The sequence below is a fragment of the Mustela nivalis genome, assembly GCF_964662115.1.
Source record: "Mustela nivalis genome assembly, chromosome: 8".
Classification (NCBI taxonomy): Eukaryota; Metazoa; Chordata; class Mammalia; order Carnivora; family Mustelidae; genus Mustela; species Mustela nivalis.
This window is the reverse complement of record NC_139027.1, coordinates 38,519,395-38,591,483: the sequence shown is the minus strand read 5'-3', so window position 1 is coordinate 38,591,483 and position 72,089 is coordinate 38,519,395. Positions and strand designations below refer to the sequence as shown.

Genomic DNA, 72,089 nt, shown 5'->3' with positions numbered 1-72,089 from the left:
ATGTCACTGAAGACCAGTAACAGTATATTTCAGGTATGTCATATGATCTTTCCATAGTTATAGATATAAATAAACCTTATTATCGATGTATTTTATTTCAGGAAGGGAAAGAGGATATTACAGATATTGGTTGTAAAAAAAGAAAATTGGGTCCAACATATTTGATGATCATTGGGCAAAATATTTGCCAAGGGCAGTGTTGGTTGATGGGCTCTCATTTGCCCACAGCACCATCAACTGCCTCACTCAGTTCTCTGAGAAGACAGCTGAAGACTTCTGAGTCTTGCCTAAAGTGAGTGCTGGTCAGCTGCCACTTTGGGATACCGCTTTCAACCAGAGCACAAGCCCCACCTGTGGAGAAAGACTGGAGCACCTGCTAAGGATCTCAGCGGTCTTTTTCAGACTTTTAAAAGACTCATGTCTGTGTGTTTCAAGTTTTGCAACTCTGTCCCTTGACCCATCTGAATGGCTGCCCCCAAGCCACAGAAAGAATTGGTCCTGCTCCATCAGGGGCACAATTCAATGCCTTCTCCCCCTGCAAAACCAGGACAATTACCTCCTCCACCGCTCTAGCCCCTAGATGTGTACCAAATGGTTGATGAGAGTAAAATTTCTTTGCTCCACAGTTCAGTGCGACTCAGTCCAGCAGGGGTTAAAGCTGGCTTCTTGTCTCTGCTGGGGAGCCAAGCGGGATGGGGCTCCTCCTGTGACGGACGCAGATGCCGCCATGCTTTGTTGATTACAGTCTCCCACACCAAGGAAGCTTTGACTAGGTTTGACATAATCAGCTCACAGCCTCTGCCTGCACTCTTTCACAAACAGGCCATTTTCACATCTTTTTCATGGAATCCGACAAGCGGAAAAATAATTAATGTTACCTCAGCCCAACAATGACCCTGGCTCTGATTCAAAAAGAAGGCATGTTGCATAAACTGCCCTTTAATTGAGGGTTGGGGGCAGACCCCACATACTCCTGTATCGGTTCTGCCTCCCTGGCCAAGGCTGATTAAGGCTTTCCTAAGATTGGGGATCCATGGTCACTGAGAACTACTCAGTTTCAGGTTCAAAGAGTTTCTGTGAAAGAATTCTGTTCATGGTATTTAGCAAGCACAGACCTGTTGTGCCTGTCAGAGAATTCCAGATGGTACCGTTGGTTGTTCCCATTTTATTGATAAAGACAAAGTGACTGCCTCTTTGCAGAAGATCCAGCATTAGATTTCAGTATGTTTCTTTCCTTTCTTTTGAAAAAGAAAATACAAATGTATTTTAGTATAGACATCTACACAATCATTTACACTGTTGTGAGTGGTACAGCCATTCAAGTAGCAAAATGGTGGAGGCACTTTGGTACAGAATCCAGCAGACCCTCAAATGGTGGGATAAGGAGTTATCTGCTGACCCAGCAATTCCACTACTAGGAATTCTCCCAAGAGAGCTAAAAATAGATGTCCACAAAAATTCTTGTATGTGAATGTTCATGGCAGCATTATCCATAGTGGCACGAAAGCGGAAACAACCCAAATGTCTCTCAACTGACAAGTGGATAAACAGAAGTGGTATAGTCATATGATAGAATATTATTTGGTATGAAAATGGAATAAAATATATGATGTAATATGGATGAATCTTGAAAAATTATGCTAAGAAGCCAGTCACACATAAGCAACATTTACTACATGACCACATATATGAAATGCCCAGAATGGGCAAATATAGAGAGATAGAAAGTAAATTAGTGATTGCTTAGGGCTGGGGAGAATGCAGGGCTGGGGACTAGATGGCTATGGGGTGCAGGGCTTCTTTCCGACATGACGAAAATATGTTCTAAAATTGCAATGTTCGTTGTGCAACTCTGTAAGTATACTAAAAGGCATTGAATTGTATACTTTTCAAAAAAGTGTGTAATTTGCTAATCTTCCAGAAAAATGATGGTCGAATTGCGGGCCAAGGAACCTGGTAATTTTCAAGATCTTCCGGCATGTCCGTGAATCCATACCTTTCTAACTATACATCCATGTGAGGCTGTATTTTTCTTTTCCTCTTCTTCTTCCTCTTTTTTTTCTTTTTAATGGCATTTTACATTTTAATAGCATAAGGAAATATCATATATATAGCAATGCATGTAAGACATTTATAAAGTATAAAAACAGACATTTATGAGGTATAACAATCTTCAGTGACATATGAATTATAAGTAAATAAAGAAGTATATAACCAAAAGAAATATTTGTGGCTGTCACTCATGAACATTACATTTTAACTTCTAATGTAAGCTGGGTGTTGATAGAATTTTGTTTACTTTGAACAAAGCCTCCTCAGCTATATTTTGGGTTTTACTTTCCATGCAATGATTTCTGACAATAAAGAACTGCCTTTTGTGTACACAAATGTCCTTCACGAAGGGTTAAACAAATGGGCTTCAAGTCCTGAAATAACCAATAATGACTTTTTAGGTAATCTTATTTTCTCTCTGTTTGAATGGCCACTTCATGAAAGAATTTTCTGAATGGATCGTGCATGTTAATACCATAGTTTCCTTTACCCAAGAACCTCATTTCTTTTTCTATTGACATTGAAATTATTCACTGTTTTTCCCTTCTATATTTTACAGCAAGGGTGGGTTTATGTTTTGTTTTGTTCTTCTTAAAGATTATTTATTTATTTGACAGAGAGAGATCACAAGTATGTGGAGAAGCAGAAGCAGGCAGAGAGAGGAGGAAGCAGGCTCCGTGCTGAGCAGAAATGCAGGGCTCAGGGCTCCATCCCAGGAAGGGGTAGGGTTTTTATGGCCATGTTCTTCTTGCATCTTTTTTTTTTTAACTTTTATTATTATTATTTTAATTTTTTAATTTATTTTCAGCATAACAGTATTCATTGTTTTCGCACCACACCCAGTGCTCCATGCAATCCGTGCCCTCTCCAATACCCAGCGCCTGGCTCCCCAACCTCCCACCCCCCCCCCTTCAAAACCCTCAGATTGTTTTTCAGAGTCCATAGTCTCTTCTAGCATCTTTTATTAAAAAACTTGAACCATATACTCCTAGGACAGAAGTAAAGGCTATTTGAGGTATATCATATTCATCTGTTATTCTCCAAAGGTCTTCCTTGCCAACAATGACCATTTGCTCCAGGAAAATGTCCAGAGTGGATTTTTCTTTATATATTCAGCAACACAGTGTAGCACGATTGACTGAATAGAGAACCAGATGTGAGACTCGAGCTATTTTTGATCAATCCATAGAAAAGATTTTCAAACATAGAAAAAAAAACCTCTACATGGCCACTAGAAAATCTGGAAAAATATGGAAAAGTAGAAGACAGTAAATAACTTTAGTGATTTGACCAACCACAGATGACTACCGCTCGCATTTCGGCACATTTCCTCTCGGTCTTTTTTTCTCACTCGTGGAGTTCTGACTCTTGTGAAGGGGCGAAGCTCTAGAAAGAGCTCTGTTGAGCAAGCCCCTTCCTTTCCTTGGTCCTTGGTTCTCTGCAAAGTAAACTGGCTAATACCCACCTCGCTCTGGGGATTTGGTGAAGAGGAATCCTGATTATACTTCCTCAAGGCCATGTTTACTTACTGATTACAAAAGTAGCATGTGGTCATTATAAAAGAAAATACTCTGTGTTTGTGTGCGTGCGCGCAGGTACACACGCATGAACATGTGTGTGTATCATAAATATAAAAAGCAGAAAACGGGATGAGCTGGGGTATTGGATCAAGGTAGCAGATGAGAACACACATACCTTAAAATGACAGGAAAGTGATCTACATAGAAAAAAAGCTTATCGTAGGAAATGAGAACAGATGTCATTGGCAGAGCAGAGATCATGAGGAATTCCCAGAAGACAGAATGAAGAAAGAAAACAGATGAGTAAGAACAAATAAATGAGAGGAGAAATTCCAAACGGGCTCAGACAAAGCTGTAAGTGAGGAAAAACAAATACGCAGACACACCAAACTCCGAGTCAGATAATGAAGATTCACCATCTTATTTTTGCAGTTCCTAAATCCAAAAGCTCTCAAAACAGAAAGTGGGTTTTTTCCCTATAAGTCTGGCACAAACTCGTTTGCAGCAAAACCTGACCAGAAATGATATGAAACTATTTTTAGACTTTATCCATCTCACTCTGTGTGAATATTCATTAATTTCTTTGCAAAAAAAAAAAATAAATAAATAATGTAACTGGTTATAGGGTGCTGCATCAGGTCCTGCTGGGAGGTTTTGAAATATTCAGTAAGTACAATGAGCTATCTTTTTAAAATCCAAAAAATTCAGAATTCCAAAACATGGCTGGGATCGTCGGGATCTGGATAAAGACTGTGAATTTGTCCTTGTATCGGAAGAGGCCCGTGAGAGAAAGTAAGGACGGGTTTCCTATTAAGAGGAGAATAAGTAAGTTGTAGTATATTCCAGTGCAAGTAAAGATTGGAAAGGAAGAAATAAACTGTCCCTATTGCAGAGAAAATGCTTGTCTGGAAAAACTCCAAGAGCTCTACCAAAAAAAAAAACCCCAAAATCATGAAAAACAAAAACCACCACCATGATCTAGAACTAGTGAGTTTAGCAGATTCTTATGATTCAAAGTCAACACACAAAAAGCAATCATGTTAACAACCATGTTATCAATGAGCAATTGAAAACAGAAATTTAAGCACAATAACGTAGCCAATCTATATAAAAACTACAAAATTCTGATGCAATAAGCAAAAAAAAAAAAAAAAAAAAAAAAAAAGCTGAATAAATGGAGATAAACTATGCTCATTAATTAAAAGACCCAACATAGTAAAAATGGCAATGAACCCTAGATTAATCTATCCAAGTGCCAGCCAGATTCTTCGTGGATATAGACAAACTAATCCTGAAATTTATATGGAAAGACAAAGAAACTAGAATAGCTAAAACAATTTTGAAAATGAATAAAGTGGGGTGCCTGGGTGGCTCAGTGGGTTAAAGCCTCTGCCTTCAGCTCAGGTCATGATCCCAGGGTCCTGGGATGGAGCCCCACATCGGGCTCTCTGCTCAGCAGGGAGCCTGCTTCCTCCTCTCTCTGCGCCTGCCTCTCTGCTTACTTGTGATCTGTCTGTCAAATAAATAAAAATTTTAAAAAAAAATCTTAAAAAAAAAAAAAAGAAAATGAATAAAGTGGACAAATCACACTACCTGCTTTTAAGACTGACTTACACACCTACAGTGATTAAGACAGGGCTGCATTGGTAGAGGGATAGACGCTTGGGTCATAGAACAGAGTGGAGTCTAGAAAATAGATGGGCACAAAGTTTTGCCAGCTGATTTTTGACAAAGGTGGAAGAAGGATAATCTTGATAGCAAATGGTGCTGAAACTACTGGATATTTGTAGAACCTTGACCTCGGTCTCATAACTTATAAAAAAAAATTAGCTCAAAATAGATCATAGACTTAAATGCCAAACTTAAAACTATACAACTTTTAGAAGAAAACAGGAGAACGTCTTCATCCCCTGGGGTCAGGTGAAGCATTTTGAGACAAGACTATGATTCTCTTTATACAATAATTCTTGCAGTGACAAAATGGCAGTGATGGAAGAGAGATTAACTGTTGTTAGAGTTGTAGTCCTATCCCAGTTGTGCCGATGGCTACTGTAATTTAAATCTACACAGAATGAAATTTCATATAGCTGCTTACACATACACACAAGATTGCATATAAAACTGGTGAGATCCAGGGGCACCTGGGTGGCTCAGTGGGTTAAAGCCTCTGCCTTCAGCTCAGGTCATGATCCCAGGGTCCTGGGATCAAGCCTTACATTGGACTCTATGCTCAGCGGGGAGCCTGCTTCTTCCTCTCTCTTTCTGTCTCTCTCTGCCTACTTGTGATCTCTGTCAAACGAATAAATAAAATCTTAAAAAAAAAAAAAAAACTGGTGAGATCCAAATAAGGTCAGTACCTGAGTTTATTCTATTACACTAACCTTAGCTTTTGGGCTTTGAGGATGTATGCCGCTTATGTAAAATATTATCAGTGTGGGGAGCTAAGTCAATGGTACACTGGAGCTCTCTCTGTTTTTTTCACAGCTTTTTCAGCATCTGAAACAATTTTAAAATTTAATATAAAGTTATTAAAAGAAAAGCAATGAAATGATCATTGCAAAACTTCAGAAAGTGGTTATCTAAGAACAGATGCAAGAAAATAGAATAACAAAAATGAAAATAGATGTAGGTTACTAGTGATGTTGTAGCTCTGGGTTTGCTGGTATATCTGTGGCTCTTCATTGCCTTGCAATGCTTTCCACAGATGGAAGTGTGGGTGGGTGTAGGTATTGATCGATATTGATCGAGATTTTCATAGATGTCAGTGTAGGTATGGAAACAGGGAGAGAGACAGATATCTTACACGTTACTTCCCTGCTCATCAAGACAATATTCTCTTGGGAGAATTAGGTTTTATCACATCACTGACATACGTTCTTTCTGAAATAGACACTAATTCTGCATATGGATGTGTCTTCCTTCCCACAATGCTTCTGCTGAAACCACCTGTGGAGTTAGACAGTGCCTTGTTCACCTATACTCACACAGCACTGCTCCTGACCCAGGGATGTTTCGTTTTATAGCAAATGAGGCCAGCAATGGCCTTATGAACATAGAATTCCCTTGTCTTGCCGTGCTCCCTGTCATTCAAAAGCAGAGGCTTCATAGAACAATTGACGGCCTTTTGAGGACTCGGTTGTGTCATCAGCATGGGTGACATTTCTGGCAGAACTAGGGACAGGCGTGCTCTAAATCGGTGAGTGAGCCCCACGCTACCCTTTCTTCCACGGTCAGGGTTCACAGGCCAAGGGATCAAAAAGTGGAAATGGCAGGGGCTCCTCTCACTATTATCCCTCCTGACCCATAAGCAGCCTTCGGCTTCCCAACTCCCACCTCCACTTCCCACCCCATGACTTTGGGCCGCGCTGGCAGAGCCAAGGAGGAGTTCCACAGGGGACACGGGAGGGGGTCCACAAAAGTGGAAGCTGGGCCTGCCCCCTGGCCGTGGTGGCTCTTCACTCCAGTGATCAACAAGCAAAGGGGTCGGGTCACTGTACTGTTTGGGGTGATTGATCCTGACTCTCAAGAGAAAATCAGGCTGCATCCACACAATGGAGGTCAGGAGGAATATGTCTGGAATGTGGGGGCTTCCCTGGGGCTGTGATAAAATTCAAAGGAAAACTACAGCAGCCCAGTTCAGGCAGGACTCTGTTATTGGCTCAGGTCCTTTAGGAAGAAAGGATCAGGCCACCCCACCAGGCTAGCGGCCTGGGCCAGCCAAGATCTCTGCGAGGGCAGAAGGACTATGGAATGAGCTGTGGATGAACCACCACCCAACATGGCCAAAGACTAAGAGAAGTTGAACTATCTGCTGGCCCCAAGGTTGCCAAGTTTTTCTGGACAAACAGAAAGAATGCTAAAATCTCCTAGCACAGTGGTTCTCCGATTCTGGTGTACATCTGAATCACTGGGGAAGGCTTTTTTAAAAATGCTGGGTCTAGAGTCCTCTGCTAAGCTTCCCGCTCAGAACCTTCCAGGTGCAGTGAGGGCACCTCATAGTTAGTGCCCAAGATGATTCTGACACCCCACTGCATCCAAGACCATTGTACTGGGAGGTGGGTATGTGGGGGAGCATTCCTGCATGGCCACTTTGTTCCCCAGCTGCCCAATATAATGATTCATGTGATGTTCCAAATAAGTGACATCCCTTGGAGCATAGCCCTGTAGACAGAAAAATTTAAATAGAAATACCTTACCTACTGGTCAAGGTACTCCTTTATCTTGCTTATGATTTTCAAGCTTTCAATAGACATTTAACTGTTTTCTGACGTGGAGATTTTGTGAGACGATAAGAAGAGATCTCGGCTGTGGATGTGCAGATTGAAACAGATTAAGAAGGAAGCATGAGGGGCGCCTGGGTGGCTCAGTGGGTTAAGCTGCTGCCTTCAGCTCAGGTCATGATCTCAGGGTCCTGGGATCGAGCCTCACATCGGGCTCTCTGCTCAGCAGGGAACCTGCTCCCCCTCTTTCTCTGCCTGCCTCTTGGCCTACTTGTGATCTTTCTCTCTGTCAAATAAATAAATAAAATCTAAAAAAAAAAAAAGAAGAAGAAGAAGGAAGCATGAGGAGATCTCTTCTTTGTGCTCAGTTGCTAGCTCCAAGAATCTGGGTGCCATGACATTGAATTCTATCAAGGCCCCTAAGGATGAGACCTCCTCATCCCTGGAGGCAAGAGGCTGGGTTTCTCACCTAAAAGGTGGAATCATTTCTGGCACCCAAAGGCTGGTGAAAAGGTTCTGTCCCTTTGCTCAAAGATACTGTTATTCCCAGAGTCAGTGGCCTGTTTTGTTCACGTCTTTCTTTAAATAATAGTAATAAATTTGTGACATTCATCGTCAACTTCTCTCCTGACCAGTGGTGGCCTTTTTAAGATGCAAATCTGGTTAGGGCTGCTTTCCAGGAGGGTTCAACTTTCACCTGCAAAAAGACCCTCCTCTGTGTCTTCCCATCTCTGGCAACTTTCCTCCATTTAATCAAAAGTGCCATACTCTTGAAATTCCCTGGTGCCTGACTCCACCATCCAAGGTGACTAGCCACTTGGCTGATGATTCAACCCTATCTTTGTGGTTGTAGGTGGTAAATCAATAGCAAAAATGGGGGGGCACCTGGGAGGCTCAGTCATTGAGTGTCTGCCTTTGGCTTGGGTCATGATCCTGGAGCCCTGGGATCAAGCCCTGCATTGGGTTCCCTGCTCAGTGGGAAGCCTTCTCCCTCTCCTACCTCCCCGCCAACTCCTGTTTGCGTTCCATCTCTCGCTGTGTCTCTCTCTGTCAAATAAATAAATAAAAATCTTTTTAAAAATAGCAAAAATTGGGCGCCTGGGTGGCTCAGTGGGTTAAGCCGCTGCCTTCGGCTCAGGTCATGATCTCAGGGTCCTGGGATCGAGTCCCGCATCGGGCTCTCTGCTCAGCAGGGAGCCTGTTTCCTCCTCTCTCTCTCTCTGCCTGCCTCTCTGCCTACTTGTGATCTCTCTGTCAAATAAATAAATAAAATCTTAAAAACAATAGCAAAAATAGTAATATACAAAGCACAGAACTTCCTCTGACATTAGCACCCAGAGGGGTGGAATTATCTCCATTTTAAAGAAGAGAAAACTGAAACCAAAGGCCCCACACAATCCAAAAGCAGAAAAGACAGGGTTAGAACCAAGGACTGCCTGCTCCCCAGCCCACTCATCTCAGTGTCTCCGCTAAGATGTTTATCCCTGGCTCAAACTCCCCCAGCACCCCACCACCACCACCATATGTGTCATATCTGGTATCTCTGGAAAATACAATCTTTTCTGTTTTGTTCAGGTTTTTTAAGTTTTTACCTCATGTTATTTTAAGGAAAATACAGTTTCTTAAGTCATTGTTTCCCAAATTGGGTCGATGATAAGAATTTATCAAATGAAAAATACAACCTCTGAAATCCCAGGCCAGAGCACTGAATTTGAGTCATTAGCACAGAGCCCAGGGAAGCTGCATGTGGAATCGGGCATCCCCGTTTGTGAACGATCATCATAATCAGAGGGATTTCTACCCGCTCGAGAGTTGGACAAGGTAAATTATTGGGGGGTGGGGTCCTTAAGCAGCTCACAAGTCCCACCGGATACAATCCTCCAGGGAACACCCTAGAAGGAATCAGGGGAAATGAGAACATAGAGTGCAGGTTTCCCACCCTGAAGCTTGATTTTGGCTAAAGTTCCACAGATGACTAAATAATGACCTTTTCTTTGAATGAGAATTGTAGAGTCATGCTACTTGAGTTGGCATTCTGGCTCCTCAACTTCTCAACCTTGTGAGCTGGGACAGGTTACCTAATTTCTCTGGGCCCCCACTTTCCCATCAATGAAATGGGGTAATATTTGTAACTTTCACCAAAAATGCTATAAGAAGAAAATAAGTTGAGACTTAAAATAGTGTTCAGTACATAGTAAGTATTCAACAGATGTTATTTGTTATTATGGTCTTAGATAATAATATCAAATGGTAATAATGTTACTACTCAAGCTCCAGTTTGTAAAACAATCAGAGCACAAAAGGACTTTCACCTCTTCATTTTCTTAACCGACCATATACGAACTTCTAAAACACGTCTGATTGTGTCCAGTGCTTTATGTGTAATTTTAAAGTTTTTATTTTGAAGTTATTTAGATCCACAGAAAGTAAGAGAGGCCAAAACAGTAAGAAAGGCCTGTGTAGGGTTCCTATAGCGTCCCCCAATAACATCCTACATACATAAACATAATACCATTTTTTGTCAAGATGAAACTTCCCAGAAAAAAGAAACTGATGCTAGGTCAAGCAACTTGCCTAAAGACAGACAAACTCAAGGTCTTCAACGGAAAAATAATAATTCTCCTAATTTTGGGGAGCTGGAGTGAGTAGGGGTCAGAGAAGAAACAATCAGAAGATAGGGAATTCTCCTTTTGAAGAGGACTGAGCACTCTCACTGATAAAATATTTCACCTTTTTGGACATAGCTATCTATTTTAACCGATTTAATTCCTGCAAACACCTTTAAGAGAGAGCAGAGCAGATAATTCCAACTTAGCATAAGAGGAAAGTGACATTTAAACAATTTGTCTCAAGTCACATGGCAGACTCAGATACAGTTGCCTTGAAAAGTGTCCAGAAAAATGGTTACCTAAACAGGAACTGAGTCCAGGGTCCCATTCCAAACCTTCCAAGCTGCCACCGGGAAATAAACAAGCCAGGAGTTGTCATGTCTCAATGAACAGTTTGCTTAGGAGGAGAGCAGAACCGCTGGTGGGCTAGATATCTAGAGACCCTTCCCTGTTTCCTCCTAAACTCATTTCAAATGATAACAAGCAGCCTTGAAATGAGACACAGAGGGACGCCTGGGTGGCTCAGTTGGTTAAGCAGCTGCCTTCGGCTCAGGTCATGATCCCAGCGTCCTGGGATCGAGTCCCACATCGGGCTCCTTGCTCCGCAGGGAGCCTGCTTCCCCCTCTGACTCTGCCTTCCACTCTGTCTGCCTGTGCTCACTTTCGCTCGCGCTCTCTCTCTGACAAATAAATAAAATCTTAAAAAAAAAAAAAAAAAAGAAATGAGACACAGACACCTGAACTCCTGCTTTCACCCTGGAAGGCAAGGCACAGGGACCGCAGGAAAGAGAAGTTACGCTGGCCTTTCAGCTGCCCAAGCCCCTCCCAAGAAGCCTTTCTGTTGGAAAGCATAAAAGTGAATTTGGCTCCCTCTTAAAAACCCATGCACCAAACTGGATTTACTCTCTGAGTGCAGGAAACTTTACCAAGATTATGGAAACAGAAAAGAATTCGAGATGAACACATACTGTACATTTCAGTACAGGTGACAGGACAATTAGAAATCTAGTTAAGCTATAGAAAATCTCCATAAATCTGGGAGGGATTTAGGTCTTGGTGTGCTTTGGTGTAACCCATCATCAGACGCATGTTGTACTCGGTCCCCGTGCATACAGACTCCCCAGGTGCGGGGAAGATGATGTAAAGGGGAAGAATAAAGAAGTGATTTTTCTCTGATCCACCTTTTGTGTGGGGCAAACAATTAGGTGGCACCGGTGCCTATGAGTGGAGCTGAGTGAGTCCCTGAATGTTGCTCTGTTTTGCAAGTTTTGCATGTTCCTTTTAAAAACAACTAATAAGAACAGTCCCAAAGAACTGAAAAACAGCTAAGAGGGAAGAAACAAAAATGCTCAAAACCAAAGACTAACCTTGTCGTAGCTTCTTTGGCTACCTTATTGGCATATTCTCCAAAATAAAATAATAATAATACATTTTTCATTAAGCAGAGGTCTACCTACCTGTAAAAGTTGTTCTCTTTCAATGATGCCAAATCAAGGACTCTACCTTATATGTGATCTCAACCAACAGTCGGCACACTTTACCTGTAAAGTGCCTAAAAGTAAACATTTCAGGGGCACCTGGTGGCTTAGTCATTAAGCGTCTGCCTTTGGCTCCGGTCATGATCCCAGGGTCCTACATCTCCCTCTCCCACTCCCCCTGCCTGTGCTCCCTCTCTCGCTGTGTCTCTCTCTGTCAAATAAATAAATAAATAAAAGGAAGTCAACATTTCAGGCTCAAAGGAGCTCGTGGTCTGTGTCTACCACTCAGCTCTGCAGCGGAAGCCCCACCGTAGCTTTGGACGATATGCAAATGAAAATCAATAAAACTTAGCTTAAATGCTGGAACTTTGGATTTCATAGAATGGTCATGTGTCACAAACTTGTATTCTGATGTTTTCCAGCATGTAAACATGAAGAAACCATTCTCGTTCTCAGGCTGTATAAAAATTGGCCTCCGGTGGGATCTGGCCAGAGGGCTGTAGTCCACTAACACTTGATCTAGACCTACTCCACCTCTCAAATCTCTATGCAGCGATTCCCTAAAAGGCTCAGGAACGTAGAGGCAACCCAGATCTGTGGACAGGTCTGATCCCCAGTTTGCTGGAGCCACGGTCCTTTCTTCTGACCTCCTGTGCCATCCATTGGGCTTGAACTCTTGTGATAGGATTCCCCTTCCGCTCCATGATTACTGTTTCTAAGCGTGGGTAAAACATAACACACACTTAAGGGTGTCTTGTAAAGCAGCTTTAACCAGTGGACCCCAAAATGGCTTCCCAGCCTCTCTAGAGGTCATACTGGGCACCCCCTAACCCCGCACTTTGGGCAGGGTGATGATGTTTGCCTGAGCTAGAACAGGCTGAAAGAGGTCCTTTCTCTGACAAAGAGAGTTCAGGAGAAGAAAACCCCCTGCCCTTTTTATCAGGGATTTCTGTTGGGTGGAATGAAAGACTGCCTTAGGGTACTTTGGGAATTAGATGTTTATCTGCTAGAGCAGTTTCCCCAATGAGAGGCCCGAAAACAAACCTTGAATGTCAGAGAATGGAGTTTCCTTGCAGGGAGAGTTTTGCAAATCTTTCCAAATTCCAGCCAAGCCCTGGAGATTCAGCTCTGTGCCTTACACCTGGAATAGTCCCAACCCTGGGAAGTCTGGGCTGGTAGCACAGATTTCCCTGTAACCCCAAGGTCAAGCCTAGGACAGGAAGAGAGAGTTTTGCTTTGTCTGGGTGGGGGACCACCAGTGAGAGGGAGGCCCCAGATAGGGAGGCAATGAAAAAAAAAAAAACTTTCAAGCGACTGTCAGTCTAAAGAGGGGCAACTGTAAAGGCAAGGCCCAGAAAGTACTGGTGATAGGGCCTCCAGTGACGAGGGAAGCCACAAATACACCAGAAGTATATGCTTCTGGAGTAACAAGTCCAAATTCCTCTGTGTTGGGGTGGAGCTCATGGCCACATTCCCTCCCACAGAGCTGACTGGGATGCTTGTGCCTCTGGTCTAGATAGAACGAGGGTGAAGTAGGGAGAAGGAAGGTCAAGGTAGGGTGAACTGAAGATGGGGGTAGGGGATGGGGTTGGGGGGTGAAGGGGTAGGGGAGACTTCCAACCAGGCTCTGATATTGGCCTGACCAGCCCCCTAGCCTTTCTCTGTGTGATTTTGCCAGAAGGGAGGGATTTGGTTTGGTTGGTTGATTGGGTGCTGTCTAGTTGTTCCACTAGTAGAAAGCATTTAAAGCCTCAAAAGTAAGCCAAACTGTGCGGTCCCTTCTCCATGCAAAGGTCTGGCAGGCAATCAGGAGTAGGAGTTCATTGTTCTGACAGGAACCAATTACCAACGGTTAGCACAGGGCAGGCAGAAGGCCAGAGGGAAAAGGGTCCTCTCTCCCTTGAAGCCTGAAGAAACCAAATTCAGAAGCAGAAGCTTTTAACCCAGTAAGGCTTCCTAAGGAGCTGTCAGGAAGCCAAGATGAAGCCCCAAGAGACGGGAAATAAATATTATGATTTTCATTTCGCCAAAGATGAAACTGGGACCCTGAGTTGAAGTGGCAGGACTGAAGTAGGATCAATAAACAGGGAGAGAAAGGAAAGAAGACGGATTTGTGAATTTGTCCTCATGGTCCAATGTAAAAATGAAACAGAACGAAACAGCAAAGAAGAAAAATAACTAAATAAGGTGACAGAAATAAAATCAAACCTGTATGAAAATGAATGTGCGTGTGAGAAGCTCACCTACAAAAGAACAAGGTTTTCAGAATGTTTCAGATATGAAATCTGCAGTATGCTGTGAGAAAGTCATAACTTAAAGAAAAACTGTCTTCCAAAGGTTATGGTTGTGGAAGGCAGATCCACAGACACCATGAAGTGCTGCTAGGAAGAGATCAAGGTTTTATGTGAATAGCAGATGCCATCTGCACACATCTTAGAGTGGCTTCTGAAATAATTTTGTAGAAGTGGAATTTCTGGGTCAAAAATAAGTGTAGTTTAAATTTTTTTTTTTTTAACTTATTTGACAGACAGAGATCACAAGTAGGCAGAGAAATAGGCAGAGAGAGAGGAAGGGAAGCCGACTCCCTGCTGAGCAGAAAGCCTGATGCAGGGCTCAATCCCAGGACCCCGGGATCATGACCTGAGTAGAAGGCAGAGGTTTTAACCCACTGAGCCACCCAGGCACCCCAAGTGTAGTTTAAATTTTGATATGTATACGGCCATTGGAATTGCTAAATAGTAGAACTAATTTATGTTGGTACTGGTAATGTAGAGACTATGCATCACCAGTGTTGAAATTATAGATTTTTTAAATTTAATACGAATAAAAAACACACCAGTATTTGTTTTCATTTGCATGTCCCTGACTGCTAACGAGGCTGAATATCTTTATGTAGGTAGTAGCATCTTGTATTTCTTCTGGGAATTGCCTGCTCTGTATTTGTTTTTGATGGATTTGTTGCTCAAAATATATGGAAAGCACTAACTTTTCATATGAAACTGTTTCCAAGGTTATGAAAATATCTTCCTACATCATCTTGTAATATTTCAAACTTTTGTATTTGTTTTTATTAATTTCTTTTTTAACTCATCTGGACTTTATGTTTATATATGTCATTCATAAGAGTTTAAATTTATGTTTCTTTACGGAATTCAGTGGCTCTAACTCTTTGTTTGGAGTGTTTTCCCTTTTCCCACTGGTTTGAAATGCCATTTTGATGATATTTTAAATTCCAGTGTGTGGATGGGTCCCTTTGTAGAATCTCCAAACTGTCTCCTTGATTCGTTCATATTTTCCTGCACCTTGACGCTTACTGCTTTGGAGTCTGTAAATGTTATGTCTTAATAACTGGTCAGGGGTGGGCGGAAATACATATATCTTCTTTTCCAAAATTGTCTCATATATTTCCTACTCCAGATAAGCATTGGAATTCATTGCTTGCATTACAAAATTCTTCTGGGACTTCAACTGGCATTGCATTAAATTTATTGATTGTCTCGGGGGGACAGTGACATCTTTATATAGTGAGTTTTCTTACTTAAGAACATAGTATTTTTTTTTTACGACATTCAGTAATATTTTCTGGATTTTAATAAAAATATTTACATATAATGTGGAGCCTGCCTTTTCTGTGTCAAGTTGTTCCTAGGAATTTTATAGATTTTTATTGTTATTGAGAAGGGACTCTTCATTTTTATTTTCTAACTGATTATTATTCTAGTTAGGAAAGCCATGACTTTTTCGTGTGTAAATCTTATATCTGATTGTGATCATGTTACTGAACTATTTCATTAGTTGTTGTTTTTTTTAAAGATTTTATTTATTTATTTGAGAGAGAGAGAGAGCAAGAGCACAAGCAGGGGGAGTGGCAGGGGGAGAAGCAGACTCCTAGCTGAGCAGGGAGCCCAACTGGGGGCTTGACCCCAGGACCCTGGGATCATTACCTGAGCCAAAGGCAGACACTCAACGAACTGAGCCACCTGGGAGACCATTTTATTAGCTTTAATAGATTTTTAGATAATTCTCTTGTATTGTTTAGAGAGTACTATTACCCATCAATAAAACAGCAAATCTCTTTCTCTCCTTTTTCAATATTTATGCCTCCTGTTTATTGTTCTTACTGACTAGTTAACTCCAGTTTGATGTTGAATAGTATAGGTAGCAGTGTTAACTTTTTCCTCATTCCCATCTTTAATGGGAATGCTTTAAAAGTATTGTTGTGGGGTGCCTGGGTGACTCAGTGGGTTGAGCCTCTGCCTTCAGCTCAGGTCATGATCTCAGGGTCCTGGGATGGAGCCCCACATCGGGCTCTCTGCTCAGCAGGGAGCCTGCTTCCCATTCTCTCTCTGTCTGCCTCTCTGCTTACTCGTGATGTCTCTCTCTGTGTCAAGTAAATAAATAAAATCTTTAAAAAAAAAATAAAAATACTGTTGTTAGTTCCTGGTAAAATCATATTCTTCTTTTTTTTAAGATTTTATTTATTTGGGTTCAAGCCTCTGCCTTCAGCTCAGGTCATGATCCCAGGACCCAGAGGATTTTTGTTTTTTTTTTTTAAGATTTTATTTATTTATTTGATAGAGATCACAAGTAGGCAGAGAGGCAGGCAGAGAGAGAGGGGGAAGCAGGCTCCCCGTTGAGCAGAGAGCCCGATGTGGGGCTCGATCCCAGGACCCTGAGATCATGACCTGAGCGGAAGGCAGAGGCTTAACTCACTGAGCCACCCAGGCGCCCCAGACCCAGAGGGTCTTTTTTTCTTTTCTTTTCTTTTTTTTTTTTTAATTTTATTTATTTGACAGAGAGATCACAAGTAGTCAGAGAGGCAAGCAGAGAGAGAGAGAGAGAGAGAAGCAGGCTCCCTGCTGAGCAGAGAGCCCCATGCGGGGCTCGATCCCAGGACCCTGGGATCATGACCTGAGCCAAAGGCAGTGGCTTTAACCCACTGAGCCACCCAGGCACCCCGACCCAGAGGTTTTAACCCACTGAGCCACCCAGGTGCCCCAAAATCATGTTCTTAAACTAAGGAATGTTTCTTTTATCCTTAGCTCAATGGGAAATAGTTTTGTTGATGTTCACTGATTTATTTAGCTTTAATAAGATCTAAGTGACTTTTTTTTATTTTTTTATTTTTTTATTTTTTTATTTTTTTATTTTTTTTTTTTAAAGATTTATTTATTTGACAGAGAGAAATCACAAGTAGACAGAGAGGCAGCCAGAGAGAGAGAGAGAGAGGGAAGCAAGCTCCCTGCCGAGCAGAGAGCTCGATGCGGGACCCGATCCCAGGACCCTGAGATCATGACCTGAGCCGAAGGCAGCGGCTTAATCCACTGAGCCACCCAGGCGCCCCTAAGTGACTTTTTTTTAGAAGATTTTTAATTTATTTATTTGACAGAGAGACTGAGTGTGCAAGAGAGCACAAGCAGGGGGAGCAGCAGAGGGAAAGAGAGAGGCAGGCTTTCGGCTGAGCAGGGAGCCTGATGTGGGGCTCGATCCCAGGACCTGGGATCATGACCTGAGCTGAAGGCAGATGCTTAACCAACTGAGTCATCCAGGCGCCCAAGCACTAGGTGATTTTAAGAACACATGATTTTTCAGCATATGCTTCGCTTTATTGTCCTTTAATAGTCAGCTCCCTTAATAGATTTTTTGATGATGATAAACTTGACTAACTAGAATAAATCCTATCATGCCATCATATATGCTCTTTTAACACTGAATTCAGCCCACTAATAACCTATTTAAGACCTAACTCTACTCCTCATATGTCTCAATATATGCATGTTGCTCGATGTGTCCAAAGCAGATTAGAACTTACAACAAGTGGTTGCGGGAGGATGCTTGAAGTGACTAAAATTTTAGAACAGAAGTGTGTTCCACTCTGTATGTAATTTTTCTTGTAAGATGCAGCTCCTGTCCAAGGTTGAAGTTTGGGAAACACTCAATACCCAATCATGGAGTATCTGTTGATGATGGGAACGGAGCCACCCACCATGACTGAGTGCTATCAGGTCTAACTAACCCAAGTGTTAGGCTTGTTCACAACAACCCTTCAAGTTGTGATGAAAGACACAGAGCAGGGATTTGGCAGGGAGTGGGCCTTATGAAGTGGGCTTCTTTGGACGCATAAGAAGCTACATGGGTCCAAGTACATACCCTCTAGTGTGAGCAATATGGCCTCAAGGGAAGTTGATTAAGGAGAAAAAAACAACTTACTCCTGATTTTCAAATGGCTACACACAATACTACAGCATCACCCAGAAACATCTGATTTCATCCTTATACCTCCACACAGGAGGAGTCCTGAAAGATGGTAGAGAAAGGGAATTGTCCCAAAAGACAAAACCTTCAAGAAATAGATCTCTTGGTCGGCTTTGCCTGAAGAAGAGACAATAGGAGAAGAGAACCTTATCGATTCTTTTCTTTTTATTTTTTCTTTTTATTTTTTAAAAAGATTTATTTATTTACTTACTTACTTATTTGACAGACCGAGATCACAAGTAGGCAGAGAGGCAGGCAGAGAGAGAGAGAGAGGGAGGCAGGCTCCCCTCTGAGCAGAGAGCCCGATGTGGGGCTCAATCCCAGGACCCTGGGATCATGACCTGAGCCAAAGGCAGAGGCTTTAACCCACTGAATCACCAAAGCACCCCTGATTCTTTTCTCTTTAAAAGTTTTTTGAAGATTTATTTATTTGAGAGAAGGTGAGAGAATGTATGGGGGGATGGGCAGTGAGGGGTGAGGCCAGAGTGGGGGGTGGTTAGGGAAGGGAGAGAATTTCAAGCAGATTCCCACTAATTGCAGAGCGAGTAGCCTGATGTGGGGCTCAATCTCATGACCCTGAGATCATGACCTGAGCCAAAGCCAAGAGTCAGGCACTCAACCAAATGGGCCACCCAGGTGCCCTAACCTTACTGATTCTTGATAACTGACTACACAGACAGTGGGCGTAGTAGGATCAGTTCTAGTGGCTCCTAAGACAGATTTTGGTAGTGAGGCCATAAGTGTTGTGGCATAAACTAGAGGGCATAAACTAGAATCTTTGTCCTTAAACAGCACTTCTGTTATGTTCTAAGAACCACAGCTGTTTAGACTTACCTAACATCACTTTTTGTTCACCACCTTCTTTGAGATTTCTTCACAGATGTTCTCTTTTTTACTGAAGTAAGTCATAGAGATGTTCTTTAGGTTCTCTGGCCATGCTTCCCTCAGCCTTGATTTACATAGAAATGCTTCCTTTTGCCCTTCTACTTGAACGATGGTAGGTTTTCAGGACCCAGGTATCTACATGGACAGTTGTATCTCTCAACCCTCCAAGGATGTTACTTCATGTCTTTTGGCTTCTGTTAACAGCTGTCTGAGTGAGTGTCTCTCCACTGGGGAGGGTCTTGCACTAGCCCCTTCTCCTGCTTTACCCGTCTCCACAGCCAGCACCACAAGTGTAGACAAATCCAGGCTCCTGATTGACACAGAAACCAACCCATGCTCCTACTTGAGCACAACTGCGGTGCTCTAGGCTGTGCCCTGTGAGGATCTAGCCATGGGTGGGGACCTATCCATGGTCCCTACCACTATCTGTACCTATAGGACACACTTACAGATCTGCAAGCCCCGCTCAAAATTTTGGAGGTTAATGTGTTTTGTAATCCCGAATCTTTCAAATTTTAGAAAGGAATAGCATGCCTATACGGTACATCAAACACCACCACAAGTGGTCCCAGGGCAGCCCCTGCAACCCTGTCCTCTCAGCTATGTGGCTATTCTCACCCTTGTGTCTCCAGCCCAGAGCACAGGGTCTAATGCAGAGTAGCTGCTAAGAAATATTTATTAAATGATTAAATTAAATGTCTCACCCACATTCTATGTAAATCTTCCAGATTTACATAGCCAGCCTGGCCCTGCCCCCTAATCTCAACCTAAGGGCTCCAGCTTCTGCTGGAAAGTTCCTCTTGAGTGACCTACAGACAGTCCCTCCTCTCCTGGAATGTCCTGATCCAGTGAACCTCTCACCCCATTACTTCAGGCAGAACCCAACAGTCATCTAGTAGTCTTCCTTCTCCCCCAACTACCACTTTGAGAAAATCACAAAGCCTCCCCTTTCTACTTCCTAAGTGTCTCTAAGACCTCCCACTGTTTTCTGCCCTGTACTCCCTGCCCTACTTCACATTGCCATCACCTCTTGTCACTTGTTTTTCTACAGTAGTTTTCTAGAGAGAGGGGTCTCTCTTAGAGGATCTTGTCCTTCCAGAGGATTCTCCAAAAGAATTCTATTTGAAATACAAACATCATTCTTTCTTTCTTTGTTTTTTTTTTTGTTTTGTTTTGTTTTTTAAGATTTTCTTGGCTCATTTGAGACCTGGAGATTCAGAGAGAGAGAAAGAGAGCCTGAGCAGGTGGGGAGGAGCCAAGGGAGAGGGAGGAGCAGACTCCCTGCTGAGCCAGAAGCCTGCCGATGGGGGGCTCCATACCAGGACCTAGAGATCATGACCTGAGCCCAAGGCAGACACTTAGCCAACTAAGCCACCCAGGTGCCCCACAAACAACATTTTTTTTTTTAAGATTTTATTGTTTTATTCATTCATATGAAAGAGAGAGAAAGCACAAGTCGGGGAAGCAGCGGGGAAAGGGAGAAGCAGGCTCCCCGCTGAGCAGAGAGCCCGATGCGGGGCTTGATCCCAGGACACTGGGATCATGACCTGAACTGAAGGCAGCCACTTAACCGACTGAACCACCCAGCACCCCACAAACATCACTCTTAAGATGAAATTTGATTCATCCCTATCGGTTCTGCTTTGCCCAATTCTCCTCTATGGAGGGGCTTTATCAGACTCTAGGTTCACCTTGTGCCTCCTCCACTGCCCTTCCTCGCCTGAAACTGTTGAGTGCCACCTGCTTCCACGTGCAGCTTCTCTCCGTTCCCTGTAGGAGTCCTGGCCTCTCGTTTTCAGGCCTGCACTCTGCTTCCACGCCCCACCCCCCCACACGCACCTATTTCTTCCTCTCTGTTCTCTTCACATTAGGAACTCCTACTCAGGTCAGGGTTGGCACCTCTCCCAGAGATTCCCAGGGCACCCCACACTTCTCTGATCAAGGCACTTGTCACCCCGCTGTTCTACCTCTGCTTCTTCTCCTCCACTAGAATGTAAGTGGAGATCTGGATTTTAACGTGTTTCCCAACAGGTACAGGAAGTGGTTAATGAAAACTGCTGAGCAGAGGAAGGGACACTAAATTTGGAAGCATTGGAATGAACTGTGATGCTGACTTTGGAGAAATCTTAGCACCTAAGATGCTGGGAAGAAGGGTTATTGGCCATGCAAGTGCCAGCCCCGCTATGACTTGATCAATGGTAGTAACCCTATAATGGTAGGACAAGTATGCCGTTCTCAGTGGTTCCTGATCCAGGAACCGTAGATACAGCAGGACATCGGCCCATAATCTGAGCAGACGGGGCAAGTTGCTGGCGTTCTGTGGCGGACATTGCCATTGTGCGTGGCAATCACTGTCGCTAATCCCATTGAAGGAAGGTTTTATAAAGTCTGCGGAAGTAGCAATTCTTTGGCCCTTACCACCAGTATGCAAGGAAGGGTGCAGGGTAACCGTGGCTATGGGTGTTTTCCCCTTTCCCAAGCCCAGTAAAGGGGAGACCTTGAAAGTCTTCTGGCTGAAAGGAGAGCTGCAGATCAGCCGATGCTGATCAAAGACTACAGGTGTTTGGCTGAGACTCATAGCGCAGGGGAGGTAGGAACGCAGGGAGGGGGAAGTGATGGGGAAGGCTGCGTTCTCAATCCCGCCTGAACATAGCAAAAATTCTTGGGGTTTTGCCCATTTAAAACTGAAGGAGAAAGACAACTTTTCCTATTTTATGTACTGACTGATGCCATGATGGGGAATTGAGGTGTCTCATAAATCAGTCCTGGGAAAGTGGTTGCTCTGTGCCTTGGTTTCCCAGAACAGCAAGGAGGAACAATGTGCTTTTCTCATAATATCAGTAAGACAATCATTTCACTCAGACATAAGATTACTTTTTTTAAAACAGGAGGAGACAGACATGAATGGGGTCAACTGAGAATGTTCATGCCAGTCCCTGTTCCTCTGCTCACCCCTCATCCCCAGAAATAATCTTATTCACATGCTTTTGTTTTATTTTTAAATCAAAGATTGAGTTAAGGTGAGAAGAAGAATGTACAAAAGGCAGCCTGAGAGGATGGGGAGGGTTAGATGCTCAAGGACAGCTGCTCTGAAGACTGGCCTTTGAGAAGAAACCTGGCCAGATCTGGGGCATTAAGCTTTTGCCCCAGAAGGGACAACTGTAAAGACCCTAAAACAGAAGCGTCTGGAATGTCTGAGGAGTTCCAAGCAGTGAATGGCTAGAGCCAAGTAAAAGGGGAAGGTAGGGAGAGTGGAGGGAGCTTAGCTCTTGCCGGGCCACAGAGTTTGCTAGAGTTTGTTGGAGTTTGCTAGTCATAGAAGTTCCGGAAAGGTTCTAAGCAGGAAAGCAGGATAATCATTATCTATTGTTTAAAAGATGACTCCCGCTGCCAAGTAAAGAATGAGCTCAGAACAGCAGGGGTGAAGGCAATGGGAACAGCAGGGAGCCAGGGGCTGAGGCCAGGAGGCCAGTTAGGAGGCTGCTGTGCCTTCTGGGCACAGACCGGGTACCACAGGTGAACCGGTGTGAGGTCATGGGCTGGAAACCAGTTTTGAATACGAGAGCCGGTTCTTGTTCCGGGCTTGGATGTGGGCTGTGAGGCAAACAGAGGAAGCAAAAGAAGACTTGGTGGGTGTTCAGTACAGTTATGCACTGACTGACCCGTGAAACGGAGCCCCTGAAGATGTGCCTTCCCCTGTCCAGTAAGACTTCGTCCACTCCTGGCGGCCAGCTGCTTGCCGTGCTTCGTAAGCTGTGCGGCCCTTCTGGAATATGCGGCTAATAATACACCCCCCTCCGAGGCCACTGGGCAAACAAGTGGATAATACGGCCCTCAGACTTTCTGAGGAGAGACAAGAGGAAGCTCTGGGAGTGGATGCTGAGGCCCTTCTGGAGGCTCTCGTGGGCGAGCACACAGATGCAATACGAAATAGATGCATTAGTCCTCTCGAGGCGGGGCCCGTGAAGCGGGGATTTTGCAGAGGAGAAGGCTGAGGCCCCGGGAGTGTGTGTTTCTGGCCCCGATCACACAGTGCCTGTGGGTCGGCCCAGGAAAGGAGAATTGGAGGAGGCCAGCTGCAGAATGGAGTCAGTGGGTTTCATCCTTGGAGATGAGAAGGAAGAAGATCCTCTTGCTTGTGAATGCCCCCCTTCCTGACCCCAGCGTGGAGCAGAAGGATCCCGGAGGCTGTGCTTTGCTTAATGCATATCAGGAGGGTAAACCGGGGAGGAGAAAACCCCACCACTTGACCACAGGTGCTGCAGCTGCTTCTGTCAGTCCAGAGGCTCCCCTGCTTTGAGGAACAGCTTGGTCCTTGTCTTCTAGCACACGCCACAGGACGGCGAAGGAGGGCAGGGCTGACAGACTCTCAGGCAGGACCGGGGGAACTGTAGGCGGCTCTTCCCGAAGGTTAAGCTGCGCTATTTCCCTCTGGGGGGGAATTGAGCGGGGTGACCGGCAGTCTGGTGGGAGAAAGCAGGTTGACCCTGTGCATTACCACCCCTGCACTCACCCCCCACCTCTGCTCTAGCCTGCTTGCGGCTACACACTTGCTAAAGGTGCGGATGGTTCTGAATCCTCTGGATATTTTCAGTGCCCAGCATGGGGCCTGGTGCCCAAAGGGATTTGCTGAGTCTCTGTCCGAGGTTCCAAACCAGCGTCTCCAACATATGGCTTCTCTGGGCAGCTTCAGAGCCCAAGATCTGGCTGGGCCTCTGACCTAGCTGCAGGCTTCCTTCCCACTTCGAACCTTTTTCCCCAGATGGGAAAAAACCAATCTCAGGGAGCATCCAGAGGAAATACCTCGAGGGAACATCACTGAGGGGGGCAGGAGCCTGGCTTCTAAGCCCCCAAATCTGCAATCAACAAGTGTGGCCTTGGGCGAGTTGCTTAACCACTCTGTGCCTCTCCTTTCTCATCTTCAAAATGGGGAGACAATAGAGCAGTGTAAGGGCAGGTGGGTCCTGACATCGGGCGACTTGATTTTGAATCTCCGTTCCACCACTTGTCTGCAGTGGCTACTTAGATTTTTGGCCATGGCCCAGTTCTACAAACTGTGTGAAGGGTGAAATGGATAATAACAGTGTCTACTTGGGGGCGCCCGGCTGGCTCAGTCGGGAGAGCGTGCGACTTTTGATCTCAGGGTCATGAGTTTGGGCCCCATACGGGGGATAAACTTAGAATAAAAAACAAAAACAAAACAGTGTCTACCTCATAGAGGTGTTGTGTTAAGATACCTGTTTTATACTTTATATCTTTATATACTTTAGGACAATAACCTGCACCTAGTAAGTGAGTTATTATTATTATAATGTTTGCCTTTTTTAAAATAATAAAAGGCTGCTCTCCAGGCCTCCCGGGGTTTTGGTGAGGATCCCCTGACATCTTGAATAAAAAAGCAGGGAGGAATTCGTTAGGTAGCTGGTCTTTTTGACCTTTTTTGTTTTCAAATCTGACAGGAAATTCCTTCCTTCTCCAGCGATGCCCGCCACCCAGCCACGTGCCCCAGCTGACTGCTTTCCATGACAAAAGGCAAGGCCTTGTTGGCGACCGGTTCTCTGCCCCAGAAACCAGCAAATCCCTGCCTCAGGTAAACCACTGGGAGTTTCTTCTTCATTAACAATCGCAGGGTTTTGCTACTACAGCAGCGGAAAAAAAAAAAACAAAAAACCAGTTAGATGCTGCACACTTAGCCTCTTTGCAAGTTTTGGGTGGTTGCAGGGAGGAAGAGGAGCAATTTCAGTGACATTCCTCATGGCCCGACCTTGACCCAGTTTGCCCTGGGACTTGACAGTGCCCTGGGAGCTAGAGAAGTTGGGGTGCATAGGCTCATAGTTCTCGAAGCCTCTGGGTGCCCCCTTTCCTAGTAAATTTAAGAATGGGATAAAAAGGGGGGCACCTAGGTGCCTCAATGGGTGAAGTGTCCAGCTCTTGCTTGAGCTTAGCTCAGGTCTTGATCAAGCCCCGCCTTGGGCTTTGTGCTGGGTGTGGAGCCTACTTTAAAAAAAAGGGGGAGGGGGGGAATAAAGGTTCTCAAAGTACTTAGAAGGAAACCTAAATCCGGTTTCTTGGTTTTTAATTCTTCTCTGCCCCGTCTTATTCTGGAAGGTACGTGAGATTCCAGGCAGCTTGGAAAGCACATGCTTTCAGTTATACGTGTGCCCAAAGGGCCTCGGCCTGGGCTGCAGCTCGCCAGCAGCCCCGGGTCCCCTGACCAACCCAGAGAATGAAGGACAGTCCTGTAGATCTCACATCTTTCCCTCTGTACTGTCCCGAACAACAGGAAGTGAAATCTGAGATCCAGAATTTCTGACCTGGTTCCCAGGCAGAATGTGTCACAGATGCAGGAAATCAGTGCCAGTTGGGGGGGGTGCTGGTGCAGACTTTGACCTGGAAACATCACCCGCACAGGCAGCTTCATCCCTCTGCCCTATGCCTCAGTCCCATGCCCAGCAGGAGGCAACTCCATGATGGGAGACTGGTCTGGGAGTGGAGACGCGGGAGCCACCCTGGCTGCCCTCTCTAGTGGTTCAGAGGGAGATTGGAGGGGATTCTTCTTTTTGTCTTTGTTCTCATAAACACCATTGTTCTGGCATTTAGTGTCAAACACTCAGATATAGATATTTCCAAACACAAGTCACTCAAGTTCTTTTTACGTGTCTTTCTTTCCAAGAAATCATATGCCTGTCTCCCTCCTCCTCCCATCCCGTCGACGCCTGCTGAAAAAATATCCCAGGTAGTTTATTGACCCCTAGTACTCCAGCCTAGGAGAGTTAGTAGAAATAGAAGCCAAGAAGAAAGCTACTGTAAGAATCGATGGTCAGCAACGCAAATATTCAAGTAAATCTACCTTCAATGTGACAGGGCAAACCGGTGGGTCTGTTTTGAGAAATGCCTCAGGTCCCAGGCTGCTCCTGCTCAAGACTGATTTTCTTGAGGGCAAAAGGCATGCCAGAGGACAGAAACTGTCCTATACCAGAGACCCGGTGGCCCAATTCATTCATGGCTCAACAATGCCCTGAATGAGTTAGGGAGCAGGTTTCCTCATTGGCAAATTGTAGGTGTCGGTCTAGATCAGGGGTTCTCCAGCAGGGTTGATTTTGCCCCACCCCTCCTCATCAGAGGACATTTGTCAATGTCTGGAGATACTTCTGGTTGTCTCGTGTGGCCCCAGCCAGGAGGAGAGGGGGTGCTTTGAGGATCAAACAGGTAGAGACCAGAGACCCTGAAATGTCCTGATGCACAGAATAACCTCTTCAACCCATTACCCACCCCACAAATACCACATGCTGAGACCAAGAAGCCCTGGTCTAGAAACCACAGCTTTCAGGTTTCTTCTAGAAGGAGCCCAGTTCAAAAGTTTCCTATTTCCTTGGAAATAATGGGCTACCTGTGGCCCTCAAGGGGGCCACCGCACCCAAGGCTGCAGAGCCCCACCTGTGGACCGCTGCCAGGTGGTGAGACCTCACAGCAGCATTTCATTCTGGAAGAGATTGTCTGTGCACTTAGTTTGATCGAAGACAGAACTGTTACTTTGCTAAAAATCAAACTGCTCATCTGCCTACACACTATCCCCAAGGAGTAACTGTTTGGTTCCAGCCTCTCAGATGTGAGCAGGTGGGACAAATCCGACAAAAAACTGTTTGCTTTCACTCTCAACAAAATCCCTGTCGTGGCTTCAGTGCCAGGCCCCTCACACCTCTCTTCCTTTAGGAGAAGCTGAAGACAGAAAAACAAATCCCTAAAAGTGGCCAGAAATCATCCCACTTAGAGTTTATTTCATGTGATTGTCAGCATGCAGGGTACTTTCTTGGGGAAAAAAAAGTTCTGTCCCAGTTCACATTATAAATTAATTTACAAATATAGAATTGTGTTAGAAGCAATATTTATAAAAGTCCATACGATTTTTCACAAAGAAAAATATCCACAGAAATTGGTTTTTGTACACACAATCTGGGGGTAGGTAGTCTCTTTGGTTGTCTTTCTCTGTAATATTTAAAAAGTAATGGTGATGTTATTTATACCTCGATAAACTGTTTAAAAAATAATTTTCTGTATTGTGTATTTCAAAAGAAAAATTTAAGAATAATGCTGTGAGTCTCAGAAAAGAATACACAGGGAAAAGTTGAGTTTTTTTTTTTTACAATGTATGTGTGGTCCTTTTCCTAAATAAAAAAAAAAAAAAAAAAAAAAATTAAATCCCCAAACCAACAATGTTCCTATCAAAGACCCAACAACATGGTACAAAGGCAATTCAGGACATTCTATTCATCTTAATGGAGGCTGTTCCAATAAATCAACAATCGTCCCCATTTTAATTAGCACCTCTTAGATAAGTTCAAACAATGGCTGAGCTCTGACTGGGCCCTGGGAGGGTGACCATGAACACCATTCAAATGAAGATACCTCTTGAGAAGTAAAAGGGAGTGCCAAAAATAAATTATATTGATAATTTTTTGACAACATATGTTTTATTAAGAAATTCCACTTAAAAAACTATTTTTAATAAAATTCTAGTATTTTGTTTTAAAAAATGAGAAATCCAAGACACATGCTAAAAGGGCTAGGACATCAAGTTAATGAGGACCATGGTCACCCTGGACCTCAGGCACATGGCAGAAGGCAGAGGTGGTGCCTATCCTTGCTGCTCAGCGATACTTACTTCAACCAGAAATCTTTGGTTAAATGAGACCTAGTTCATTCCTACCCCTAGACTCTATGTCTGCCTATGCACAATGGCACCTTCTTTTTTTTAGAACCAGAACAGACCTTCTAGCACTAGCTCTAGAGCCAGACTGCCTGGACCCGATCCGGCTCCACAACTTATTATCTGTGTGACCTTGGGGGAGTCACCTGACATCTGAACGTGAGGGGTAGTAACCATACCTAGCTCCCAAGGTTGTTGTGAGGATTAAATGACCTAATACAACCTCGAGTGTCCGTCTGAAACAGCACTGGGCACTCACGGTTCTCGGGGGCAGCTTCCCGGCTATTAGTTAGTATCTACTGGGGCCCAGGCACAGAGCAGAAGCGGAGGTGACACAGGAGCTGGATGGAGCTCAGATGACCTGCACTGCGGTAGGACCCAGTTCAGGATTTCAACTTTAATTCGTGGCCAAAAACTGCAAATGGAGGTTTCCCATAAACATCCAGATATGACTTTTCTAGACAAATGAGGATGCTGCCAGGCAGGAAAATAACAAACGGCCCACAGCAGCCTTTTGCTGGTCCACCAGAGCGCTCCCTTACCTGCTTCAAGGACCAACTGCTACCTCTTTCCTACTGATCAGCTTCATTCTTTGGCTCTTTGGCCGGCCCTTGGACACATATGAGCTCATAACCCTGCGCTACAGTGACAAACAGAACAGACATGGTCCCTGCCCTCACGCGGGGCTCACAGGCACTGTCCCCAACAGAGTGAGGTGGCTTTCTCTCCAGAGAAACCTGTAAAAGCGCACGGGGCTGCGGGAAGAGTTATCTACTGCTCCCATCGGGCCACAGGAGCACCTGGGCCTCCAGAGGAATGCAGAAGCCCACTTCCTGCCCCATGAAATCTGCATGTCACGAGACCTCGGGTTTGCATATTCAAGTCCGGAGGGTGGCTGTCCCAGGCTGTCCTAGACCTCGGAGCCCTCGCGGGGGTAGATGAGGCTGTTGACCATGCTGAAGTTGTAGAAGGAGCTGCTGAACGGGCTGTTCTGACCCCCGCTGCTGCTGGCGGGGAAGGGGCTGTAGTAGGAGGACCTCTGGCTGCTGCTGCCGTTGCTGGTACCGTTGCTCAGCGGCAAGCTGTCTGGTGGGGCTTCCGGGACGGAGCTGGCGGGGAACGTGCTGCTGGAGGCCAGGGGGCCCCCCTGGATCCCTAGGTGGCGGCCGGTGGGGACTGCCCGCGGGGTGCTCCCACTGCTGCTGACGCTCAGGGTGCTCAGGCTGCTGAAGAAGGTGTTGAGGCAAGGGGCTGAGGAGAGCAGGGACCCTCCCGGGGAGGAGGCAGTACTCTTTGCGCCCTCGGGGGACTCTGGGGACTGGGGCGGCCTTAGCAATGCAGGGGGGCTGTCTCCTTCGGGCTTCCCACCCACGCCGGACCCCAGTCCCGAAGAGAGCCCTTCTTCCGATTTTGCGGTCCCTGCGGCCACCGTGGAGGTGCCGCTGGCTTCGGAACGGCGCTTGCGCTTCCGACGGAAGTTCCCATTGTCAAACATTTTCTCACAGTTTGGATCCAGGGTCCAGTAATTCCCTTTCCCTGTGGAGAGGAGAAAGGTACGTAAGTCAGAGAAGCGCCCAGCTCAGGCCCCTGCAGTCACCTTCAGTTCTGCAAGGAGGAGCACAGACCCTCATAAATGCGGACTGAGATGAAGATTATCCTTTCGGGGAGACCTTGCTCCTCACCTTCTACAAGAAATCCGGAACAAAGGTGTTCTGGCTATTTCCACCTCCCCCTGGCAGTGTCTGCTACCTAAATCTTAAGACCTAATTCTAGGTCCAAGACACTTTTAATTACCCAACACCTTCCCCTCTGGATCCATACGCTGTACCCTAGCAAAATCTTGGTGCTGCTTAAATTCGAGCCCACATTTATTTACAGAAGTAGGCATAAGGATAATGCCCATTTCATAGACTTATGCGAGGGTTAAGTGCGGTCTCCACAGAGAAGCTGGCACACAGCAGTGAAAATCACTATCTGTTATTGTTATTGGCTGAAAGGTACACTATTTGTCCCTGAAACAAACAAAACACACACACTCCACTGGAAAAAGCAACCTCAAATCATTTATCTTGCCAAATAAAAATTACAAAAGTTACCACTGAGCCATCAGTTGTTTTAACAACTTGGTAACATTGTTCATGGTACAGGAAGCTCCTGCAGTCTACATGCCCCCCTCCCCCACCTTGAGCAGCAGAGGCCCTGCATCCCTCACCCCGCAGATCTCAGATCAGAGCCTCAGGTAACGCATGCAGAGCCAGTCTTCTGCTTAAAAAACTTCCCCCACTACCTAGTACAACTGAGGTAAAAAAGACTTGTTACTTGGAGGATTTTCTCTCTCGGTAACTTTTATCGTTCCCAGTAAATAGGATCTTTGACATGTGAAAGCACTGCTCAGCACTTATCCCGTTAAGTGCTTTTACATGGACAACTTCTGCTGCCCCTCACAGCTCTGTGGAGGCAGCACTATCAGTGCCTCCATTTTTCAGATGGTGAAACTGAGGGGCATATGGGTTAGTAACCTGCAGTATTCCCAGTTGGTAATGGGAATTTAAGGGATTTAAGCAGGCTGACTCTAGACTCAGCATTCTTACCTAACCACTGTGTTAGGTTGCCTGCACAAACCAGCACACACCCCTCCAAGCCCATTATCTTCATTAACACATTTTTTGCAAATAGTTGCAAAAAGAAAAAATTCTTATTCATACAACTACCATCTAGATGGTAGTACCTGCACCTGATATTGGGCCCCTAAGTCCCAAAGGCTTTGACAAGACACTAGCTAAAGACACCAACTTTTTAGAAAGTCTAAAAGAATATACATGACAATTAATGTGATAATCTCAGGTGATTCAGAGGCCAGACTGGGAAGCTGCACCTTCCAGAACTGTACGTCCTGTCCAATACAGTAACCACTTGCCACACACACGGCTGTTGGGCACTTGAAAAGTGGGTAGTCCAAAATACCAAGTGGAATCAAACACACACAGGATTCTGAATACATAATGCCAAAAAAAAAGTATCTCAGTAAAAATTTTTATATTTGGTTTATGTTGAAACAGTAGTTTGGGTGAATTAAAAATAGTAAAAATAATTTCATCAGTTTTTTTTTTTTTACCTTTTTAAATGTGGCTACCAGAAAATTTGCCATCACATGTGATTTATACTGTATTTCCATTGGAAAGCTCCCCTCTAGAATACATTGGGGGCAGGGGGTGGGGGGAGGGAACACTCCAGAGCATTTTACACAAACTCCTGGGTCTCTGCAGCATGCAACTGAAACCTTTTCATTTCTCTTTTGCCCATCACACCTGTCCCCTACCTGGTTACCAGAGCCTTCTGAAAACCTCAAGTATAATCGTGTTTCCCTTCTTTTTGGGTCCACCCCACTTCTTCTCAGGTAGAGGAAAACCACTCACAGCACTCCACCGTAACCCAGCCCTTCCCAGCAGAGGGCTTAGCAGCAAATTTGGAGTTTTCATTTTTACATTTGGAAACGGTAAGGCACCGAAACCACAATTTGCAGGACCCCAGCTAAAGCTCTGATTCCTCTTGGCCCTCTGTCCCGACGCCTGTGTCACGACCCCCATAACATTACTCTCAAGGTAGGCTCTTGTTTCATGAAGGACACCGTTGATCACGTCTTAGGAACCTGGGGCAGGAAGAAGAGCATCCAGGGACAGCCTGAAAGGCCTGCTGTTGCTCGGTCTCTCACCACCGCTTCGGTGCAATGGGGTGTGATTCTCAGCTCACCTGAATCCCTTTACAGTTGTCCCTTATCTAAGATCGCACGCGGGTTCTTACTGCTAACGTACCTCCCTGTGACTTGGACCGTCCCTTCAATCGGCATGATGAACACCACCCAGGGGTGGCTTTCCGTCTGAAGATACGGTCTTTTTCCTTCTTCTCTAACTGGCCAGCCTCAGCGCTCGCGCGCGCGTGTGTGAGAACGTGTGTGCGTGGGGGACGGGGGGTGTAGGTGTAAGGGGCGAGCTCCACCCCCACCGGCTCCCCGCTCTGAGGACCCTCTGATGGTTCCCTTTGTCCTCCGGCTTGCCCTCACCCCGGCCAGTCGAGGTCGGAGGTTCGGGTGGTGGGTCCCCACCCCGGCTCCCATCCCCAGTTAGAGAGGACCCTGCGTGGAGCTTCAAGTCAAGCCCCACGCCAACGCGACCCTTGCCCGCGCGCCGCTGCCCCCCACTCCCCGGCGGGCAGCACCTGTCCGGCGGCCTCACCTGGGTCGTCCTCGTCGCGGGGCACCTTCTTGAAGCAGTCGTTGAGCGACAGGTTGTGGCGGATGGAGTTCTGCCAGCCGGCCTTGCTGCGCTGGTAGAAGGGGAAGCTGTCGGCCACGAACTGGTAGATGTGGCTGAGCGTGAGCTTGCGCTCGGGCGCGCTCTGAATGGCCATGGCGATGAGCGCCGAGTACGAGTAGGGCGGCCGCACCATCTTCATCAGGTCCTCGCGGCTGGCCATGGACAGCCAGCCCAGCTCCCCGGGCGCGGCGGGCCCCGCGGGCGAGGCGGGCGCGGCGGGCGCGGGCTGAGCGAAGGCCCGCTGCGCGCAGCCGAAGGTGCCGGCGGCGGGGGGCGGCTGCAGGAAGGGCCCGGCGGCGCCCCCGGGGGGCGGGGGAGGCGGCGGCGGGGCGCCCAGGTACGCCGCGGCGGCGGCGGCAGCGGCGGCAGCGGGCGGGCCGCCCACGCCCGGCCCGTTGAGCCACAGGTAGGGGTTGGCGGCGGCGGCGGGCGGCGCGGCGTAGTCTGCCAGCCCGTAGGGCGCCCTGGCGGCCGGAGGGGCGCCCTGGGCGGCGGCGGCGGCAGGCGGGGGCAGGCCGGGCTGCGAGTAGACGCCGAAGTTGTCGCCGCAGTAGAGAGCCATGTCGGTGGCCGTCGGCGGGTGCGGCGCGGCGGCGGCGGCGAGAGGCGAGCGGGGCTGGTCTCGCCGCGCGGGCGAGAGCATCCCTTTGGGGGCCCACCCCACGGCCCCGCCTCAGCCCTCGCAGGACGACCGGTGCTCGGGGTGGAGGTGGGGGGGGTCGACGGCGGCGCGCGGAACGCCTGCGGTTCGGCCTCTTATAACCGTCTGCGGCGCGGCTCCTCCCGGGCCGGCCCGGGGCTGGGCGGCGGCCCGCGGGCCGGGGCTCTCCACGCCCCCGCCACGCCCCACCTGCCCGCGCAGCCCGGCAGAGCGCGCCCCAGCCCTCGCGCCGCCCGCTCGCCCCCGGAGCCCCCCCCCCGCGCCTCCCCCGGGATCCCCCGCCCCGCCCCCGGAGCCCCTTCTCGGCCGGCGCGGGGAGCCCGGGAGCCCGGGGGAGGTCGGCGCCTCCAGGTTGAAGGCGAAAGGCACCTCATTCCCCGCCGGCGCGTTCTTAGCTCAGGAGAAGAAAGGAAATAACGAATGTTGAAGCCCAGAGAAGAGAACCCAAACGGTACAACTGTTTTCCAAAAAGTTCCCCGGAGGAGTTTGGGTGGCCGCGCAGACCACCTGCCTGGCCCCCTGCGGTTTTCTACTCAAGCTTCTGCACCTTTTGTCATTGAGTTACTGGATTCCCGGCCAGTCCCAACAGATCGGCTTCTCGCCGAAAATAATAGAAGCAATTAACAACTCTCTGGGGTATACGGTAGATTTTTTTTTTTTTTTTTAACCGGGCATCCTTGGAGTGTCCCCTTCTCCCTCGGGGATTCTGTGACGGGAGGGACTGAAATTGGTTTTTAATTTTTCTAACCTTGTCTCTAAACACATAACTATACGTTCGTTCACATTCGGCAAGTATTTGTTCGTTTTAAGTCCGGTTTGTGCAGTCCTTTGGTGTGATTTGTTTTCTTCAAAAACAGAAGGGCGTGTGTTTTCAGAGACATTTAAATAAGTGGGTTCGGAATTAGCATTTTAAAGCCAACTGTAATTTAAACTGTGCCAGAAGCGCTCATTTACAAAAATGGTCTCAACGAATTATGGCATAGGACTTGCTTTCTACTTTTCTAAGTTTTGAAATGCGGATCCTCCCTGGAAAAACCAGCGAAACAGGTAAAATACTGTGGCGACCCCACGTGTCCCGCAATCGTTATTTATTCTCTCCGTACAATAATAAGAAAATTGTTTCTCTTACAGTTTAAAATTATTCCTAAATGTGATCTTAACAGGTGACAAGTCTGAGAATTTCACTTAAGCGGGAAGAGAGGAGGGGAAAGCGCTTTTCTGTTTGCCAACTGCAGGCGGAGAGTTAATATTTACTAATTCGGAAATCCACCCCCCCACTCCGCATTTATTTTCGTGTTATAAATTCAGTAATGTACTTTACAGGAAACTATTATCTTCTATTATCTCGTTCCTTAAAAAATGACATCCAGAGATATTTAACTAGTAAATCGTGATACCTAAAATGCAAACCACGGTTCAAATGTAAATATTTTTCTTATCATTTCTGGAACCAGAAAAAGAATTATTTTCACCTCAAAATTTAGGGCGCTGTTTCTTTCAATCTCTTGGCAAATGCTATAGAATGGAATAGTGTTTGTTTAAGGGTCTAAATTTTCTCTGTGTAGTTAAGCACAGTGTTGTGGATTTTTTTCTTTCCTTCCCAAATAGTCTCAAACAAGGTGGTTTTGTGACTTCTCTTGGGAAGTTAATAATGATGACAACTATAACCCATGAAATTTGAAAGCAATTTTTAAATAAGTTATAATGCCCCAATTTAACATTTGTTCTTAAGTTTAAAGGTCTAACTATAAAAGAGAAAGTCCAAAAGAAAAGCTAGGAACCGAGATGGCAATAAATTAGAAAACATTTGGGACCATCTCCCCTTTCCTAACTGATGTCCTTAACGCCTATCACACCTTCTCTTATTTTTTAACAAATTGCTTGTGTATACATACTTTGCAGTTTTTCAGGATTGTTGTTTTGTTGTTTGTCTAATTCTTAACCCAGTAGCTCCAAATTATTCTGAGTAAGAGGCCATGATTGCAGATTATTGTTTCTTGCTTTGATTAAAGGTTCCAACTACTAGTTATTTTTGTGCCTTAACTACAGTATTATCTTTAGCGGACTTTAGTTTTACTTAAAAATGACAGAGCCACCTAGCGGCTCTTTGCCTCTGTTACAGCAGACATCTAGCAGGGATTTGTAAGGTGGACACCCCCTCTAGGGTTTGAGAGTTTTACTTTTCTGTTTTCAATCACATCTTAATTAGATAAGCTTAAAACTATTATTGGTCAATAGCCTGGGGCTTTTCAATGTCAAAGTTAAAATAATTTTTTTTTTAAAGGAAAATGTTGAAAGTTACAAGCTGTTAGGAATGGGACAGCCAGGAAATTTCTGGTTCTACTCTTCAACTTTATTCTTTTTTTTTTTTTTAAGATTTTATTTATTTGTCAGAGCGAGCGAGAGCGAGCGAGAGCGAGCACAGGCAGACAGAGTAGAAGGCAGAGTCAGACGGAGAAGCAGGCTCCCTGCAGAGCAAGGAGCCCGATATGGGACTCGATCCCAGGACGCTGGGATCATGACCTGAGCCGAAGGCAGCTGCTTAATCAACTGAGCCACCCAGGTGTCCCAAAGATAAAATAATTTTTAATCCCTATTTTTAAAAAAAGGATTTATTTATTTGAGAGAGTGGGGGAGGGGCAGGGGAGAGGGAGAATCTCAAGCAGTTGCCCACTGAGTGAGAATCCCATTCTGGATTCAATCCCATGACCCATGAGATCATGACCTGAGCCGAAACCAGGAGTTGGAGGCTTAACCAACTGAGCCACTCACATGCCCCAATCCCAATTTTTTTAATTAAATTTTAAACATTTGGTGTACTTAAAAAAAAAAATCAACAGGATAAAAAATGTGCTTGAAATGCAAGCTCCCCATAATAAGACTTTGTCACATTGCCTTTTCACAAAAAGATGAGTCAAGGCTATTGATTAATGCTTCTATGCCAATGTGAAATAGAGAGGCTATCACATGTTTCCATCGCTGGCAAATAAAACACTTGGGGAAAATATGATAAGAGGTAAACTCTGTTGCCAGTGGAGATGAAAAAGGAAACAGAGGAGGTGAGCAAAGGACTCAAGAAAACTCAAATTGTAACTAGAGAATATGGTTTTGGGAATCATGGAGCGGGGATAATACTACCACATAAGCCAAAATATAGAAGATTTATTAGTGCATTTATTATTTTGGGGATTTAAGAAAGGATGTTGAGGGACATCTGGGTGGCTCAGTCAGTTAAGTGTCTGCCTTCAGTTCAGGTCATGATTTTAGGATCCTGGGATTGAGCCCCACATCATAGGGCTCCCTGAGGCCTTCTCAAATGAAGGCTGCACTCCCCCTCCCACACTTCCTTCCTGGGGGCCCAGGGGGTGTTCAGTCCCTGCTCTCACACATTAGCAGGTAGCTCATCCCACCCTTTGCCCCCTCATTTCCAATCACCCAACTCCTGCTCCCCAAATCTGTCACCCACTCTCCTGGGTGTTCTGGAGGATAGGGACTGTGTCATTCCCTGCTCCCTTTCTTCCAGTGCTAACAATTAAGGAACACGGACCAAATACCTAACTTTGTGTTAAGCCCCTTACCTGCAACATCTCACTGAATTCTCATAGCCATCCTGTGAAATAAGAAAGAAACCATAGTTTATGGTTGAAGCCACAGAGAGAAAAGTTAAGTAATTTACCTGTGGTCTCCCAGCTTCTAAGAGTGCAGCCAGGATTCCAGCCCAGGCTGGCCAGCTGAGGGGCCCTCTGAAAATCGCTCTCAGCCGTAACTGCCTCCTGCATTATTTCCCCAGAGCCTGGTCCAATGCCTGACTTTGGGACATGCTCAGTTATCGTGTGCTGCTTGAATAAATTAAACAGTTAAAAACCGTTAGATGGTATCAGCTCTGTACATCATAGATGGTATAATCCCTGAAACATTAAATGGCGCCACCTCTTACCCTTTCTCATCAAAGGCAACCACTTGCCAGCAGTGTCTTATGCTCTCCTCCAGAAAACATTTCGAGGTACTTACTGGTCCAATTCTGTATGCATTTAAAAATGTCCAAGAATGGAATCTGTGTTACTCACTTGGCTCTGCACCTTCTCCTTAATATATTTTGAAGAACCTTCAAAAACAGCCCATATGTCCATATGTCTACCTCGTTTTATTCACCTGGTGTTCCCTTTCCTAGGATATTCAGTGGGGACCCACCAGTATGACTGTGTAGATGGTTTCTAGCCTGTGTCTGTTCTAAATTGGGGGTGCCCCTCTGGACCTGTTAGGCAATATTTTGAATGTAACCTACTTTTGATGGACCTCTGGATTATGTATTCTTTTTTTTAAGTAAGCTCTGCACCCAACATGGGCCTTGAATTCAGAACCCCGAAATCAAGAGTTATATACTCTACTGACTGAGCCAGCCAGGTGCCTCAGGATTATTACCTTTAAAAAAAAAAAAAAAAAAAGACTTAATTTACTTGTGATAGTAAATTCCTTGCTGGGATTTGCTGGGTCACAGGATATGTACCTTTAAATGTTTGATTCTCACAAATTGCTCTGCCACAAGGTGGCCCAGTTTATGCCACCCCTAGATTCCCCACGGATGCCTTCTTTCCTTCACCTTGGCTAAGGCTGGATTTGTTCACTTCTTTTGATTTTTGCCAATCTTAAAAGCACAGAGACATATTTTGAAAAAAACGTTTTGTTTTGTTTTTCTTATGAATGAATTTAAGTACCTAGTCATTTTAATTTTTTTTTTTAAGGTTTTATTTATTTGAGAGAGAATGAACAAGCAAGAGCCAGGGAGAGGGACCGAGGCAGAGAGAGAAGCAGGCTCCCTGCTGAGCAGGGAGCCAGGTGTGGGACTCAAGCCCAGGACCCCAGGATCATGACCCGAGTGGAAGATAGACGCTTAACTGACTGAGCCACGCAGGTGCCCCTTTAATTTCTTTTATATGAATTGCCTGTCGTGATCTTTCACCCATGTTTCTACATTTTTAAAAAGTGAATGTTTCTGAGCTCCTTGCAGTTAAGGACATGAACCCTTTTTACTCCAAGGTGTTGCAAATCATTTCTTCATTAAAACTATCTCTTCTTGGGGCGCCTGGGTGGCTCAGTGGGATAAAGCCTCTGCCTTCGGCTCAGGTCATGATCCCGGGGTCCTGGGATCGAGTTCCACATCGGGCTCTCTGCTCAGCGGGGAACCTGCTTTGCCCTCTCTCTCTGCCTGCCTCTCTGCCTACTTGTGATCTCTGTCTGTCAAATAAATAAATAAAATCTTTAAAAAAAAAAAAACTATCTCTTCTCTCGGTGTATGCCATAACACGTTGTCCTGGTTTTCTTTCTTTCTCTTCTGTATCTACCAAAAGGACAAGTTTCTCATCTCATTCTTTGAATATGGTTTTTTGTTCCCTCAGATTCCGAAACTTGGCCCTCTTCTTTTCCTCTATACATCCTTCATGGGTTGTCACATCTAATCCCATGGCTTTAATCACTGGGGTAGACATGTTGTAGCTGTTATTGCCTGTTTGGCAACTCTATAAAAAAAACACCCCTCCATTACTTGAGGGGTCTTGAGGTTTGCATGGGATAGACTCTTGGGCAGGGGTGGGCCGTTGGGCTGGAAACTCAGACGTAGCCCTCACCAATGTTATTTATTTTTTTCCCTACACTAATGATTTGTTTGAGGTGGGTGGGTGAGCGATTTGAGGTAAGTCATTTAAGACTTTCTTGGAATTTCTACTGGGATTATCAGGAAGAAGCTCCTTTCTTCACATGGATTGGTTGCTGTACAGAGGTTATAATCCTGAAATGGCTATCTTTGATATTATAAGGGAGACTTTGCCTGAGAATGTAGGTGACACCAAGTAAACCTGAGTGACAGAAAGGAAGGACTTTTCCTGGATCCAAGATTTGAATCCCTTTACCCGGGATCCTCCATCATACCCTTGGTTTCTTCAGCCAACAGATTTCCTTGTAGATTCAGCAAGTTAGGATGGTGTTACAGGCTGAATTGTGTTCCCCCCAAATTAATATGTTGATATTTTCATCTCTGGTACCTTGGAATGTGACTGGAGATAGGGTCTTTGAAGAGATCATTAAGGTGGACCTTAATCCAACATATTTAGTGTCTTTACAGAAGAGGGGCATTTAGGACACAGACATGTATACACAGAGGACAGACCATGTGAAGACACTGGAAGAAAATGATCATCTACAAGCCCAGAAGAGAGGTCCTCAGAGGAAACCAACCCTGCTGATACCTTCATCTTAGACTTGTAACCTCCAGAACTATGAGGAAAGAAGTTTCTGGTAGTTAAGCCACTCAGTCTGTAGTATTTTGTTTTGGCTGCCCTAGCAACTAATACAGGAAAAAAAAAAAAAAGTAAGTGCTGGTGGGGTGCCTGGGTGGCTCAGTGGGTTAAAGCCTCTGCCTTTGGCTTGGGTCATGTCCTCGGGATCCTGGGATCGAGCCCTGCATCAGGCTCTCTGCTCAGGGGGGATCCTGCTTCCCCCTCTCTCTCTGCCTACTTGTGATCTCTGTCAAATAAATAAGTAAAATCTTTAAAAAAAAAAAAAGTTGTTGCTGGTGATTTGCTAATTTCTCACATGAACTCCTGGTCTAGTGATCAACTCCTACTGAACTCGTCCTCTTCATTTTTTTATAAGTCACCTCAAATCCAACATCTAAGCAGGGTCATCCCAATTCTCCTAAAATCTACTTCCTCTGTATTCCGTATCTCTGTGACGCCCTCTCCCCCATTGACCTATTACCTCAACCAGAAACCAGAGGTTCCTCTGCCTCATTGACTGAAACTTGCCATGGTCACTCGTGACTCTGTCCTAGTGGCAACACCGAGGGTTAAACCACCATTTTCCCTCTCCTGATTATTGCAGTTGGCTCCTCACTGATCTCCCGAGTTCCTTTTGTCGCTTTCCAATTCTCCCTCCACATCCCCCTCTTAATGATTTTTTTAAAAATGGCAAATCCAGTCATGACACTCCCCTGCTTTCAACTCTACTGCTCTTAGGATCCAAGCTCCATAGAATGGCAGATGTGATCTGAGGAGAGGTAACTCCCATTGTTGGCCAGCCTGTCTCGCTCGTCTACCCTCCATGCTCGCGCTGATCTTTCTTCTAAGAAAGCTCAGTGTCCCCCCAAAGCCAGTCATTCTGGTATCTTCTTCATGTTTCTCTGTATCACGTATGCTCGACTCCTTAAAGTTTTCTTTTTTTTTTAAGATTTTATTTATTTATTTATTTGACAGACAGAGATCACAAGTAGGCAGAGAGGCAGGTAGGAAGAGGGAGAAGCAGGCTCCCCGCTGAGCAGAGAGACCGATGCAGGGCTCAATACCATGTGATCACGACCTGAGCCGAAGGCAGAGGCTTTAACCCACTGAGCCACCCAGGCTCCCCAGCAGTTTTCTCTTAATTAATTCAACTTTTGAAATTAAATTCCAATAGGGAAGGTGGGTGGGGGAGGGTAAAATAGGTAATGGGAATTAAGGAATGCTCTTGTCCTGATGAGCACCTGTACGGAAATGAATCACTGTATTTACACCTGAAACGAATCTAACACTGCAGGTTAAGTGTCCTGGAACACAAATTAATTAATTAATTAAATTCCACCATTTGGAAAGGCAACCATATAGCACTGCTGTAGAAATTATACTCTAAATTTTAATATTATACACAGGCAGAGAGAATCTCGGTCATATACAGAAGGTAAACAATTTAAATGGATCATTAATATTACTAATAAAATTGGTCCCTTAAGTAATGGTGATAAATTTTAAGAAATTTTTAAATAAAAATATAAACGATGTAGGGCCACCTGACTGGCTCAGTCAGAAGAGGGTGGGATTCTTGATCTCAGGGGTAATGAGTTCGAACCCTATACTGGGTGTAGAGAGCACTAAAATAAATAAATAAATAAATAAACTTAAAAAAAATAAATAAAGTAATACAAGTAAGGGTAAATGTAATTTCATTAACATAAACCTAAACCTGAAAATAAATTCCTCAATAAGAACATCACTGCTTATAATCAGTTTAGTAACAAAGTGATATTCAGTTTAATTTTTTTAAATCAAGATTAACACAAAGTTCTACATTATTTAAAAAAATGTGTTTTGGGAGGTGCCTGGGTGGCTCAATGGGTTAAAAGCCTCTGCCTTCTGTTCCAGTCATAATCCCAGGGTCCTGGGATCGAGCCCCAGGTCAGGCTGTCTGCTCAGCAGGGAGCCTGCTTCCCTTCCTCTCTCTCTGCCTACTTGGGATCTCTCTCTGTCAAATAAAAAAATAAAAAATAAATAAATAAATATGTTTTGGAATTTTTTTTAACCAACATAAAGAATTAAAGCTTACATGTGTTTCACATGGGAATGGAAAAATTTATTAAATTGCTCCATGTGATAGGTTTGGCCAACTTTTATTTTTAAATGTTTGATTCAGGAAAGCATCTGAAATAATCCTTAGGATCTATTGTAAATTTAGGAAGGTTTTAGCCAAGATAATATCCAAAAAGGAATAGAGAAAGGATTTCTTGTGCCGTGACTACTGTCACTGGACAATGTTATAAAGTATTTTTATCAACCTTGTCCAAGTGCTTTTTTCATGCCCTGCAAAATACTTTCAGCGAATATTTCAGGTTAATTTGTTACGAGGTTCATTTATGAGTTCCAGAAATATATATTGAGCGTGACAGACCCTGGCCCTGGCTCCAGACACGATACATCATGAATCCTTGCACCCACACAGTGTCAGAGAGTGGATAGTGCCCACTCTGTTTGACCCAGAGGACCAAGGAACCCAGAAGACCTGGGCTACAAGCTTACAGTTCTCAAGGTCACTTTATCTTGCCTTGAAATACTGAAATAAGCATGTCTTTTAAGGATAAATTAGGCTTTCAAGTGAGCAAAACTTATCTATCAGATATGCTAATTCGTCAACCCTCGCCCAACCATGCATATGATGTCTAGGAAGATAGAAGGGCTCTTCTAGGAGGACTTAATTCTTCTCTTATCTTGAAAGGTCAGCTATGGGGGCACCCGGGTGGCTCAGTCCCTAAGCATCTATCTTGGGTGCAGGTCATGATCCCAGAGTTCTGGGATCGAGTCCCGAACCGGGCCCCTTGTTCAGTGGGGAGACTGCTTCCATCTCTCCTCCAGCTCATGCTCTCCTTTGCCACCTCTCTCTCTCAAATAACTAAAGTCTTTTTTAAAAATGATAAAATTAAAAAAAAAAAAAAGGAGAAGAAAAGACAACTGTGGAGCAAAAGTATGAAGCAGTTGTCCCTGCCCAACATTTTATAAAATTGAAATGGTTGAGAATTCAGTGACCTATATTTAACTAATTTTTTTTTTAAAGATTTTATTTATTTATTTGACAGAGAGAGAGAGATCACAAGCAGTCAGAGAGGCAGGCAAAGGGGGAGGGGGAAGCAGACTCCCTGCCGAGCAGAGAGCCCGATGCAGGGCTCTATCCCAGGACCCTGAGATCATGACCTTAGCCGCAGGCAGAGGCCTAACCCATTGAGCCACGCAGGCACCCCTAACATAATTAATAATTTTAAGTGCCTCCTGGAATATCCTGCCTATGTTCTGTGATCAAGATCTCTCCAATGCACACAACAATAGATAGTCTTGGCTCTCCAGCCTGCACGAAAGGAGTACATTCTCCTTTCGAAGGAGCATGGCCTTAGCACCCACTCATTGTTTGCCCAATACATTGCTCCTAAGCCTGTCTTGGTTTGCCATGAATGAATCAGTAAGTTTAAAAACCAGTTCTCTTTGTCATATGTGTCACAGGTCAAAATGCAACCATGGTCTTAATTTTCAACCTGTGTTGGCCTTTCATAGAAGAAGCACTCTGTAGATGGTTTTTGATGGTGATGATGATGATGACATTGATGTTATGATAACCTTGACCCTATGGCTGCTCCTGAATCTTCTTGGGTTGACCCCACCCAGTCAGGTCTGAGATTGGAGAAGCAGGATTTACCTAATTTTCTAACCAGTGCTTCCAAGTCCTGCATCCAAGTCGTTAAAATGCAGATTCTTTGGCTCCGCCCACATGGAGTCTGAACCCCTAGGGCAGGGTGCCTGCAGGCCGTGTGCTTTTTGATCTCCATTCTCAGTGATCTTGACGTTTGAGTCTGGGAGCATAATTACCTATCGGAACTTTAAAAATGAGGGAAAATGCTGTTGTGTAGGTATACATAAACGGTAAAGCAATGCTTCACAAGTTGGAGAGATCAGTGAGAGGTAACAGAATCCATCAGTCTTGTTGAAGTAATAGGAATCCTGCCCTTGTCTCATTTGGAGATGACATGGAGAGCCAGGACCAGCAGGAATGCGCCTGTAGCATCCCTCAGGAGTGGAGAGGCAGCGGGGGCAGTTGGGAGCCACGCTAAGGAGCAAAGAATATACCAGTTCTGGAAAAATCAAGGAATACTTCACATGAACACGTTAATACATATTGTGGGGGAAAAAGAAGTAGTTTGAGGGGGAAGGGAAGTCTATCTTAAATGGAGACTTGGGAGATGAAAATGGAATGAACTTGAATTCAGAGAGCACACATCATTGTGGGGTGCTATTTAGTTCTGCCCTTTTAAAGCAGAACTTCCCGCAAACCTCTGACAGAAGGCCTCAGAAGCGTTTTTGGCAACGGAGCAAAATGATGCAGTTCTCTGGTTTCCGTGGTCAGAGAGACCCGGGCTCCCACCCCAGCTTTGCTGTGTGTTAAGCTTAGGAGGTAGTACCACCAGCTAAATACGATTTGAATCTCTGAATCTTGATTTTTCTCGTGTATGAAATATGGACGGCAGTACCTAAATTGTTTGAAGGATTAAATGTGACAATGTGTGTAAAGCACTAAGCATTCCGTAAATGATGGCTTTTATTTTCAGAATGAATAAACCTGGAAATGAAGTGTATTGCCTTTGTTCATGGATAACTCACAGGTCAGAAACACAAGATGAAGATAAACAGACACTTTCTTGCTAAAAAAAAAAATTAAAATATGTGATTTCCCCTGTAGAGCATTGTTTGGACCAATCTTGTTATTGTACGAGAGCATTTGGAAGAATGGTTGCAAATGAAACATTAGACATTTCAGTATATAACATACAAACTTCTTAATTTGTCAAAAAATTAATGAAGTGCCAACGATGGGCCAGACCCTGGAGAAAAGAGAGTTTCTGCCCTCAAGTTGCCCCCAGCTATAGAAGAACAAAAAAGGAAAGTAGTTAGGCTGGAAGTAGCTTCTGTGGGAGTTGTAACAATTTTATCTTTTAAGATATTAGTAATTTTCTCATCAGTTTCTAGGAGTTCCATCCATTATGGGGAGATTGAGGCTTTTGTCTCTAATATGAGTTACAGTATTCCCCCTTTCCACCCGGATACTCTCTCTTTGACTTTGTTTCAGTGTTTTATTTTGTTTTGTTTTATCATGAGGGTATCATTGTCATCTCAGCAACTATTAGTATCTTCTTTAAGAGCTTCTAGATTTTGTGTCATAGCTGTCAGGCCTTCCTGGTTCTGAGATTATAAAATAATTCTCCCATTTTTTTTTTTAAGATTTTATTTATTTGCCAGAGAGAGAGAGAGAGAGAGAGAGAGAGAGCACGAGCAAGGGGAGGGGCAGCGGAAGAGGCAGAAGCAGACGCCCCACTGAGCAAGGAGCCCGATGTGGGACTGGATCTTAGGACCCTGGGATCATGAACTGAGTTGAAGGTCACTGACTGAGTCACGCAGGCATCCCTCATGTTTTCTACTAGTACTTTAACAATTCCATTTTTTTATATTCAAAACTTTGACCCATTGTCATTATCTGGATGAGAGATGAAAATCCAACTTGATTTTCTCCAGCAGGTCCCCTGGATGTCCCAACACCATTTATTGAATACTCTCCTTAATTTATATGGGTTCGTAGATAATATAAAACAATCTGATGTTGCATTCTGAGAAGAAAGAGTCATTGGTATTTAATAATAATGTGCTTCCTCCTCTCCCTCCTCCTCTTTCCTGCTTGTACGTGTTCTCTCAAATAAATAAATAAATAAAATCTTAAAAATAGATATATAGGGACACCTGGGTGGCTCAGTCCTTTAAGCGGCTACCTTCAGCTCAGGTCATGATCCCAGTATTCTGGGATCGAGTCCCCCATCGGGCTCCTTGCTCCAAGGGGAGCCTGCTTCTCCCTCTGCCTCTGCCTGCCACTCTGCCTGCCTGTGCTCTCTTTCTTTCTCACTCTAATAAATAAAATCTTTTAAAAAATAGATATATAAAATAAAATAAATAAAATAATTTTTTAAAAATAACAACCCCCAAGTCTTTAACAAAAGATTAAATCACATTGGGTAGTGTTTGTTAAGAGGCAAGGGGAGTGAATGCTTTATATGGCGCACTCATATTAACATTTTTGGTGGTTATTCCTCAAAGCAGTAATTTCAAAAAAGTTTGCATCGTATCTCCCACTAGCCAAGATAAATAAGTTGGCAAGTAAAGTTAAAACAAATATGAAAACCTCAGAGAAAGCCTGTCTGGAGTGACGAGCCAGTGTCTGGCCAGACAGCACGTCCATCCAGGACCAGCTGGCTGGTCATTCACACGACTGCAGTTATCCTGCTTCAGAAACCCTGAGTATGTAAAATATTTTTTTTTTTTTGGAATTCAATGATTAGTTCTGAACTTCGGGGCCAGAAGAAGCCTCATGCTAGTTAGCAGTCCCATCAGCAGTGTAAGAGACTCTTTCCTCTCACCCTTATTCAATATTCAATATAACCAAAGTGTACTAATGTCATCGATGAAAGATATCTCCTTTATTGTTTTCACATTCACTTCTTTAATTAGGAGTCAGTTTGTCTCTCTTTTTCATATGTGTATTCTTTTGGGGGGGGCGTACAGTGTACCTTGCCCGTTTTGTTGGATTGTGTGATTTTTTGTTATTTTTTAGAAACTTTGCACTAATCCCATCTTAGACAAATCACAGTCTCTCCAAGCGTGTTTTCTCATCTGGAGAAGGAAAGCAGTAATGCTGACGTGAATGATAACTACTGGACTGGGCACCTATGTCAGGTACTTTGCTAAGTAAGCATCAGCTCATGTCAGGGCCCCTAGTCCATAGGGCACCTCTGTGCCAGTAAGCAAAGGCAGCCCTTCCCTGTGCTGGCTCAGCCTGGTCAACTCTTCTGAGCAACGCTGTCTCATCTAATTTTCATAAATAATCCTAGGAAGAAGGTACTATTATCCTTATTTCAGGTCACTTCCCCAAAGCCGCACAGCGAGTCAGCAGGGAATTTGGAACCCCGTGATTAATCCCTGCTCCTACCTCCCAAGGTTATAGTCACTACTGATCAGCACAGTACCTGACAAGTGGTAAACAGCCGCTAGAGTCTGTGTGATGTTAGCCTTTGTCCTGTCAAGTGTTGCAGATACTGTTTTCCATTGAAAACATGAATTTGGCTTGTGGTGTTGGCTAACCAACATTTTTATATGATCAGATTTATTGTTTAAGTATGATTTTGGTGATGCCTTTTGTTTGAGTTGGCATTATAAGGACAAAATAATTGGGTAAGACAACCACTCATGTGAGTGGGACATGTGAGGGGACAGGCTAACTTAGACAGAGCCCCCAATACAAGATGGCATCTGCCTTCTCAGCCATGGACCAGTCCTGATGTGGGACATGGCTCTGCAGCCCAGGTTTCCCAGGTCCCAGCCACCTGGGTGCTTTCCGGGCACTTAGAACAGAACTTAGAACAGAACTTAGGGAGATGAACTGGAAAACACGGCATCTCCCTTAAAGGAAGCTGTCTTCATTTCCAGTTAAATCCCATTGGAACTTAGGTGGACACACCTGGCATGGGAGGAAGCTAGAAAATGTAGTCTCAGCCGGGTGGCCTGAGCTCCCCAGAAACAAGGGGTGCAGTGGGCAGGGTCAGGGCTTTTGTACAAAAAGCCAGGAAACAGTGCCCGAGTACAAGCCACTGTCCGTAGCCCACCTCCCCAAACCTGATGGCTTCATATGGGAAATTCCTGCCTTCCTGAATTTACTTCTGGATAACTTTTGCTCAGTAAAGAATTTCAGTTCTTGTGGATGCAGTTTTGTTTTGTTTTTGTTTTTGTTTTTTTTCCAAGCTCTTTTTGTTGGGGATAATTATAAGAAGTAACTCTGAGTTAAGAAAAGAGAAATAAACTCCTTGCCTCCTGAGGGTCTTAGCAAATTCTCCTTCCTGGGTCTGGACCATTTTCCAGCCTTTCAGCCAGTTAATTGCTACCTGCTCTTCAGTTGCCAGCTCACGGCCCCATCCTCCCAAAAGGGGCCCTGGATCCTTCTCTTCACTCCCTCACCAAATAGATGAGGGTTTCTTTATAATCGGCTCCTATTATTTTGTATTCACAGCACTTTCACGGTTGGTAAGTAGGATGCTTTACCATGGCCCGGGACTGTGGCTTTGCAGGACAGAGCCTAGCACCAGGCACAGAATAGATGCTCAATAAATGTTTGCTGGATGAATGACCCAATGTTGAGAGGAAGGCAGATGGATTCCAGAAGAAAGGGAGGAGGCTGGCTGAGATGGTGGTATCTACCTTAGCCCGTCAGCAGTGGCCAGTCAGAGCGCAGGAGCTGCACCTGGGGAAGGGGCAGGCGGAGGCAGGATCGGCCTGACAGACAGACATCAGAAGCTGTCTATAGCAAGGACTGAGAAGATGAGAGCCTTTGCAGGGCAGGGTGGTGGGAGGTGAGAAATACCTGCTCAACTCTGGTGCAGGGGTTTGGGCCTCTGACCCTTTAAAAGAGACACCCGCCTTTAAGAGCCGATCATTGAATTAATGAAATGTTACGTGTTGGAATTTCCCTGCCTTTTCTGTGAAATAAAATTATATGTTCCATAACTTCATTCATTTTTCTGGAGTGAAGTTCGATCCTCTGTCGGACACCTACTTAAACAATTTGCGTTTCAATCTGAAAGCGATACTGACACTTGAGGAAGATCTGTACCAGGAGTGGGGGTAAAACAAAAGTGATGGGGATTTCATCCTTTCCTCTTGTCGGTGCACTTTTGGACGTTAAGAGTGACATTGACAAGTGTCCTAACCAGGAAGGTATATAGCGTACTGACCATCGAATTAAACTGCAGAGTCCCTGTTTCATCTTGGACAGGTATGGGCTACATTATCTATATTGCCTTCATCAACCTCTCTTTTTTTGTAACCTAGATTGGTCAAAATTTCTACCTCTTTTGTAGGAATGGTAAGTCAACCAAAAGCAAAGATAACAGGAAAAAAAAAAAAACAAAACCCTGTTTGGAAAGCATGCAGAAAAGGCAGTTGACACTGAGTCACTTACAGGATGGAATCTCAGGGAGGGAGCAAAAAAAGAATTTTTGCACTTAATTCCATTTGGAACATGAAAGCACTCCACAGTCTCCCTGCTTGCTGCCTAGGCTTCTCCTGTCAGATGATTTCAGCTTCAAGGAGGCAAAGAAACAAAAAAGCCGGAACGTTTGGGTCATCGGTTCCTCCAACCCTCACTCCGTTCCATCACATGATCAAGGGGCCATTGGTTCTTGCAGAAATTATATGAAGATGAAGATGTGACCCTAACTTCCCCACATGAACAAATCTACTCGGTTTTATTGCCCGGAATCAGTTCATTTTTACCGCTGACATTATTTTCCAGGAGTACTTGGAGGAAAGGTGAAAATGAGACTGGTAACATCAGCCTGATTCATCTGAGGACACTTTTGTACCCTTTGTGGGGTTGTAAGTGTCTCCCAATATTTGAATTGCAGCTGCTTCAAAAGAAGCAGCGTCCCTCCTTCCAAGCATGTGAAGATGCATCTCGGTGTCACTATGTCTTCAAGTTTCACGTGGCCAAAGAGTTAGATCTGAAGAAGAGAGAAATAATTTCAAGTTTAAAGAAAGCGATGGGGCAGAGCAGGAGGACGAGGGCTAGAAGCCCCAGCCTCCGACGACTGACACACGAAACTTGTCTTTTCGTGAGCAGCTTAATGCATTTTCAGAAGAAACTCACATCAGAGACTTGGCTGGATCCGTGCCTCTAGACTTGAAGGAAGGGGAGATGAAGTCTGCTCTATGCTTTTCACAAAGCTCAGAAGAACCTGGCAGGAGCCCAACACCTTTGTCAGGTGCACTTTCTCTATTGTTCCCCAAATGGCGAGGGATTAAGATGAGGGGGTTGGAGTGGCAATTTTTTCACGACTCTTCCTAAGCCAGAAGAGACACTTTTCTTAGAGAGCTGTGGGAAGGAATGCAGACTGCTGAGTGCTTTGGGAAGCTTGTTTCCAAACACCTGGAGTGTGTGTGTAATCCATACTTTAAAACAGCTGACTTCTGCTTCCTCAAAACCCCCTCCTCGCCCCTCCCTTCCCTTCACGCTGCTCTGCCTCCAGCCTCCAAAGCCTTGCTCTTTGGATTTGGGGAATAAAAGGAGCCCCACACTCACCATTGCTGCAAAGAGGGATCCAGTCTCCTTTATGTATGTGAACGGGGAAGCTCTGCCGCCCTCCATCCCAACCACTGAGGTTCCAGGCAAGAGGAAGAGTTGGATTTTCAAAATGATGTGTGCCTAGCCTCTCATAGTGCCCAGGACTGCAGTTCATGCAAATGTTTATGTAAATGTTTATGCAAATGTGGGTCTCAGGCTTCTGGGAAGTTAGGAGACCTCTGGTCTTTTTTTTTTTAATTAGTTTTTTAAGATTTTATTTATTTATTTGACAGACATCACAAGTAGGCAGAGAGGCAGGCACAGAGAGAGAAGAGGAAGCAGGCTCCCTGCTGAGCAGAGAGCGGGGGCTCAATCCCAGGACCCCGACCTGAGCCAAAGGCAGAGACTAACCCACTGAGCCACCCAGGTGCCCCAGGAGACCTCTGGTCTTGATATGATTATTTATCAACCCCTTTGAGCCCTCAGAGAAAAGCCCTCTAGAAATACAGAGAACAGAAGCTGGCTTCTCCAATCGCACCTGGCCACACTTTTTGTTGTTTGATTCACTCCCCTAGAAGCCCCAAGAGCCAGATTACCGTTTCCATAAGCATCATTTTAAATTTTTAAATTTCAGGAATTTCCCCCCTTTCCATTTGGGGTCAGCAGGCTAGGCACTAAAATAAATCTCCTGTACAGCTGCCTTCTCTCTGAGCCTTAAGAAATTGTAGCTGCCAACAGGGATGCTTTGAGATTGAAAGATGCCTAAAAACACTTCAAGCTTCTCAGAAACAAAACTGGTTCTGTAAGTAGCATGTAAAGAATCAGCCCTGCTCCAGAGAGAAGGAAAAGCAGCAAGACGACCCCGGACTGGTCAGCTCTACTCTATCCACCGAGTGCGAAAAAGCCTGGTGCTCCGCGGCTCACGCAGCTTTGGAGTCCCAACATGTGCTGTGCCCAAGGCAGAAGGCATAGGCGCTCCCCTTGGGACAGCCCCTTCCCTCCGCGATTAGCAGGTTACCAGGGCCTGGATCACGACTGCTGTGTCCTGTTCTGACATGGAGCCTCGCATGCTAATCGCTTGCTGAGTAAAATCTGCCCGGTGTGCCTTGTGATTAATCGAGGGAGAGGGCTCCGTCCGTACCCCCGCAACTGTGTTCATTTCGCTTCCTAAAAATCTGCTTCTGGGAAGGGTAAGGTGTGTTTATTTCTAATCTTGAGCTTATCCTTGAAGGAATCTGTAATTGATGATGGCACTGAACGTGGCAGTTTGCCTCTATTCTGCTATTTTCCCCTATGAAATATGCATGATGGCTTATTGGATGATGGCCCGCACAGCAGTAGGTCGTGGGCTTTCTGTAGGAAATAGGCATGTTCAGATGTGTGGGGAAATTGCATATTCTCAGCCATTTCTACCCTCCTGATCCTCCCCTATAAATCCTGTGTCTTTTTTGCTGTAAGATTTTTACATAAAATGGGGAAAATTGAAACCATTTTTCAGCCAGATCATTCCAGGTTTGCATTTTAAAGCAGATTTCGAAATACATATTTTCAGTAAAATCAGCTGTACTCCTTTAACTCACTACTTTGTAATATATTCCACTGCACCAATGAGATTAATCCTAGGTAGTAAATTTTAAAATGCGTAAGAAAGGAGCACGTGGGTGGCTTAGGCTCAGCTGGTTAAGAGTCCGACTCTTTTTTTTTTTTTTTAAGATTTTATTTTTTATTTATTTGACAGAGAGAGATCACAAGTAGGCAGAGAGAGAGAGGGGGGAGGAAGCAGGCTCCCGCTGAGCAGAGAGCCCGATGCGGGACTCGATCCCAGGACCCTGAGATCATGACCTGAGCCAAAGGCAGCGGCTTAACCCACTGAGCCACCCAGGCACCCAAGAGTCCGACTCTTGATTTCGGCTCAGGTCAGGATCTCAGGGTCTTGAGATTGAGCTCTGCGATGGGCTCTGAGCTCAGCTCAGAGTCTGCTTGAGATTCTCTCTCTCTCCCTCTGTCCCTCCCCACTCACTTTGTCTCTCTCAAATAAATAAAATCTTTAAAAAATAAAATACATGGGAAGAAACAATTGAAGACGAAATACTGCAGGGCTTTGCCATGGTTTACGTTTGGGACCCTGAGATCCTAGGAACTGGATGCAGTAGTATTACAGAATTCAAATCCAGTTGTTAATTCAATTGGAAAAACAACTACTTGGAAGGGGAAAAGTCATTGCCAGAAAAAAAAAAAAAAAAAAAAAAAAAAAAAACACACGCAATCCAGTGTTTCTCTTACCAAGCAGAGATAGTGAGAGTATAGCTGACGCTTGAGCAATATGGCTTTGAATTGTGCAGATCCACTTACATGAGGATTTTTCCCAGTAAATATATTTATTCCTTCTTATGATTTCCGTAATAACATCTTCTTCTCTGTCGCTTTCTTTATTGTAAGAATACAGTATATAATGCATGTAACAGTATATGTTGATTGTGTATGTTACTGGTAAGGCTAATCAACTTTAAGCTATTAGTAGTTATAATCGGGGAGAGTCAAAATTATTCATGGATTTTTGACTGTTCAGGAGGGTTGGCACCCCACATTATTCAAGGGTCAACTGTATCCCTCTCTTTCTCTCTCTTTTTAAAGATTTTATTTATTCATTTGACAGAAAGAGAGAGGGAAAGAGCACAAGCACGGGGAGCAGCAGGAAAAAGAGCCTGATGTGGGACTCGATCCCATGACCTGGGATCATGACCTGAGCCAATAGCAGAGCTTAACCAGCTGAGCCACCCAGGCACCCCTTTCCTATATATTTCAACTGACCCAGTATCTCCAGACTACAGACAAATTCAGGGAGGAGTTAGAGGTAAACACCAATTCATTATTTATGCAAAGCCTAAGCAAGAGCTCTAACATGGTCCTTCTGCCTCTCCCTGGGCAGCTCTAACAGCACAGAGGAGGAGGGCAAGAGAGGGAAAGCAAGCCAGCTTGCTCTGTACTGGGAACAGCATTTCCCTAGAGATGTCTGAAGGAACAGCCAACTTAGTGAAGCACCATCTCTAAATCACAAAAGGAAAAAAAAAAAAAGCAAACAGTAAATTAACAGTGTTAGACAGGGTAAGGTACAACGTTCTCCAGGAGGTCACCCCTGCAGAAAAATGCAAAAGAAAACTCAAAAGTAATGCAGAAACAGCTACTTCAACTTCCTTCAGTAGAAATATTCCTCTCTTAAAAATGATGATGGGATGGGCGCCTGGGTGGCTCAGTCGGTTAAGTGTCCGATTCTTAGCTCAGCTCAGGTCTTGATCTCGGGTTTGAGCCCCGTGTTGGGTGTGGAGGCTTCTTTAAAAAAAAAAAAAAAAAAAGCCAATAGAGAAAAAAATGAGGATGAGGAATCTTTTACAGGGGACATAGGAACACTTTATCCCTGAGCATGACATGTGGCCAGTATTTTAGTATTTTTATGGGCTGTGTTAGCAGACTGAGAGCAGACTTGGGCTTGACGAAGGGTAAGTCTTTTACTATGAAAATGCATTAAATATTGCACCTCGTTTTAATAAAAACAATAATGAAAAAAAGGTAACTAAAACTCACAGTCCTAAAGACAAATCCGAAATAAGGAGAAAAGTAACAGGCTATTCTGGACTAACCACACCTCAAGAGCAAGCAACAGAAAATACTAAAACATAGTTTATTTACTTCTTTCTTCTTCCTGTGGAAGTTTGTTTAGAAGCATGTCATGGATTCCCATAAAATGATAGTAATATCTGCATATCAGTGGTCAAAGCCATCTCCATGCAGTACAAGCTAAAATGTGGCCCATTCTGTCGGAGCAGTGCAAACAGCCCCAACTTGACGGTGGAAGTAGTTTAAATAATTTCCGAAAAGCATAGATGCAGAATCACTGTACAGATGGTTAGGGAACTCGGGATGAAACCCATCCTCTGTCATCACAAAGCTTTGTTTGGGGAAGGCTGACTCCCCTGGTTTGCACCACAGGATCAGTAACAGTATCCACTGCTGTCCCTGTTGCTGCAAACATTTATACGGGTTTTTACAGAAGAGGAACATTTTGCTATCCCATTTGCACCTCCAGACAACCGTTCATAATTGATGACCATTTTAATCTGAAAATACACACACACACACACACACACACCAGTTTACCAGAAAGGTTAGAAAGTGAAGTGGAAAGAACTTCCCAGAAACTAGAACAAAAATACAAAATGAAAAATAGGAGAGGATAAGAAAATTAGAGTAGTAAGAAAAAAGTCTAACATCCAATAATATGAATTCCAAAAATTGTCGGAAAAATGGGAGGAAGGAAGGAATAAAGAAATAATACAAGAAAATGTCCCAGTTTTGAAGCCTCAGGGATCTAAATGACAAGGATCACTTGAGCAGCCAGGACATTGGACAATAAATGGCCCACCAGGGCACACCATCACAGAATTTTAGCATTAGGAATAGAAATAATATTAATAATATAAATATAACATTAATATATATTATTATAATATATATTAGAATAGACAATATCGTATTATATATAAATATAATATAAACATAAATATATTAATTATATTAATAATATAAATGAGTAATATTCCGAAAGCTGATAGAATAAAAGAAGTCACACACAAAGGATCGTATCAGACTGCAGTAATAACTGGTCAATAGAGGGAGATTCATAGAAGTGTCTTCAGAATTCACAGGGATAGCCAGAAAAAGGAGAAACAAGCCAAGGACCCATTCACTGATGAATGGATAAATCAAAATGGTATAGGGCTCCAAGGGTACCTTGTTTGGCAGTAAAAAGGAATGAAGCAGTTACATGCTTCAACATGGCTGAGCCTTGCAAGCATGATGCTCAGGGGCACCTGGGTGGCTCAGATGGTTAAGCATCTGCCTTTGGTTCAGGTCATGATCCCAGGGTCCTGGGATCGAGTACTGCATCGGGCTCCCTGCTTGGCAGGGGGCATGCTTCTTCTCCCTTTGCTGCTCCCCCTGCTTGTCCTCTTCCACTCTCTCTCAAGTAAATAAAATCTTAAAAAAAAAAAAAAAAGCATAGGGGTGCCTGGGTGGCTCAGTGGGTTAAGCTTCCGCCTTCAGCTCAGGTTGTGATCCCAGGGTCTTGGGATTAAGCCCCGCATTGGGCTTTCTGCTCACCAGGGAGCCTGCTTCCTCCTCTCTCTCTGCCTGCCTCTCTGCCTACCTGTGATCTCTGCCTGTCAAATCAATCAATCAATCAATCTGTCTATCTATCTTTAAAAAAAAAAAAGGCATGTAGCTCACAAGACAGTTGCAATGATGACATATTGAGGATTCCATTCATTGGGCGGTGGGGAGGGGGATGGGGAACGACTGCTAATGGATATGGGGTTTCTTTGGGGGAAATGAAAATGCTTTCCCTTGGATTTTCAGGGTCATTCACTGTTCCAGTTTGATCATTTGATTATTATACTCATTTGATCTACTCATTTGACGATGATACCTTTGTTGTTGTGCATGCTAAAACCTCTTCAAGAATCATCAGACTAAATGCTAGTCTCTCCTTGAAATGGCTACACTTTATTATCAATGAACACATCAGTTATCAGTTAACCCCTCATTAGAGTGTAGCTGCCTGGTAGCATGTGAGAACCTCCCAGGTCCAAGATGGCCAAGATGGTCAAAGATACTTGTACCTACTCACCCGTCCTCCAAAGGCCAATGATGTGCCGTGGGAAGGAGTCTTCAGAGTGGCTGAGAGATAAAATGGTAGGGAAAGCACTCCGCTCTCCCTCCAGCGGAGACAACAAAGAGGACAATGTTTCTTTTCTCTGCACTTGCAAAGACATTTGAATCATGTACCCACCCATCATTTTGCTTGCCACCACCTGGAAGTAGATACTGGGCCGGAGGCAGGAATCAAGAGAGAATAAGCTATCAGCTGCCTCCCGGGGAGCTCTCGATCTCTTGAGAAAAGTAGGGGCATGCTTGAAACACGGTTCCTTGTACTTTTGTTCCTCCTATTTCTGCCAAACTTGGTCTACCCCAGTAAGAGCTGATTGCCCTTCCTCGACTCTACCCCTTTGGTGTCATTAATTGAAAATGAAGGCAACTTCTCATTGCGTAGTAAAATCCGTGGCATGGAAGGATTACATGGCCGTGCTCTGTGCCCCCCAGTGGTCGGGGATGACACGTCCCCGTAGGCTGGCTGAGTCTGCCTCAGCTAACAAGTTATTTCTCAAGCTGCGTCCGTGGGCCACTTTCACGGAACAAGAAAGACGAGGTCCCTTCACTTTGGCTGGGGGAGGAGGGAGGTGAAGTGGGGGCTCCCTTCGATAGAATGAGCGAGGGCAGGCCTCTCTTGGGGATGGGAGACAGCCAGGCTGTGAGATGGAGAACAAGTATTTCCAACCACACTGCGCAGGGGGCAGGCATTATCGGTCCTGCTCTGCAGGGGAGGAAGCCGATCCTTAGAGGATGACAAAATAAGATTTTCGGCTGGCAAAATAGATTTTTCAATCCTGCTCTCTCCCCCTCCACCCTAGCCATTCTCTGTCTCCCACCCCTGTGTCAGCCGGCGGTGAAAAAGCAGGGGACCATGAAGTCCAATTGGAGAGGGCAAGAGACCCAAGCTGAATGGTAAAGGACAAGAAGGAAGTAGAGGTGGCCCTGAGGAACAGGATGGGGCTGAAAGTGGGGGTCTCCTTGCTTCTCTGCTGCTCTCTGGTCACCTTCCCGAAGCACGGCACCTCTCCAAAGGGTGGAGACTTACTCTTGCCCCAAGAGAAGGCTCGAATAAAAAACATTTTGCTCATCTTCGAGCCTTTGAGAAGTGTCTGGGAATCTCCCCCACCCAAGCTGGCCTGCCAAGAATGCTTGGATCTCCTTGCCTGTCCCTCAAAGGCCAATGGCAGGTGGTGGAAACTAGTCTTTACAGATGGCCGAGGAGGGAGGAGGGAGGGGAAACACACACCTCTCTCTGAGCAGAAGGTAACAGATAGGAAGGGCTCCCAGGTTGTGCCTGCAAACACGAACGCACATTCATAAAAAGCTGGGCTTTCACAAAGCATGGAGGCCTTCAGTCTGTCATCAGCCAGGCTGGGAAACTGGGGTCCCACCTGAGCCATCCTTCTTCTTCTGGACACTTCACCAACCGGACCTCTGAGAACCATAAATAAAGATCACCGCGAATGGCTTTTCTGTCTGACCCTTTAACCTGAAATAAAAATAAAGCTTGGAGAATGTAATCCTGACTCAAGTCTCCTTTGTGGGCTCCTCCTTCCCTTACCTGTTGACAGGTGCCTGCCGGACCTCACAGTTACCTTTGATTTAGCTGTAATGGCATCTCCACACTTAGCCAAGGTCTGCCCTGTAATCCTTTCCAAAGCTTAAGTCAATTTATATGGTAACCTGAGAGCCATTTCTGCTTCCAGATGATGTCACTGTCTGTTAACACATGCTGGAATGATCGCTAAACTCAGGCTTAGGGCAACAGAACAGATCACTCTCGAAGCCAGAGTTGGGTTAAAACAAATGTTTGACAAATTTTCAAAATAAAAAAGAAGCTTCATTCCCATGGACCTTTTTGTAAGCTCCTACGATATTGCAATACTTCTTTTCAGAGAACGGAGAGTGGTTTTTCTGAAACAAAAATCTGTACATGGGAAGTTGCCATGTATTTATGGAGATAAAGGAGGCAAATTTGAAACTGGAGCAGAGAATTACAGACATACTGATCAAAACCTCCAAATGAACTTTAAAACACTTATTTTTCTCCATTTGAACCCTGGAATGAGTTTGCATTAATAAAAGTTATCCCTAGCATCTGTTTATTTGAGCACAGTTCTGGGTACAAAAGGGTTTTCTTTCTTCCATGTTTATTTGGGATCTTAGGGTGAACCGTGTAACAATTTCTTTGTGTTAAATGGTATCTGCTAACCACAGCAAACTTAAGCCCATTTTGTTATAGGATAGATGGACTATATTGATGAAGTGGTGGAGAGAGATTTGCCTTCATGTACACCTGTTCACATTTTGCTTTGGTTTAAATGTATGAAAATGATTAAAGAGTTACTTTGGGGAGTGCCTAGGTGGCTCAGTCGATTGAGCGGCTGCCTTCGGCTTATGTCTGATCTCAGGGTCCTGGGATGGAGCCCCACATCAGGCTCCCTGCTTAGTGGGGGGCCTGCTTCTCCCTCTATCTCTGCCACTCCCCCTGCTTGTGCTTGCTCTCTCTAGATCTCTGTCAAATAAATAAATAGAATCTTAACGACAATTTTTTTTTTTTTAAAAAGAGTCTTAGGCTTTAAATGTTATGAATACCTCTAATTCCAAAATATCAATGTTCTCCTTCTCTGTTGTATTGTTTTCCTATTGCTGCTATAAGTTGCTACAAACTTAGTGATGTAGAGCAATATAAATTTATTTTCTTATAGTGCTGGGAGTCAGAAATCTGAAATCAAGGTGTCATCAGGGCTATGTTCCTTCCAGAGTTTTCAGGGGGAGAATCTGTTTCCTTGCTTTCCCAGCTTCTAGTGGTCACCTGCTTTCCTAGGCTCCCAATCCCTTCCCTCTGAGTTCTAAGCATGTCACTCCAACCCCTGCTTCTCTACTCACTGCTTTTTCTGACTGTGATCCTCCTGCAGTCCCTCTTCCAGGCACCCTGTGATTCCTCTGGGCCCACCCAAATAATCCGAGATAATCTCGCATCTCAAGAGCCTTAACTTAATCACACCTGCAAATCCCCCTTTACCCTGTTAAGTAGCATATTCCCAAATTCGGGGGATTAGAACCCCAGGCATCTTTGAAGGGGCATTATCCAACCTACCACACCCACTTTCACAAGTATTTCCAAACCAGGAGGCTGAAAGTTGGGCTTCCAGAAGGATCATCCAGATGCTAATGAAGAGCTGTGGACACACCCTGGGAGCACCACTCCAGGAGAGGGCTTGTCTTCTGCAACAGGGTCATGGCTGCTCTGGGTCAGGGTAAAAGGACATTGGACTTGGTAGGGCTTTACCCAGGACCATTTAACCTCTCTGAGCACAGTTTCCACATCTATCAAAGGGAAATAACGACACACACTTGTCACGGACTCAAAGGGTGAATGATGCCAGTGCTAAAAATGCTTTGTACACTGTAAAGACTTGTAAGCACCTACTCCAGCAGGACTCATTTTAAGGTACAAATTCTGTCACCAAGCGGTCACTGGAGGAAGAAGAGACTTTTGAGTTCAGGCATTCCAAACCTTCAGGATAGATGTTACAGCTAGGGCTCGTGTGGTTTCATCAGTCACACTCGGTCACACTGTATATAGCTCATTCCCGGATGGGCCATGATTGGTCCAGTGTTCTTTCCATTACAACCCAATGAAATGGAAGTGTGTCCCACTCAGTACCTGCTGAGCCCTCCACCAGGCTTCTGTCCCCAGGTGTGTCCTGAGTGCCCCTCCGTGGCCACTGCTGACCAGACGTCTGCTCCCACCCCTTGCAGCATTGATGAGGCCAAATGAAGAGCCACAGGTGGCAGCCCCTGTCTTTATTCTATCGAATCTGTATCTTTCTTCTCTGTTTCTCACACCTGATGTCCATTCAATCCCCTCTTCTCCAACATCTACTCCACGTGTCTTAAACCCTTACTGGTTTCTTGTATTTCACCATCTTCTAGTTTCGTAAGGCAGAAGCTGGTATCATGGATTCAGATAGGTGGCATGATGGCAAATAAGATGCTTGGTTAAATTTTAATTTCAGATAAATACTTTTTTTAGTGTAAGCATATCTCAAACATTTCATGGGGCGTGTCTCCACTAAATAAAATTCAGAGTCAGCCAGATATCCTGTATTTTTAGTAACGAACGAGAGAAGTGACCCCTGAAGGTCTAGTCTTTATGCTGTATTTTTATTTGCTAAGTCTGGCAACCCTATCTTAAGACCTTTCTTCATTTCTAATATATAAGTATTTAATGTTATAACTTTCTCTCTAAGCTTGATCTGCATCACACAAATTTCGATGTGACCTTTTCATTCTCATTTAGTTTAAAAACCTTTTTAATTTCCCTTTTTATTTCATCTTCAGTTATTTAAAAGTATGTTATTTAGTTTTCAAATATTTGGAGATTTACCAGAGATATTTGACTTGATTTCTATTTTCATTCCACTGTGGTCAGATACAAGCTTTGCCGGATTTTAATCCTTTTAAAATTATTGAAGCTCGCTTATGGCCCAAAACATAGTCCACCATGGTAAATGGTTCACATGGATTTGAAAAGAAAATACTTTCTGTTATCATTGGTTGGAGTGTTCTAAAATGTCAGTTGGTCAAGTTGGTGGATCATACTGACGAAGTCTTCCTACTGATTTTCAGTTTACTTGTTCTGTTGAATATGGTTAGAGGCATATTGAAATCTCCAACTTTAACTGCAGAGTCATCTCTTTCTCCTCGTAGTTCTCTCAATTTTTGTTTCTGTTTTGAAGCTCTGAAATTAGAGGCATAAACACTTAGGATTGTCCTGTCTTCTTGAGGAATTGACCATTTCATCATTATGACATGATCTCTTGGAATCTGGAATCTTCATTGTCTGATATTAATATAACCATACTAACTTTAAAATATATATATATTTTTAATTTTCTTATTTACTTGAGGGGTGCCTGGGGGGTTCAGTGGGTTGGGCCTCTGCCTTCGGCTCAGGTCATGATCCTGGGGTCCTGTGATCGAGTCCCACATCGGGCTCTCTGCTCCATGGGGAGCCTGCTTCCTCCTCTCTCTCTCTCTGTCTGCCTCTCTGCCTATTTGAGATCTCTCTCTGTCAAATAAATAAATAAAATCTTTAAAAAAATTTTTTTACTTATTTATTTGAGAGAGAGAGTGTGTGCACGCTCAGCGGGAGGGGCAGAGGAAGAGGAGAGGCAGAGAATCTTAAGCAGACTCTGCCCTGAGCACAGAGCCCAACATGGAGTTGATCTCACAAATCCTGGGATCATGACTTGAGCTGAAACCAAGAGTCAGATGCTTAACTGACTGGGCAACCCAGGTGCCCCTCAACCTTTTCTTCTTAGTGTTAGCATGGTGTATATTTTTTCATACTTTTAATTTATTGCATATTTATTTAAGTGGGTTAAAAATGGGTTTAAAATTTTAAAATGGGTTTCTTATAGGCAACATCTAGTTGCCTTTTATTTGGTCTGAAAGTCTCTGACTTTTAATTGTGATGTTTAAGAGTTTTCCTGTATTTACATGTCAGACATTTAAAGTAGCTCTTTTGCCAGAAAGAAGGAATACCAATACACCATACATTGAGCAGAAGGGCTGGCCTTAAGGGCTATAAAAACATAAGTAAAATGTTTCCAAGACCCACATATCATTCTTGATGTATTTATTTCCTTGCATTTGTTCTTAAAGTTAAATCAACCCAAAACTATGTCTGTTTGTTTTTTTTAAATATTTTATTTATTTATTTGAGAGGGGGGGGGAGCACATGCACAAGCAGGGGAGAAACAGAGGGAGAGAGAGGGAGAAGCAGGCTCCCCACTGAGCAAGGAGTCCGATGTGGGGCTCGATCCCAGAACCCTGGGATCATGATCTGAGCCGAAGGCAATCACTAAACCAAGTGAGTCACCCAGGTGCCCCGGCCACCAGATTTTCAAATTTAGGCTCTGGGACCCACTCCCAATGAGTCAGATCCAGGTCTGGTCCTGGAGCCTGTGCTTCATGACCCAAACTGCCCACCCCCGCCCCCCGACCTGCCATCACTGTGGTAACACCACCAATGCAGGAAGCTCGCATCACAACTGGAGGAATACTGCATGGAAAGCAGCCAGGCTCACTGAATGGACCATTTTTCTTTTGGGGGGGGAGGTTATCAAAAATAGTGAGTGATTGATTATATTGAAGTTTGCCTTCCCATTCCCAACTGTGGCACAGAGTGAGCCAGTTTCCTTTTAACTCAAGCCAATTTCCATGGACATAAGTTGAGCCCTTTAGGGAAGCAAATTTATTTTGGGCTAGATCTCCATCCTTTGGCAGAACCTGTGTTACTGAGAAATGGAAGAGAAGAAGGCAGCTACTCAAATGAAATCCGAGTTATATGAAGACAAAAGGTATTGATGATTTATTTAATTGCAACAATAAGAGCATATGTATCATGGAAGAGTATCCTGCATTTGCCATTTTGAAACCTGTTGTTGTTGCTGCTGCCGGGGGTGGGAATGTTAGAATTTTTTTGCTCAGGCAGATTTTCCCCTCTGGAGTGTTCCTTTTCACCTCTCCCCTATCATGGCTCATCTGAATCTTGCCCAATCTTCAGGGCCAGCTCAAATAAGTCCTTTCCTACAATTCTGCTTCTCAGACTTACGGTAAAGCTAGACTTGATTATGCAGATTAGTCATTTGGTAAATTGATTTTCAGTCACTTGGTCTGTTGGGCCCATGACTTGACAATAATTCCACATTGGAAGCCAGATGTCAAATGAGGAGAAGAAGTGACGACCTGGGCCCATAAATTAGGGAAAGTGAGTATTGGTTCCCTGGATGCTAGGGATGGATGAGAGCAGGTGCTGAGAAGGAGCGGCAGGTAGGAGGAGAGAGTCCCACCAAATGCAGGGCACTAGAGTAGAAGAAATTTTCTTCCATGTGTGAGTAAATGTGTATGTAAATAAATTCAATTCGCTCGTATTTAACATTCTAGCAGCAAAAAGTCATTCAGTCTCTCCCATACTGGGAGGTCTCTAATGCAGTCTCAACCAGTTTGGCACAAGAGTCAGGCACATGAGCAGACTTTGCAGTGAAAATCTGGGGGCACCCAGAGGAGGCTTCTGGGGAAGATCTCATAGGAGTAGGGTGGCCTCTAGAAGAAGAACAGGCATTTCTGATGGAGATTTTTATGGGGATGGTGGAAGCGGAAGATGAGGTTGCAAAGGCAGGAGGTTGGGCTGGTACCAGACCAAGAAGGGCTACAGATGTCAGAAGTTTGAAAGTCATAAGAAGCCAGGATCTTTCAGGATGACAGTGGGACCTCTTCAACTCATCCAGGGCCTCAGTGGAGCGGTGCAGGGACACAGACACAATCTCTTGCATTGGACAGCAATCCAATTTGCAGTTGATTTTGGTTGCTGTTGTTTTAATGCTCATCGAGGTTTCTAGGCCGTCTCCTCAATGATGGGCAGTGATCCGTGCACAAACCAATCATGGCAAGAAGATAGATCACCCAGAGAAGGGGCTCTGTTTACCCACAAACACCTTGACAAGTCGCCGTGATGGAAAAGGAGACACCAGCAAAATGTCAGGTAGAATAGGCAACAGTCAAACTGGCAAATGCTTTCCTTACCTCCCTCAACTTTGGTCTTTCCGTGGCTGTGTTTCTGCAACCTGTGATGGCTCCATATTCTATGGGAACGACCCCAGTGCAGAGATTTTTTTCCAAGGGTTGCTTTCTACACGTGTTTATGTGCTATCGAAAATGATCTAGGCAGTTTCAATCTAGGCAGGAACGAACACACGAAGATAAATAAGGATATCAGAGTTTCTAAACTCTGTCCCTAAAATCTGTGCCTCTCTGTGGTGTCACCCCAGCTGCCATCTAAAACTATGCCTGAGTCCCTTTTCGCCCTCATGTAACTCCTATGTCTTACAAATAATATAGCTGCTCACTGTTCAATAGTAAAGGACTTTTTGTGGTAGTGGTTTGAATCTATTCCTGATAAAAGGATGTTTCTCATGAAAATATAAGAAAGACTCTGGAAGACAATACTAGACAGAATGGATGTATGTTTTAAACATTGGCTCAGATGATGAGTGAGTTGTTTCTATTATTATTATGCCCAAGATGGGGCTCGAACTCATGATTCCGAGATCAAGAATTGCATGCTCTACCAACTGAGCTAGCTAGGTGCCCCTGAATTGTTTCCTTTAAAATAAAGTTTACACAATGAAGTATTATAAACTAACACAAGTACAGTACAGAAAACTCAGGAAACCCTCAAATGTTGAGAGAAAGAATATGTAGTTGCACCAATCTAATACATCTGTTGTTAGCATTTGCTGATTTCCTTTCAGACTTTTTTAAAAATTATTTTTATTAACATATAATGTATTATTTGCCCTAGGCGTACAGGTCTGTGGATCATCAGGCTTACACACTTCACAGCACTCACCGTAGCACATACCCTCCCCAATGTCCATAACCCAACCACCCTATCCCTAACCCCCTCTCCCCAGCAACCCTCAGTTTGTTTTGTGAGATTAAGAGTCTCTCATGGTTTATCTTCCTCCCGATCTCATCTTGTTTCATTTTTTCCTTCCATACCCCCGAAGGCCCCACTACCCTGCCCCTCAAATTCCTCATATCAGAGAGATCATATGATAATTTTCTTTCTCTGATTGACTTATTTGGCTCAGTATAATACCCTCTAGGTCCATCCACATCATCGCAAATGGCAAGATTTTATTTCTTTTGATGGCTGCATAGTATTCCATGGTATATGTATATCACCTCTTCTTTATCCATTCATCTGTTGATGGACATCTAGGCTCTTTCCATAGTTTGGCTATTGTGGACATTGCTGCTATAAACATTCGGGCTCACATGCCCCTTTGGATCACTACATTTGTATCTTTAGGGTAAGTACCCAGTAGTGCAATTGCTGGATTGTAGGATAGCTCTAGCTGCTATAAACATTCGGGCTCACATGCCCCTTTGGATCACTACATTTGTATCTTTAGGGTAAGTACCCAGTAGTGCAATTGCTGGATTGTAGGATAGCTCTATTTTAAACTTTTTGAGGAACCTCTGTGCTGTTTTCCAGAGTGGCTGCACCAGCTTGCACTCCCACCAACAGTGTAGGAGGGTTCCCCTTTCTCCGCATCTTCGCCAACACCTGTTGTTTCCTGACTTTTTAATTTTAGCCATTCTGACTGGTGTGAGGTGGTATCTCATTGTGGTTTTTATTTGTATTTCGCTGATGCCACACTTTTTCATGTGTCTGTTGGCCATCTGGATGTCTTCTTTGCAGAAATCTCTGTTCATGTCCTCTGCCCATTTCTTGACTGGATTATTTGTTCTTTGGGTGTTGAGTTTGATAAGTTCTTTATAGATTTTGGATACTAGCCCTTTATCTGATATCTTCTCCATTCTTTAGACTTTTTTTTAACACACATTTTTGACATCTTTCTTAAATAAGAAAATAAGCTTCTGTCAAAAGTGTCAAGGGAGCCCCTAGAATTCCTGAGTATTACTTTTTAAATGAGAGAAACACGCATAGCCTGATGTCACCGAACTTCTGGATAGGCCAGTAGAAACATTTTGCCATCCAAAACCTTAAGACAAAAATGAATTTAGGCCATTATTTCCTTAATCAACATTGAACCCCTCTTCTGTGGTCTGCACAGTGTCAGGCTCAAGCTAAGTTAAAAACTACCCAATTCTCCAGATAGCTGGGTATGAAAACCAAGAAGGTGTGCTGAGTCAAAACTCACAAGCACTGGAATTCGGACATGTTCATTAGTCAAAGCCTAGTCTACAAGAGGGTTTGCGTGAGGACAGGGACAATGACCAAGTCTCGAAGACAAATGAATATTTTCAATTTAAAAAAATTATTATGTGGTTAATGCTCCAGGATTACATATAATAGGATTACATGCTGAAGGGCAGGACCGAATTGTTCCTTTGGATAAACTTCCTTCAGCTTCTGGATAAAGTGAGTGACAGAAGGATGTCTTAGCAGGAAGTAAACTGCCTTCAGAGGAACCTTATTGCTTGCCGTGAAGAGGGAACCGTGTGGAAACAACGCAGCCCAGCGAGAAGTCATCAACTTTACTTCTCCCCCCGCAGCTACTCTGGTCATGAATAATACCACTTGTACTTATGAATGACAGCTGAAATCCAGAGAGCTCCAGGAATGCCTGTGAGCCCACAACCCAGAGAAGCCTCAAGCCAGGATTCAAACAGTCCTTGCTACTCTTGAAAAAAAAAAAAAGAAATGCCTCATCTCTTTGAGTCAAGGACTTGCACTGTTGGCAGGCTGTCACCCTATCAGGTTCCCAAAAAAACCCGTATCTACAAATCAAAGAGCACTATCTCCACATCTTAGTCAGCTATGTCCACAGTGAAGAGCTAATCAGTGTCACCTTCAAATCACAATGGCAAATATTTTATTTCCCAATTCCACAGGATAAGGAACAGAAACCTCAAGTTCTAGAGAGCTAGTGTTTTTGTCTACAGGCACCTGCCTCTGAAGGATACTAGTGACACCTCTGCTCATTTCCACGATGTCTGATGTATAAAATCAGGTTAAAAGTATTCCAGGCTTAGCCAAACTGGGGAAAAGTTTCCTGGCATAGCCGCTCTGGTTCCACAGTGTTTTATCTCTGCTCTGGCTAATCACTTTGAAATTAGTGGGGTTTGGGGGCCTTGCAGTTGGGGGATGGCATAAAGATGCACAAAGGGAGAATTTCACACTTTACTGCCTTGCCAATGAATGTTATGAAGTCATAGGAAGGAAACAAAAAGATAAAGCTTTTCTCATCTTCAGAGGAGAAAAATCATGGGAGATCTTCATGAGTCTTTCCCTCAGCCTCCCAAGCCAGAGAAAAAGCCCTCTTTTGCATAACTGTGCTTATCTGTTGGATCTTCAATTTGTGGTCATATTCATGGAAGAATGGACAAAGGAGCAGCGGGGCTGTAACTGAAGGGTTACACAAAAGGCCATTACTTTTAATTAATTTTATGATGATTATTTTCAGTAGTACGGAGACATTGCATGTAGATTCTGGTATGAAAAGATTGAACCACACTTAAAAAAAAAAAAAAAAAAATCAGAGAAGCCTCAAAAAACCCCACAGCATGCTTCAGAGCACACCAATCTCATGGGATTTTCAGAAAGTGCTGACTTTATTTTGAACCTCTTCAAGCCTTGGGAAGAGCCCGCTAATTCCAAGGCAGGCTCATTAAGGAACACAGAGGGTAGATTTTCAGGAGAGAGGAAGTGAGACGGGATGTCTGGGGAAAAGCAAACACTTCACACTTCAAGGTGGACTGAAATTTCTCTCTTGCCCTACCCCTCTTCTCCCATGACCCCTAAGACGCTTGATGTACCTTAGCTGAAGTACAGATCAAAGGCAGACAGTGACTCTTGACACAAACTGAAACCATCCAGTTGTTTAATTATCTCTTGATGCAAAAGGCTGGGTCTTGCTTTTCTTGTCCATCAAAGTAGGCAGGTGGTTGGTTAGGACCGTGGCATTTATTTTCCGGGAGAGGCTTATGTTACCTAACAGCACAAAAGCAGGCCAGTGATAGAAAATCTTGGACTTAATTATACATTTGGGGAGGATTGAATTCATGACTCATTTCGGAACCAATAAAATATTTTTAAGCATATGAAATGTAAGCATTACACTTAAAGAAAAGATTTTACTTGGGACGCCTGGGTGGCTCAGTTGGTTGAGCCGCTGCCTTCGGCTCGGGTCATGATCCCGGGGTCCTTGCTCGGCAGCGGGCTCCTTGCTTGGCAGGGAGCCTGCTTCTCTCACGGCCTCTGCCTGCCTCTCTGTCTGCTTGTGTGTGCTCTCTCCTGGCAAATAAATAAAATCTTAAAAAAAAAAAAAAAAGATTTTACTTATTATTTGACAGTGAAAGAGAGACAGAGAAGGAAAGCACAAGCAGGTGGAGTGGCAGGCAGAAGGAGAGGGAGAAGCAGGCTCCCCACTGAGCAGAGAGCCTGCCGTGGGGCTCAATCTGAGGACCTGAAAAGACATTTTTCTAAAGAAGACATGCAGATAGCCAACAGACACATGAAAAAATGCTTAACGTCACTCATCATCAGGGAGATGCAAAGTAAAACCACAATGCGATATCAGAATGGCTAAAATAAAAAACACAATAAATAACAAATGTTGGTGAGGATGTGGAGAAAAAGGAACCCTCCTGCACTGTTGGTAGGAATGCAACTTGGTGCAGCCGCTGTGGAAAACAGTATGGAGGTCCCTCAAAAAATTAAAAATAAAATTTCCATATGATCCAGTAATTTCACTACTGGGTATTTACCCAAAGAAAATAAAAACACTATTTCCAAAAGGTAATATGCACCCCAAGTTTTATTGCAGCATTATTTACAAGAGCCAAGGTAGCCAAGATAGGACCAATCAAGTGTCCATCCATGGACGAGTGGATAAAGAAGAAATGGTATAGTTGTACGATGGAATATTATGCAGTCATAAAAAGAATGAAATCTTGCCATTTGCAACAACATGGATAGATCTAGAGGGTATAATGCTAAGTGAAATAAGTCAGTCAGAGAAAGACAAACACCATACGATTTCATTCATGTGTGAAATTTAAATAATAAAACAAATAAACAAACAAAAGACAAACAAAAAACCAAACTCAAATATACAGAACACACTGGGGGTTGCCAGAGAGGGGGTGGGTGGGGATGGGTGAAACAGATGAAGGGGATGAAGAGTACAGTTACCATGGTGAGCACTGAGAAACGTAGAGAATTGTTGAGTCATTATTGTGCATCTGAAACTAATACAACATTATGTTAATTATGCTTGAGTTAAAAAAATTTACTGAGACAAAAAAAAAAAAAAAAGATGCTAACTGCATATGTAGGTTTTTTTAAAAAAAGGTCTGCAATTGGGGCACCTGGGTGGCTCAGTGGGTTAAAGCCTCTGCCTTTGGCTCAGGTCATGAACCAGGGTCCTGGGATCAAGCCCCGCAACAGGCTCTCTGCTTAGCAGGGAGCCTGCTTCCTCCTCTCTCTTTCCCTGCCTGCCTCTCTGCCTACTTGTGATCTCTATCAAATAAATAAATAAAATCTTTAAAAAAAAAAAATTTAAAAAAAAGTCTACAATTAAATTGGTCAAATTCCTTACTTACTACACCATGAAACTAGAATGTTCTCTGCGAGTTCTGCTTGAACATCCCCTTTCCCTGGGTTAACTTCAAGTTTTAGGAACATGAGGAATTTTAGTAAAGGCAGCCCTCTTCAAGGATTAAGTGAACACTTCCACTTGCAAAGGGTGGGAAGATGCTTTATAAACATGGGTCCAAGTCCAGATTGAGGCCAGAGAGGCAATGTGATAGCTGAAAAAGAGTGGACAGGCTCCTGTGTGATCTTGGGTTTCAATTTCCTTATCTGTAAAATTGGTGTTCTGATATATTCTGGAGTTGCTGTGAGGATTAATGTTAATACACATGGAGTAGGATGCACATGATCACCTTCTAAGTGAACTTGGGTAAAGATTATAACAACAGCATATTAAAGTTGTATCATACCATATTATGGTTCACCAATTAGTGTCCTGGTTTTAAAATGCAGACCTGGTAAATTTGGGAATCACAAGAGTTGTGCTATCACATCAAATTTTGACCCACCAATGAGATATTATGCCGGAAGTAAAGTGTGTATGAGGCACTTTTAAATCCAGAGTCTCCTGAAAATAGTAACCAGAAGAAACAACTACATGATAAACCATTTGTATTTCTCTTAGAAGAACAGGTGTGGAACCCATCCCAACTGCCCCCTGCAATGCATCTGCTTTTTATAGCTCTGGAACTGTAGCAATACTGAACGTATATTGCAGGAAATCTACAAACCAGGTCAAAGGCAAGTTTAAATTAAAAATTAAAGGTCTTTACATCAGCTGCTGTATCAGTTTAGCCAAGTGATGTAGCTAAAGTTTTGTTTATGTTTTGTGAGATCCAAGGGTTTGTTATAGTAACATTTGTTTGAAACGCAGAATATAAAGAATCAAAAACTGCTCTGTGATTAAAAACACAAAAAGGCAACCGTGCCAGCTCACAAGACAATATATACCATGATATGTGTGTGGGGGCAGGGAGAGCCAGAGAGAGCATTAGTTATAAAATCCAAATCAGAGGAGGAACATGTGCTTCACAAAGGATTCTCCAAAAAGTGATTTATCACTGGAATCCATAGATGGGCCTCCAGGACTCTCGAAACTCCTTAGAGGTGTAGGTATGAGTTTTTGCATGTAAATATCCATGTTTCTGGAGAAAGTGTCTATGGCTTTCATCTGATTATTACAAAAAATAATAATAAAGAAATGGGAAGGGTAGGCAGTAACGGTTGCTTTAATATTGAAAATTTATTTTATATTTATTTTTTTTTTAAGTTAAAAAAATTTTTAAGTAATCTCTATACCTAATATGGGGCTTGAACTCATAACCCTGAGATCTACAAACCAGGGCAAGTGTCACACACTCTACCAACTGAGCCAGCCAGGTGTCCCTCAATATTGAAATTTCTAAAAACATTTCAAGTGAGTTTTGTTACCTGTTCATGGGAAATGTTAACACTGACTGTAAATAGCCCTCGTATTATGGTTCATCAATGAACACCTTAATTTTAAATGCAAGTCAAGGGAATTGGGAGACCATATGAGTTGTGATTTCATATCAAATTTGAACCACCCATTGGATATAATACTGTAAGTGAAAAAGAGAAAAATAACAAAAGTAAGGTAATAATGGTTTCTGTTACTGCTGGTCATCTGTAAGATGCTATTTGCAGAACAGACCTGCTTTTCTTGGGGAGTGGTAGGGTAAGTGATCAAGACCATACCTAGATTAAGCCCTGCCTCTGTTACTGTTGTGTGATTCTGGACAGTGACTTGACCTTGCTAGGATCAGGATTGCTGGTTCTCCCAGGAGAACACTGTGAGGATTAAACAGGCATGCATTTGGATTCTTAGAACAGTTTAGGGCTCAGAGAAAATACTTGAGGTTATCTGCTGTGGTCCTACAAAGCATCAGATAGGAAAATGCAAGACATTTCCCGGAGAAACAACAGGGTTATTTTCCCCTTAGTATTTCCCGTGAGCATCCGGGTCTGTGAAGCTGGGCATTATCAGCTGTTTTAGGTCAAACAAATAAAATTCACTAAGTGGTATGTAAAATAGAAATGTCCCCTCTGGCATGGGTACCCCCATGAGGAGTCTTAGAAATATGCCTCACATGGGACGCCTGGGTGGCTCAGTTGGTTAAGCGGCTGCCTTTGGCTCAGGTCATGATTCCAGCGTCCTGGGATCGAGTCCCACATCCGGCTCCTTGCTCTGCAGGGAGCCTGCTTCTCCCTCTGACTCTGCCTTCCACTCTGTCTGCCTATGCTCGCTCTCGCTTGCTCTCTCTCTGACAAATAAATAAATAAAATTTAAAAAAAAAAAAAATATGCCTCACAGCTGGGTTCCTCCGGCTCCCCACCAGGAAGACCAGCCAGCACAGCATGAAGCTGGGAGCTGCTTATGGACGCCAGCTAGTAGAACCCGTCACTGAACTGAATTCCGCTGGAGTGGTGTGGGAGGCCATGAAGCAGAGGAAAGTCAACCAAGTTTGACACTTGGTGTAGCACTCCATTACCTTTGTGACTTAGGGCAACTTTTTAAACTCTCTGGGCCTTGATGTCCTCATCTGTAGGATGGGCGTGATAGTGGGACATCTCCCGCTTAGTGCTGTCACAAGGGTGAAAGGAGATAAGCCTTCCAGAGCGTCTGGCACCTACCACATAGTAAATATTAAGTTGTGTGAGGTTAAAAAAGCACTTACTGCATGCCTGGCCCGATGCTGATTTTTTTAAAAGATCTTATTATTTAATTGACACAGAGAGACATAATGAGAGAGGGAACACAGCAGAGGGAGCGGGAGAGGGAGAAGCAGCAGGCTTTCCTCCAAGCAGGAAGCCCTCAATATAGAACTCAATCCCAGGACCCTGAGATCTTGACCTGAGCTGAAGGCAGACACTCAATGGCTGAGCCACCCAGGCACCCCAAAGATACTGAATTTTTAAATCTGAATTAGCTCTTGTATTTCTGAGATAAGTGCTAGTAATATTCCTATTTTATAGATGAGGAATCTGGGCACAAAGTGTTTGAGAAAGCGGCCCAAGACCAAGCAGCTAGAGAAGCAAGAAGGCAGATTTATCTCCAAGGATCCCCACTGTAACGACTGCCCTCTGGGTCAGGTCTTTGTTAGATCTGGAGTCCTCTGCGCCTGCCACTGGCCTTGAGCTTCCAAGTCCCTCCACACCCGTGATGGTGGGAAAGGCGGTTGGCGAGTGAATCACTTGGCCCAGAAAACTATCCCTAGGTCACTCAGATCCCACAAAATGTACCAAATGGACACAAAACAGAGATGTCTTGGGTTTGTCCGGCATCTTCCATACACGAGGATTAAAAAATCTGTGCATATGGTCTTTGCGTGTTGGAGGAGCCTGGAGGAAAGCACTGCTTTAAGCCGTGGTGGGGGGATGCTGGTGAGAGGGTCTGAGCGCTCAGAGAACAAGGATCACCTGCAGCCGGAGGGGCGGGCCTCACTTCAAGGTCTGGTTTGCCTAAGGCAGGATCTGAAGGAAGTTTTAAAGAAGTTGCCTCATAATTGCAGGATGACTCCCCACCCTGTTCCGCAGCCACCGAGGCTCTGCTTTTCTTTGTTGGCCCAATCAGTGTCCTCTGAGTTAACAGTAGGGGGCATGGCCTTTGTGACCCTCCCCAGCCCAACAATCCTATCTATCCGGCTATTAGTGGCGGTATCAGAGTAAATGCCTTCTTCCCTAGCTGGAGCCGTTCATTTGGCCACACGGGTGGCCCTTGTCATTTTAATGAGCTCGAGGCACTGGGAACTGGAGACTGGCTGTCCCAGGACAGCCGGCATTGAAACAGCATTCCATCTGAGCTGTTCACACCTCCCGGTCTTAAGAGCAGAAATAAGGTGTTCTGCACACCCTGATGGCTTGAATCACGTTCAAGTTATTTTTCTGGAAATACATATGGAAATAAACTTGATATTTTAGACTTTACAAGGGGTCCAATGAAGCAAAGGGAATAGCAAAGCAGAAAGGCCTTCAGTGAGGCAAGACGGTGGTAAAGTCTTGTGCAAATATTTGTAATATTGAAGCGTACATAAGGGTGTCCTGGATGTCTCTCCCTCCAGCCTCAGGGCAGGATTGGCTTTAAAGG

General features: G+C 44.3%; 1 protein-coding gene across 1 annotated transcript; it reads right to left on the bottom strand.

Moving 5' to 3' along the window:
• Positions 1-26,805: 26,805 nt before the first annotated feature.
• On the bottom strand, positions 26,806-32,726 carry FOXI3 (forkhead box I3). The gene is made up of 2 exons (XM_082743035.1): positions 31,959-32,726; positions 26,806-29,262 (listed from the first exon to the last, which is right to left on the bottom strand). Exons 1-2 carry the CDS (start codon positions 32,680-32,682, stop codon positions 28,637-28,639), a joined length of 1,350 nt encoding a protein of 449 aa, XP_082599161.1. The 5' UTR covers positions 32,683-32,726; the 3' UTR covers positions 26,806-28,636.
• Positions 32,727-72,089: the final 39,363 nt, after the last annotated feature.

Excerpts from the sequence above, each read along its gene's own strand:
- FOXI3 (XM_082743035.1), bottom strand. The coding sequence starts at position 32,682 with ATGCTCTCGCCCGCGCGGCGAGACCAGCCCCGCTCGCCTCTCGCCGCC. Across the intron at positions 29,263-31,958 it reads CCGCGACGAGGACGACCCAG|GGAAAGGGAATTACTGGACC; the intron begins GTGAGGCCGCCG and ends TCCTCTCCACAG.